Raw genomic sequence first — 60,948 nt, 5'->3', positions numbered from 1 at the left:
TTATATTAAATAATTTATTAGAATTTAATAAATATGTAACTCCAATATTTTTGATCAAATATATAACATTCTATTAATTTACAATTAACAAAATTATTTATACCAAACTAATTATTTGCCAACTTTTTTAGGCCAAAAATTTTCAAGCTCAAATAGAAAAAACCAAAACCGAATCGAAACCAAAACGAAAACCGAAAAAACCGAAATTTTTTGTAAAAACCGCACACGGTTCGGTTTTGGTTTTGCATGTAAAAAAACCGAACTGAACCAAATTCTTAAATTTTTGTTTGTTATATTTATAAGTAATTTATTATTATTTAATATATATGTAATTCAAATATTATTGATCAAATGTATAATAGTCTATTATTTTACAATTAACAAAACTATTATAACTAAATTCATCAAAATTATTTATACCTAAATTCATGATTTTTTGCCAACTTTTTTAAGGCCTAAAATTTGCAAGTTTAAATGGCAAAAACCGAAACCGAACTGAAAGCAAAGCGAAAACCAAAAAAACCCGAAGCCGAACGGTTTCAAAAACTCCAAAAACCGAAGTTTTTGTTTTCGGTTTGGTTTTAGCCAAAAACACACTGAACCGTACCACGCACACACCCTAGTATTAATCTAGAAAAGTGCGACATAAATCTCTAAAATATTTTCTTGTATATAATGTTTAGAATTATTTAATCAACTTTTGTTATTAATAGCACACGATTGTTACTAAAAACATAAATTATTTAGTACTATTATTAATTTGATATAAGGATTTATATTTTTAAGAATAATGGTGTTAAAAAAAAGATTGATACAATTCATACAAATATTACATAAATTGTACTCAAAGTTTAAATAAATATATTATCTTATAAAACAATATAAGCTAATATTTGTTTTTAACATTCAAAAAAAATATCTAATCAAAACACCGGATACTAAGAGTTTAAAACAATACTAATCTACAAAAACTGAAAAAGTAATTTAAAACATAAAAAAACATTATCTTAAATATAAAAAAGCTGCTTCACTATTTCAAAACAATAAAACATCTCAAAGAATACGAAACCAATATAGGTTTTGGATAACATCTACCGTAAGATATTTTGGTCATATTCACGTGTATTTTCCTGGAAGGTATTTATATGCATTTGATGCACATGAGCATAGGGATGAGCAAAATCGGGACCGGTACCGATTGGTAACGGTACCGGTACCGAAATCGGTACCGATTTGGTACCGTCGGTACCGAATCGGTACAAAAGTTTTAAGTTTTGAGATCGGTACGGTACCGGTACCGGTATTTCCTGATTTTTTACCTCCGGTACCGGTATAATCCCGGTACCGTACCGGTACCAAGAATTAGGGATTTTCGGGATCGGGACCGGTCGGTACCGGTCCGGTACCATGCTCATCCCTACATGAGCATGTTGCATGGCCGACAATGAATATTACCGTTGTTGAATGGTTGTCCAAAACTTGTAACATTTAAACATTTGTTTTTTATGTGAAATAAACAAATGTTAATAAAGCACATAAGATAGTAAGATTATATAAAAATTAGTTTCTAAGCTTTTGACATGGTACTATTATTATTTTTTTTGGAATATAATAGAAGTTATAATTATAGTCGAAAAGTGAAAGATTTTAAAAATATAAATGGTTTTCAAAAATTAAAGTTTTAAATGTAGTTTATAGTTTAATTTAATAATAAGATTAAGTATAAATTTAATGCATTCACTTTTTAATATGAAATTATTAAGACTATTATTTGTATAAATCTAAAAAACAATGGAATGTTATATTCAAATTTTAAAACAAATATTAAAAAGGAAAATCATTAAGAACCATTTTCGTTTATTAAAAGTTAAATATTAGGGGAGGGGGACATGTTATAATTTTGGTGCTTTTATGTGACAGGGATAAAGAGTTAAGTTATGGAATGTTTCAAATGATTTATATAGATAAAATAATTAAGAATTTAAGATGAAAATATAGGGATGACACTTGGCAAATTATTAAGTTAATTAAGGGATATGTGGTTGAACCATTATTTTTGTTTATTATAATAGTAGTTTGCTTCCTGATCATGCCTCGCTCGTACAATGGGTGCAATTATGAATAGTTACATTGTTTTTTAACATTTTGATTTGATTACTCTTATGTAAACGATACGCATATACGATTTGAAAAAATGATATAGGTTGTGTGTGCATACATCTTGCACAATGTTTCTATAAGTATACCCTATTTAAGTTACTAATTGTTAAATCGGTTGTTTAACATGAAAGTAAAAGAGAATTACAGAACTAAATATGAAAGAAGTATACACAAATTTGGGTCAATCACATGTCAAACTGTGAACACTTGTAGCTAAACAGGTTGGCTTAGTAAAAAAAATTTAAAAATTTTTTAATGTGAATACTTAAACTGGCTGTGTTAAAAGTTAAAAGAGAAATGACCGTTAGGTTTAAATATGATGGTTATATACACAATTGTATCACTGAAATAATTAAGCTTATTATTTTACAGTTTTACGAACGGACCATGTTCATATCAACATACATTACCAGGTCCCTGTCGTCTATCGAGTTCAACACACCAACACGTAATCATGCCCCGTTAACCACTACTTTACAGTGTTTAATAAATAACTTTACATCCTCTTCCACTAAACATCACTTTTGCTTAAACACAAAGTATACAATAAATAAAGTTCACTTTGATTGAGAATGTTCTTTTAAGGGATTTTTGTTGGATGAATAATTTCAAAGAGAATGAATCAATTGCACTTCATGTGGTTTATTCATATTACGGTAATTTTAATTCATAGCTTTTAAAACGTAGTTACAATTTTAGAACAACCATTTACTAGAACTTAATAGAATTGGCATTTAACACTAACCCCAACGGGCAAAGGCAAATACATAAAATCATGTAATCAGAATATGACTTTAATATTTAATCGTTTACCTTATTTGTCTAAACGTGTCAAATGATTTGAATAGTCCAAAAAAAACCAAAGTTGTAAACATGAAAATCTTCAAACTAAACTTTCCTTTGTGTAATACCCTGACTGTAACTCAAAAGCGACCAAACCTATGATCATTCTAATATATATCTTGCGTTCGATTGCATGTATCTCCTATTAGTGTATAAAATATTAAAATTCTAATAATACTCCTCAATCCAAAATTAGTACAAAAAGGCTAGACTGCCATGGTTAGTAGGAAGAGCTTGTGGGCCAAACTTGCAGCCCTATACATTAGAGGTGCGTAAGAAAACCTGGTTCCAGATCCGACTCGGAACCAGTTATGTTCCTACCCAGTAGGACCAATACCCTATAATGCCCTATTTTTCTTACCCGGTTCCACACATATTCTCAAAAATCGGTTTCTACCTAAACCAATTCCGTACCCGACATGATAATACCCGGGTAGGAACCGGTTATTATCGTAGAAGCATAAAAATCGTTTTATAGCCGTTGCCAACAGCATTATAGCTGTTTTCTTTCATTTTTGGACCATTGGAACCGGTTTTTGAGCCCCCAAACTAGACAGGCCTAACCAACCATTTCCCCTTACTCGCTTAGTATGAAATGAAACTAACAATACATGTCTCGTTATATAAAGGTTGCATTTTCTTTGTAAGTGTAGGTAAATAAGTGAATGGAAATAATAATTACATGTTTTGTTTGAAGAGGTTGTGTTGGAGAAAAGCCATGACCATCTATCATATATATTATCAAGATGTTATAATACAATAAATTGAATGAAAATGGCAACTTTATCAAGTTCTTTTATAACATGATAGCATTAACAAAGTTTTTTAAAAACACGTGATTGAGTAGAGGGTCAAATCGTCATATTTGTAAAAAAATAAATAATTTTTAGGACTCAAATGTTAAAACATCATTGGTTAAAGCCCGTTATTTTACCTTTATAGCCCAAAACGATAAAATAGTTCTTTTTTTAAATGAAAAGTTGGTAAACACAAAATTAGAATAAAAAGTTTGATATTGTTTTATCAACCAACTCGAATACTCGATAAAGATATACAAGAATACATTAACTCGAATCCCTTGTCGATTCAAAATTAATTCGAATAAATTTTTCCGAAATAGTTTTGTCACAACATAAACCGATCGCAAGAAGAACACATAAACAAGAACGATAACAATGCAATCAAGAAAGATGAAATAAAAGTCATAGTAATTGGCTTAGAAGACCTATCACTATCTTCACCATAGTCATTTTCATCATCTACACCTCCGTCACCATTACCATCGCCATCGGTCCACTTCCCAAGCTTATTGCTCCTGCAAGTTATTGAAATCCCATCTTTAGATTCGGCGAAGTAATGGATTGATTGTGACTTCAGGGTAGAATTTCAAAATTATTACACTATACAACCATTTTTACATAATTTTAGGGCATTCGGTATAGGGTTTAACCAAACCGAATTCGGTTTTCGGTTTATTTGTAACAAAAACCGAATTGAGTATCTGGTTACAAGATTCTAGTTCATACTGAATAAACTGAACCCATAAATACAATTTTTTTAGCTCATATTTAATATGGCTCAATGCCTACTTCTATAGTTTCTATTTACTCCAATAGCCCAAATTTTATATCTAAAATTATACACCTGTTACAATTTGGCCCAATAATATATTTTATAAAGCCCAATATCATTTCTCTCAAGCCTAGAGGTGTACACAACCGGTTTTTAACCCAAAACGAACCGGTTTGGTCAACGGCTGGTCAAAACCGGTTTGACTCAAACCGGTTTGGTTTATAAACCGAACCGGTTTAGAAGCAAGATAGGATGGCCTAGTCACGCCATATTGTTTCGGTTTTAAAACCGGTTTGATAGATCTAAAGGGGAACCGGTCTTGAAATTGGCAGTTTAGGTCGGTCTGGGAACCGGTTACGGTGAAACCGGTTTTAAACCCAAACCGGTTTGGTTCAGTTTGCCTAAAACTGGTCCCAAACCGGTTTTTTTGTACACCTCTACTCAAGCAAGTTCAAACTGAATAAACCGTATTTGTATGTTTTTGTTTTTGGTTTTGTATTGGTTTTAAATGATTTGGTTTTAAACTATGTAAAAGAATTGTATTGTTTACATAAATTTGGTTTTTAGGTTGACACCAATTCGACTTCAATTTTCGGTTCAGTTTCAAATTATTGAATTCGGTTTTGTTCGGTTTCAACAGAAAAAGAAAACCCGAATAAACCGAACTAATTACAACAAACCAACCGATTGGTCTAACCAACTAAAAGTGATAGGATTGAACCTGCCACCGAGCACACCGGCATGCATGGTGAGTTGGTCAATCAAGGCCGCTGATTTCGGCTCTACACTATACGCTTTCTCGTACTTAAGCTCTAGCCCTTCGCCTGACACCACGAAAAAAGCTCCATTTATAAGAATGTCCCCTTCACTCCTCCAATTCCATCCCTTCCAATGCTCTTGTGCTGTCTCCACCCTCTTTGTCACCTTTTCGATCAACTTTTCCCGTTAAAATCATCAAAATTCGAATATGTGGTGGTTAAGTGTGTAGATGATTTCTGAAACTTATTGTAACATAGGCAAGTATTTAGGGGTTGGAAACGGTTTTAAGCAAACTTAAAAAAAAACTTTTGTTTATACTCATATGTAAATTATATTAAAAGCAGAGTTGTTATTACGTTTTAATTTATAAGATAAGACTACTCTATTTTAAAACAAGGTTTTTAATAAAATATATGTCAAAATGTAAAATAAAAAAAATTAAGAAATAATATATATCTAAAATTTCTAAAACAAATATTGCAAGTAGTTAAAGAAAAATTCAAATTTTATGTTTAATAAAAATTTTAAAAATTAATTTAACAAAAGTTAAGTCCAACCCCGACTTAAACCCAACTACTTGATCACTTGCCTAGTTAGAATTAGTTTTAGAAATCATCTACAATAAACCACCTATCAATAATCAACTAAATAAGTAAAAAGTGTCAAATTTTAAGGCAATTTTATTATAATTAGGGTGTAGAACCGGTTTTCCGAGTTTACCCGATATCCATAAATGAGTAACCAGTAACCGAACCGAATTAGAATGGTTCGGGTATCACGATTCACGAATTCGGTTTAGGTTTCCATGGATACGGGTATTTTGGGTTCATCTTAACAGTTTCTTGGGTCAGGTTTTAAGCTGCTGATAAAAGTGACAGTCCTAATTATAATATATGTAATTATGGAATTTTTTCCCAAAAGAGTGTTGATGAAAAAACTATTTACTAAAATGGTGTTCATTGAGAAATATTTACCAAAATGGTGTTGTTGGCTAGTTTTTTGTTTCTCACCCCTACTCTTATTGGATAGCTAAGATGGACCCATGTCATGTCTTTATTTTCTTTTTATTTAAAAAATATAGTGTTAATATCAATCTAAAATATATAACATTTTTACAAATTATAAGTATGCGTTGTTCCTTTTTTTTCTTTTTAAATTTATACTGCATCTTTATATATAAAATAAAACCTAATATGGTTTACTACAAAGGGTGTTTTATCATTTCATTATATAAACTTCACGCTTTTCTAAAATGTTATAGTTTAATCGAATTATGAAACACCATTATTTTAACATACGTATAACTTTTTCTTAAATCAAAAGTACATATTTAGGTAATAAACTTTTTTTAAATAAATTATTTATTTTATTTGTTCTTTTTTCCAAAATAGTTTTTATTTTCTTAAATCATAAAAATTATTAAAGGCTGATTTTTTTAAATATTTGTTTTATTAAAAATAAAAGTTTTTTTAAATATTTTAATGCTCAATGGGGATGAGTTCTTAATAAAATCGATGAATTGGAAAAAAAAATGTTATACATATATAAAAATTTGAAACTCATGATTTGGTTTATGAATCTTTAAATACATATTTATTTGTTTGTTTTTTTTCCAAAATAACTTATATTTCTTATAAATCTTAAAAAAAATATTAAAACTAGTTTTTTAAAATATAGGTCTTATTAAATTATTAAACAATTCAGTGCTCAAACAGGAAATTTTTTAAATATATATTTGTCTTCTTTTCTGCAAAATAGTTTTTCTTTTAGCTCTTAAAGTGTAACTAGACGGGTGCCCGCGCGATGCGGCGGGTAACAAAAATCATAGTAATCATGTAACAATTAACGAACAACGTTTGAACCAATCATTACCCTTGGTCAGCCGGTTTCCGAATGTTCAAACCATAGCAAACGTTTGGTTTACGGTTTATACAAAAAAATGGTTATATAAAACCGGACCGGAAGGTCGACTTATTATTGAAACTCAATGCGTGTAATCAAACCATTAGTAACGATTCAGTTTAAAGTTTCAAAGGTTTAGTTTCGGTTCTTAATAACAAAAAAAATCGAACCAACGGTTTGGCTCACAATATTACTTGGAAAACCGTTAAAAACCGAATTGTGAACACCCATACGTAATATGTAATTTATTTTATTTGAAAAGTTATAGCAATATCATACCCAAATTAAAGACAATAAAATACTCGTGACATTCGATAATTTCGGGTCTCGTTTGTATTCGTTTTTGTATTCGTTTAACATGTAAACCGACCCATTTTGTAAACCAAAGCTTATGATATAATCAAAATGATGGATTTTATGTTACAATATTGTTTTACACTTGTTGGATCTTGAAAACATTCTTTTTGGTCCTTAAAACTCCTTAAAATGACTTAAACCAAACTTTGGGGACTATTATTGCCATTTACCAAAAACTTGTTTAACCATTTCAACCATCACATGCATCTTTACCTTATTTGTATGAACCATACTCTTACCATTATAAAAACAAGGCTCCATACACCATTTTGGTTGTTCATCTTCTCCAAATCTCTCTCAAATCCAAGTATTCATCTCAACATTTTGTTATTTTGATTTCTTAAGGTCAACTAACTATAGTCTTTCATTTTAACGTGTTCATCTAATATTACTAACACTTGAATATGGTGGTACAACATATATATAATACACACACCTTGTTTCCTTTATTTGTTACTTCACCGACTCCGGTTGGTTAAGTTTCGAATGTCATAAGGCAAGGCTTCATGGAGGACTTCGTGTTCTTGATATATATATACACACACATAACTTATTATACATATCACTTATGACTAACTTCTAACCCTTTTAGGTTGTTCATCTTATTTACAAGTTCCATGGTGTGGGTTTGTATAAGACTAACCTCGGTTTAACCGAAACTAGTCCAAACCAGAAACCAAACTTTTGTTTACTAGTTTTGTTAAAATAATTATTTAAACATGTTTATTGCTAGATTTGAGTTTCAAAAATCATTTTTACAAGTTCTTTGATATTAAGCATATGGAATCCATCTATGAACTCGTTGGGAGATGGAAACCGAACAAAACCAAAACTTTTGCTTAAAAGACTTGTAGTTAACTTTTTAGTTGTAAAATTTAAGTTTTCTTCATTTATAAACCAATATACAAGTTCTATGATATTTGGGTATGTAGAAACCATCTATGAACTATTTGTGAGATGGAGACCGAACCAAACCGAACTATACCGACTTTTACTCGCTTAAGATGTGACAACTGCCCGAATCCGACCCGACCCAGGTACCCGTTTTCGAATCCGATTCTTTTATGATTTAAAATTTGATTATTTAATCTTTGTAAAATTTAACATTTAAATAAATTATGTATATATATATATATATTTTTATATTACTTACTAATAATAATAATTTCTCTTCGCCGTCCCGCCTCTTTCTCTTTCTTGTCGCCGTCCCGCCTCTTTCTCTTTCTTGTCGCCGTCCCGCCCCTCTGCTTAACCCTTGAGCCTGAAACCTCTTTGCTTGTCCTTTGGTTCTTCCCGCCTAAGGATGTCTGCGCAGCTCCACGCGCCAAACTCCTTACAAGGAAGCCTGCGTAAAGACCAGTTGTTCCTGCGATACGCGAGGCGAACTGTTCTCGCAGCGCGCTAAGAATTGTAGTTCTTCTCGCAGCGCGCTAAGAACGGTAGTTCTTCCCGCGACGCGCTAAGAATTGTAGTTCTTCTCGCAGCGCGCTAAGAATGGTAGTTCTTCCCGCGACGCGCTAAGGATTTGTAGTTCTTCCCGCGACGCGCTAAGGATTTGTAGTTCTTCCCGCGGCGCGCTAAGAATGGTAATTCTTCCCGCGGCGCGCTAAGGATTTTAGTTCTTCCCGCGGCGCGCTAAGGATTTTCCTCTGTCTGCCTTCGCCCTCGCGCGTGCGCTCGAATCTTCTCGCGCTAGACCTTAAGTCTTTTCTTCTGTTTAGGTAAGCCTGTATTCTTTTGTGATATCTTATCTTTTGAGCTCTTTAGGTCAGTTCCAACATCTGTCCGAAAAGCCACTTTCGGCGCAGCATGCGCACCAACCCTATTGGTTGACAGAAAAAGTGACTGACATAATCTTTTGAAATCTTCTTTTGCATGTCTTGTACAGTGTTTTCTCTGACTCCTCCCATGCTTTGTTCTGTAACCTGTCAGCCCTTTTTCCTGTTCCCCTGCTGCCATATCTTTTGATATCTTTTGCTTTTGGAATCTTTTGCTTTTTAATATCTTTTGTCTGATTTGATAAGATCTTTTCCTCTTTTTAAGGGATTGTGTTCCCTAGGGTTTCCCTATATATAATACTATTTTTCTTGTTATTTAACACTACACACACAAACACTTAAACTCCTCTGCTCTCTTCTCCTTGCCCTCTGCCGTTGTTCCTCAGCCGCCTCCTCTCTCTGCCTTCGTCTTTTCCCTTGTCCTGCCCAGATTTCCGGTAATATATAATATATAATAATTTGTTAAAGATACATATTACTATGCTAACATATATTCAAGGCATAAAACAAATCATTAAACCAATAAACTTTTATTTATAGGTTAACTTGTGCTTGTTTCTTGCATTATCTTTCAACATACCTTTTTCAGGTGAGTAATCTCGTATCTAATCCCTTTTTATTTTTTTAATGTTTTGGGATGTTCATGTGTTCGTACAAACTTGAGTCTTAAACTTGTTTATGAACTTTTGTCGCGCAAAACCCCATGTGTTATGGACGTAGACTTGGCTATTTATTTGTATGTGTGGATCATTAACCGTCTTGTCGGCCTATTCCGCAGTTTTCATGGATCCATTAGATGAACACGGGAGAACTATCGTTTATGATTTCTCTTTTGTTTACACTTGCACAGTTTTCTTGTTTTTGTGCTCAATTGGGAGCACGGATTGAACTATGAGCTATGATCTAAGGCTTGATCACAATCTGATGACACCCTTGTTGAACACCAGTTATACACATGATGCGCGCAGATATTGTTATCTATTTATATCTACTAAACTTGATTTCTCACCGACACGCAAGTGTTGACGTTTTATTTTAACACATGTTCAGGTTTGCTGTAGCTGTTTCTGGAAGCTTGAGGACACATAGGATGTTTTCTTTTCTTTTGGACCTAGTTTAAAATGTAACAAGACAAGTTTATGTTATTTGAATATTTTAAGTTATGATATGATTTATGTTACTTTATGTCATGTTCTGCGCGTGCGCAATGAAATGTATTTATTAAATATTGACACCCAAATAGTGTCGCGAGTAATGAAACAATACGTGGCGCCCCGATGTATAATCCGCCATCGGTCGGGGTGTTACAGATTGGTATCAGAGCTCCGTGACTTTAGGATAGGTGGTTAGACGTAACGACCTAGAATACCTAAGAGTCCCTTCTCGCGCATGAGAAATATCTCATGTTTGCGCGCTAATTGATATTTACTCGATATTTATAAAATATGCTGGCGCATACGCAGCACTTGATTTCATGTTTTATTCGCGATCTTTCGATTTTTATTGTTAAATTTCAATCTATTTCTTTACTTACATATTCGTTTGTTGTGGGGATTGAAAATCCGAGAAGTCATGGTGGTACATGAATAGTTGATTTTCAATTACCATTAACTTTATGTTTTAAATTGAAGATTTGAAAAGTCATGGTGATACATGAATTGTCAACCTTCAATGCTCATTTACTCGATATTTTAAATTTAAGATTTGAAAAGTCATGGTGATACATGAATTGTCAATCTCCAATATTCATTTACTCGATATTTTAAATTGAGAATTCGAAAAGTCATGGTGATACATGAATTGTCGATTTTCAATTCGAATTCTTTACCTGTATTAAGTTTGCATTTAAATTCATATTTTACTTCCAAATTTGATAGCATTTAACTCCGCGAAACAAGCTTTGCGACGATATACTTTGCGCTAAAACGATTTCCCTTACCAAGATATTAACAAAAATTAAAACTTTTATAGAATGCCTCCGCTATCTCGCCGATTTCAGAGGAGAGAAGCAGCGCGCAGAAGTAGACAGCAACGTTCCCAGGAAATGGCCGCCGCAATAGCCCAAGCCTTGAACCAAAATAATCCCAACCCCTCCGGATACAATATTAAATCCTTTAATGCGGGTAACCCTCCGAAATTCACCGGACTTGAAGGAGCCACCGTGATGCTCCAGTGGCTCGAGAAAATTGAAAACACTTTCCTCCATACCCAATGCCCTCCAGACAAACGAACCTTATATGCCTCTAGTGTCCTGGAATCAAGGGCGCTTACTTGGTGGAACGGAGTAGCTCATGCGCGTGGCGCAGAGGCTGCTTCTAGCATGCTCTGGGGAGAATTCAAGGAAATCTTGACGCGAGAGTTCTGCCCTCCCAACGAAGTAAAGCGCCTGGAGGAAGAGTTTTGGAACCTGAAACAGTACAGTGGCGAAGCGCGCGAGTACGCGACGCGCTTCCACGAACTTAGTTTGCTTGTCCCGCACCTAGTTACCCCTTCCCGCCGAGCCATCGAGAAGTTCCTTGGGGGTCTCCCCATGGAAATCCAAGATTCTGTATGGGCCAGGAACCCACTAACCCTCTCTGACGCCATCGAGTTGGCCGCTGTGCTCAGCGACAACCATGTCAGGGCAGGAACCCTGTTCCTGCGGGGAGCCGAAAAGACCAAACCCACCAAGACTGTCCCAGAACCAACAGAAACCAAGCCAGAACCCTCAAACCGTAACAACCTCAAGCGCAGGCGCAAAGCCTATGCGCTTACCAACCCGCCCATTGTCCAGCAACCCACCTACCAACCTCCAGTTTACGCGCCTAACCCACTGTCAACTTACCCAACACCCCCTGTAGTCCATACTTATGCCTTGACCAATCCCGCACTCCCTGCCCCGTCAACTAAGAAACCTTACACAGGAAACCAACCTTTTTGCCCAACCTGTAGACTTCATCACCCAACTCAAATCCCATGTCGACAATGCAACCGATGTGGCCGTACTGGTCACACTGCTGAAAACTGTAGAGTCCTTCCCGCCAACCCAATCGCGCAAACACCACCAACTTACCCGCTAAACCCACAACCAACATACCCTAATCCACGACCCAGGTCGTGCTATAACTGCGGTGACCCCAGTCATTTCCGGAACGCGTGCCCGAGACTGCAAGTACAGATTACGCAAGCGAACCCAGTTAACCAAATTTCAAACCAAGTGACGCGTGGCCGAGCTTTTAATATAACCGCGCACCAAGCGCAAGCGAATAATGACGTGGTTAATGGTACATTTTTACTTAACGGACAATATGCATCCATACTTTTTGATACTGGCGCCGATAGAAGTTTTATTTCTCGCGCATTTGAGCAGAAACTTGCGCGACCACGCATAAACTTAAACGAAAACTTTTCAGTTGAATTGGCTAATGGTGAAACTATTTTAATAAACTCCGTAATCAAAGATTGCACGCTTAACCTTAACGAAAATGATTTTCTAATCGACCTCATTCCTATGCCGCTTGGAAGCTTTGATGTGATTATCGGTATGGACTGGCTCTCGCAAAATCGCGCCGAAGTTATTTGCGCCAAAAAGATGATTCGCATTCCTCGAGAAAATGGTGATCTGCATATCTACGGCGAGAAACCATCTAACTTAAACTTATGTCATGCACTGAAGCCCGAAGACTTTTGCGGAAGAAATGTGTTGCATTCTTAGCCCATGTGGTCAAACCCGATGAAGGAAAGAAGAAACTTCGCGAAATCCCTATCGTGCGTGACTTTCCTGATGTCTTTCCCGATGATCTGTCTGGTTTACCTCCCGCTCGGGAAGTCGAGTTTCGTGTTGATCTTGTCCCTGGTGCTTCCCCCGTAGCCAAATCTCCTTATCGACTTGCACCCGCTGAGATGCAAGAATTAGCAAGTCAACTCCAAGAGTTGACCGCTAAAGGATTCATTCGCCCTAGCTCTTCGCCCTGGGGTGCTCCGGTGTTGTTCGTTAAAAAGAAAGATGGTACGTTTCGCATGTGTATTGATTACCGCGAGCTGAACAAGCTCACCATTAAGAACCGGTATCCCTTACCGCGTATTGACGACCTCTTTGACCAACTCCAAGGTGCCTCTTGTTTCTCCAAAATCGATCTCCGTTCTGGCTATCACCAGTTGCGTATCCGCGAAGAGGACGTTCCCAAGACTGCTTTTCGAACCCGCTATGGTAATTTTGAATTCTTGGTCATGCCCTTCGGTTTAACCAACGCACCCGCTGTTTTCATGGATCTAATGAATCGGGTGTGTAGGCCTTTCTTGGATAAATTCGTGATCGTGTTCATCGATGATGTTCTGGTGTATTCTAAAACCAAGGCCGAGCATGAGCAACATCTTCGGTTGGTGTTGCAAAAGCTTCAAACCGAGCAACTCTTTGCCAAACTCTCCAAGTGTGAGTTTTGGTCGGATGAAGTACAGTTTCTTGGTCATGTTGTAAACAAGATGGGTATTCATGTCGACCCATCCAAGATTGAAGCAATCAAGAACTGGATTACGCCATCCACTCCTACCGAAATCCGTTCCTTTTTGGGCTTAGCTGGTTACTACCGGCGATTTATTTCGAACTTCTCAAAGATCGCTTTGCCTTTAACAGCTTTAACGCACAAAGGCAAACCGTATATTTGGGGCTCGAAGCAAGAAGAAGCTTTTCAAACGCTCAAGCGATTGTTGTGCGAAGCTCCTGTTCTAACTTTACCAGAGGGTAATGATGATTTTGTCGTGTATTGTGATGCTTCCAACCAAGGTCTCGGTTGTGTACTTATGCAACGAGGCAAGGTTATCGCTTACGCGTCAAGGCAACTCAAAATTCATGAGAAGAATTATACGACTCACGATCTCGAACTTGGTGCAGTTGTATTTGCCTTGAAAATCTGGAGACACTACCTCTACGGTACTAAGTGTATCCTTTACACCGACCATAAAAGCCTTCAGCATATTTTTGATCAAATGGATCTTAACATGAGACAACGCCGATGGAACGAACTCATCAGCGATTACGATTGTGAGATCCGGTATCACCCTGGAAAGGCTAATGCGGTAGCTGATGCGCTCAGCCGAAAACCCTGCCAACTTAACTGTATCTTGCCGCGCACGCAGCTTCGCTTTGCGCCGATTCAAAGCAATCTTGAATCGCGCATTCGCGACGCGCAGCGCGCATCCATCAGCAATGGCAACCTTCGCGCCGAGTTAGCGTGTGGCGCAGAAGCGCATTTTGTCCCTAATCTGAGTGGAATTCTCTGTTATCTCAATCGCATCTGGATCCCCAATGATGAGAATCTTCGCTCTGTCATACTGAGTGAAGCGCACAAATCTCGGTATTCCGTTCATCCTGGTGCTGACAAAATGTACAAAGATTTGCGCCTTTCTTATTGGTGGCCTGGTATGAAAAAGGATATTGCTGTGTTCGTAGCTAAATGCCTAACTTGTTCTAAGGTAAAAGCTGAACATCAACGCCCATCTGGTTTGCTCGAACAACCTGAAATTCCCGCGTGGAAATGGGAAAGTATAGCAATGGACTTTATCACCAAGTTACCCTTGACCGCAAGCAAACATGATAGCATTTGGGTAATAGTGGATCGATTGACCAAGTCTGCCACTTTCTGCCCATTCGTGAAACCTACCGTGTTGAGCAACTTGCGCATCTATATGTCAAGGAAATTGTCTGCCGTCATGGTACTCCTTTGAGCATCATATCCGATCGCGATGGCCGTTTTATATCTCGCTTTTGGAAATCTCTCCAATATGCGTTAGGAACTCGTTTGGACATGAGTACTGCATATCATCCTCAGACTGACGGACAGTCTGAGCGAACCATTCAAACCCTTGAGGATATGCTTCGATCTTGTGTTCTTGATTTTGGAGGTAATTGGGATTCGCACCTACCTCTGATCGAGTTCTCTTATAATAACAGCTATCATTCTAGTATCGGTATGGCCCCATTTGAAGCACTTTACGGTCGAAAGTGCCGTTCACCGATTTGTTGGAACGAAGTGGGTGAAGTTCAAATCACAGGACCCGAACTAGTTCAAGAGACAACCGATAAAATCGCCAAGATCCGTGATCATCTGCTGACTGCCAGAAGCCGACAGAAAAGTTACGCAGATCGTAGGCGGAAGCCTCTCGAATTTCTAGTTGGTGATCTTGTTCTCCTCAAAGTGTCGCCCTGGAAGGGTGTTGTCCGCTTTGGGAAGAAAGGTAAGCTTGTACCTCGTTATGTTGGTCCATTCAAGATTCTCGCGAGGGTGGGAAAAGTTGCCTACAAACTAGACCTGCCGCCCGCGCTCAGCAATGTGCATCTGTAAGGCCCCGTTACCGGTAACCCTACTTTCGTGTTGGATTTACTCATAAACACAGTTCTAAATATCAGAGTTAATTAAAAACTTTACGCGGAATATAAAACTTTCATAAAACATTACATATCAATTCATAATCATGTCTTAAAACATTCCTCTTGTCTTTCAAAATCAAAACATAACTTATAAAACATATCAGATCTTCAGATGCCAGGCTTTAGTCTTCTGCCATGTGTCCTCCACTCAAGCCAGCTGTCTCTACCTACTCACCTGCGTGCATACTAAAAGTCAGCTACGCTGAGTGAGTTCTAGTTAATCATACAATACCATACAATACCTTATTACATACATACGTACTTAACCTCATAACTTTCTTTCATACACACATAAGTACTCATACCTTCATTCTTACTTACATACTTTCTTTACATTCATAATCATACGTTTTAAAGAGCCTTTCGCCCTATAACCTCACAGATATTATAAGGGTCTGGTCCCTAACATCACAGATATTATAAGGGTCTGGTCCCTAACATCACAGATATTGTAAGGGTCTGGTCCCTAACATCACAGATATTATAAGGGTCTGGTCCCTAACATCACAGATATTGTAAGGGTCTGGTCCCTAACATCACAGATATTATAAGGGTCTGGTCCCTAACATCACAGATATTATAAGGGTCTGGTCCCTTGCTTTCGAATATTAGTAGGGTTCAGTTTCCTCTTCGTTACTATACAACCATGCAACATACCTCGAGTATTATTAGGGCTTGGTACCCTTTTCGTAACCATACAACCGTCATTTCCTTCTTTTATTAACTTTATTACGTTCATACACATAAACATACATATCATACTTGCCATATTTATAACGTTGCAACCTGACAGTACGTGCAATATCCGAAGATCGTTCACGAACCATCAAGCAATCATTCGTACATATCACATATATCGCATATGGCTTTATAACGTTACAACCTGACAGTACGTGCAATATCCGAAGATCGTTCACGAACCATCAAGCAATCATTCATACATATCACATATATCACATATGGCATACACTTATCACTTAGGATAAATGTATTAACAACACATCAAGTATGCACACAGCCCCGAAAACATAACAAGGAATGGGGCTAGAAACTCACCTGGATCCTGTTACGCTCGCCGTTGATCGTAATTCCTTTCTTTAACTGGGCTCGGCTAACTGTATAATATTTACACATATCAATTAACTACTACTTCTCGTTTTGTATTTCTATCTATATATGACCCACAACGAACGGGGGTCCGGGGGCAGCGCCCCTGGCAGCGGGGTTCTAGGGGCGGCAGCCCCTAGCGGGGTCCAAGGGGCAGAGCCCCTGGCTGGGGTTAAGCTGCCAGGTCAGCTTGGAAAAATTTTATTTTCGATAACTGCCTTAACACATTTTCCATTAGGTTTTTAATTTATTTTCTAAGCGAACTTCACTTCAGGCGAAGTTAAACCTTAGGCGAACTTGGCTTCAGGCGAAGTTAAACCTTAGGCGAACTTGGCTTCAGGCGAAGTTAAACCTTAGGCGAACTTGGCTTTTAGGCGAAGTTAAACCTCATGCGAACTTGGCTTTTAGGCGAAGTTAAACCTCAGGCGAACTTGGCTTTTAGGCGAAGTTAAACCTCAGGCGAACTTGGCTTTTAGGCGAAGTTACCATTTCAGCGAAGTTGCCATCAGGCGAACTTGGCTTCAGGCGAACTTATCATCAGGCGAACTTGGCTTGCAGGCGAAGTTCATCAGGCGAACTTAGCTTGCAGGCGAAGTTCATCGCTTGAAGGCGAAGTTGCCCAGATGAAGGCGAAGTTGTCGCGCTGCAGATCTGTTTTGCCCATAACTCCTTCGTTTCTTAGCCAAATAACTCGATTTTGGTACCCACGGAATCGTATGATCGGCGCCTACAAATCCCAACCATCAAATCGGCCTAAAATCGACGTTTTAGGGGTCCGATTTGGGCAGTTGTGTTTCGGGTCCGATTAACCCGTCAAATCCTAACCATTTTCAGTAATATTAGCTTTGCGGGATTAGTTCTTACCTTTCCAACTCAGATCTACCAGCAAAATCTCGGGTCTCGACTTCGGATCTCGGTCGGTTATGTGTGTGTTTTTGAGTGTGTAAAAGAGAAAGATGGAAATAAAATGATATCTTGGGCTTGGGATGGGTATTTATATCTCTCAAGCCCACGGACCCAAGGCCCATTCTCATTTAACCCATCTTACGTAATCTAAGCCCATGACCCGTTCCTTACTCGACATTAAATAACTAAAACGTGAAATCACTAAACATAACTTTCTTTTATTTAACATTATAAAAATTTTAGGATGTTACAGCATCCAACTTTCCATGTATCCAATCTCAAGAAATGTTTAGCTGATGAGAACCTCCACATACCACTTGATGAAGTTCAAGTTGATGAGTCTATGCATTTCGTTGAGAAGCCTGTTGAGATTATGGATCGCGAGGTAAAGCAAACCAAGCGCAGTCGCATCCCGATTGTTAAAGTTCGTTGGCAGTCCAAGCGCGGAGCCGAGTTCACTTGGGAAAGGGAAGATCAGATGAAGATCAAGTACCCGCACCTTTTCTCTGCGCAACCTACTTCGAGATAAATTTCGGGACGAAATTTCTTAAAGTAGGGGAGACTGTGACAACTGCCCGAATCCGACCCGACCCAGGTACCCGTTTTCGAATCCGATTCTTTTATGATTTAAAATTTGATTATTTAATCTTTGTAAAATTTAACATTTAAATAAATTATTTATATATATATATATATATTTTTATATTACTTACTAATAATAATAATTTCTCTTCGCCGTCCCGCCTCTTTCTCTTTCTTGTCGCCGTCCCGCCTCTTTCTCTTTCTTGTCGCCGTCCCGCCCCTCTGCTTAACCCTTGAGCCTGAAACCTCTTTGCTTGTCCTTTGGTTCTTCCCGCCTAAGGATGTCTGCGCAGCTCCACGCGCCAGACTCCTTACAAGGAAGCCTGCGTGAAGACCAGTTGTTCCAGCGATACGCGAGGCGAACTGTTCTCGCAGCGCGCTAAGAATTGTAGTTCTTCTCGCAGCGCGCTAAGAACGGTAGTTCTTCCCGCGACGCGCTAAGAATTGTAGTTCTTCTCGCAGCGCGCTAAGAATGGTAGTTCTTCCCGCGACGCGCTAAGGATTTGTAGTTCTTCCCGCGACGCGCTAAGGATTTGTAGTTCTTCCCGCGGCGCGCTAAGAATGGTAATTCTTCCCGCGGCGCGCTAAGGATTTTAGTTCTTCCCGCGGCGCGCTAAGGATTTTCCTCTGTCTGCCTTCGCCCTCGCGCGTGCGCTCGAATCTTCTCGCGCTAGACCTTAAGTCTTTTCTTCTGTTTAGGTAAGCCTGTATTCTTTTGTGATATCTTATCTTTTGAGCTCTTTAGGTCAGTTCCAACATCTGTCCGAAAAGCCACTTTCGGCGCAGCATGCGCACCAACCCTATTGGTTGACAGAAAAAGTGACTGACATAATCTTTTGAAATCTTCTTTTGCATGTCTTGTACAGTGTTTTCTCTGACTCCTCCCATGCTTTGTTCTGTAACCTGTCAGCCCTTTTTCCTGTTCCCCTGCTGCCATATCTTTTGATATCTTTTGCTTTTGGAATCTTTTGCTTTTTAATATCTTTTGTCTGATTTGATAAGATCTTTTCCTCTTTTTAAGGGATTGTGTTCCCTAGGGTTTCCCTATATATAATACTATTTTTCTTGTTATTTAACACTACACACACAAACACTTAAACTCCTCTGCTCTCTTCTCCTTGCCCTCTGCCGTTGTTCCTCAGCCGCCTCCTCTCTCTGCCTTCGTCTTTTCCCTTGTCCTGCCCAGATTTCCGGTAATATATAATATATAATAATTTGTTAAAGATACATATTACTATGCTAACATATATTCAAGGCATAAAACAAATCATTAAACCAATAAACTTTTATTTATAGGTTAACTTGTGCTTGTTTCTTGCATTATCTTTCAACATACCTTTTTCAGGTGAGTAATCTCGTATCTAATCCCTTTTTATTTTTTTAATGTTTTGGGATGTTCATGTGTTCGTACAAACTTGAGTCTTAAACTTGTTTATGAACTTTTGTCGCGCAAAACCCCATGTGTTATGGACGTAGACTTGGCTATTTATTTGTATGTGTGGATCATTAACCGTCTTGTCGGCCTATTCCGCAGTTTTCATGGATCCATTAGATGAACACGGGAGAACTATCGTTTATGATTTCTCTTTTGTTTACACTTGCACAGTTTTCTTGTTTTTGTGCTCAATTGGGAGCACGGATTGAACTATGAGCTATGATCTAAGGCTTGATCACAATCTGATGACACCCTTGTTGAACACCAGTTATACACATGATGCGCGCAGATATTGTTATCTATTTATATCTACTAAACTTGATTTCTCACCGACACGCAAGTGTTGACGTTTTATTTTAACACATGTTCAGGTTTGCTGTAGCTGTTTCTGGAAGCTTGAGGACACATAGGATGTTTTCTTTTCTTTTGGACCTAGTTTAAAATGTAACAAGACAAGTTTATGTTATTTGAATATTTTAAGTTATGATATGATTTATGTTACTTTATGTCATGTTCTGCGCGTGCGCAATGAAATGTATTTATTAAATATTGACACCCAAATAGTGTCACGAGTAATGAAACAATACGTGGCGCCCCGATGTATAATCCGCCATCGGTCGGGGTGTTACATAAGACACACAAGTGTGTTTTTAGCTATAAAGACTTGTATATTTCTTTAAAAATAGTTTACAAACTGATTTTAATTATTTTCTTAAGTACTTGGAATTGCTGGATCCAACTTGATCTCATCACATAGTTTGGACCGACAAAACCGAACACTCGCTTAACGTGCGTTGTTAGTTCTAAACAATAGATCTACATACTTGGTTAAGTGTTAGTATATTTTAATGAGTTATCTCATAACAATTAATATGTTGGAAAGTTGACTTTGGGTTTGACCATTTGTCATGACCCGAATCGACAACCCGAACACTCGTTAAAACCCCGTTTTAGTATCTTTGTCCCAAAGGAACTTGCATTTTAGCATTTTTTCCCACCTTATTACTTAACATTGGTTAAGTAAATATTAAGGTTAGATACTTTAACCCGGTTTCGAGTAAACTTACATTTTTAAAGGATTGTTATTATAAATTCTTAAATAGTTACATTTTAAACATTGAACTGTAATTGGTTACTTTTTGCAACAATTATTTTATTTAAAGATCTTCAAGACAACCATTCTAAATCCAAGATTTTATTGTCATTTAGGCCTTGCTCGTTAAACTTCATCCATCCGGTTATTCATCTTTTACCGATCAAGTTTTATACTTGAACGTGAGTAACTTCATACCCTGTTTTCTATCTTTTGTTTTGGGGTGACATTTCATACTTATTAAAATCAAATGCTTTATACTTGAGTCTTAAACCACAAACGTTGTTGTATACTTTACTTGAATAATTGCTCGATTTGGTGTTCTATGCTTATATGCCTATGTGTTTATCGCTTTCGGTTGGTGGAATCTATAAATCCTATACTACTTGGCATCCCCTTGTAGCAAGGTATCGTTAACGTAATGCAATTAACGATATTCTATAAAATCCTAGACTACTTGGCAATCCCTTGTAGCTAGGTGGCGCTAATGTAATTCTATTAACGATTGTCAATTTATCCAAGTTTATAGCTATTATTTATGGTTTTGTATACTAATTTTGTGGCTTTTCATACTATATATCTATTGTTCAAACTTATGAATTGTTCACCAACCTTTGTGTTGACAACTTTATTTTATGAAATGTTACAGGTTTGCATCTAGGTTGATTATGGAGTTCGGTGAAGAAAATGACACAAATACCGTTAGGATATTAGCAAAAATGAACAATATTTGATTTGCTATATTTTGTTATATTTTGTTGTATTTGACTTATGAATATTTGGTTATGTGACATTTTCGATGTTGTGAAATGAAATGAGTTTGTTAAATATTGTCGCTTTAAATAGTGTCATGCGCTTATGGGCAATCGTTACACCTCGGCATGTTCCGCCGCCTTTGGTCGGGGTGTGACAGATTGGTATCAGAGCGATGACAATTAAGATAGGTGGTTAGACGTAACGACCTAGAATTGTTATACTTAGGGTCCTATACGTGTGTTCATACGTGTTTACTCTATTTAATTGTTCATATCGCATGTTTATTTATAAACTTGTTTAAAATTCACCAATATCCTAAATGTTCACATACACACACTTTCATAGTATTTCCAAGGTATCCTTACCTTACAACGCAAAAAGTAGATTTTCATTGTGTTTTATGGATTACAAGATTAACTTGGATCCCGTTGTTTCAAATCCCTTAAAGGTTGCGTTTATATCGGGTTTGTAGCCATCATAGAAAACGAGACATTATAAAATGACCATTTGACAAAAAGATTCCAATGATCGAAGGTGATTTACTTACCTAGGATGGTTGAGTTATAATGCTCGTTTTCTAGGCCATAAACCGTGTTATAAATGTCAATTCTGTAAGTAGTCGAATGCGAGCGTTCCGGTCGCCATCCTAATTTTCGGTGTTAAAACAATAGTACTACGGTGGTTCGTGTGCTAGTGTTTTGACATGACGTTGTATCTCGATTTATTGTGTTATCATTGTTATTTGAGTCTAAAATATGAAAAAGTCGCGGTGATCTCGTGCACATGTTTAGACCCCAACGTGGTGTTTTATAAAACCTTTTACTTAGTGTTGGAATATCAAGTCGTGGTGATTTCACGCACGATTTTTCCGACTCTATAAAATCTCAAAATTTCAAGCCTTAACTATCTCAAAAAAAAAAAATCATTTACGTTTTGTTTACGGTTTTGTTATTTATAAACAAAGTTTTATATTTTATCTGACACTAACATCTTCTCCATACTAACTCTAGGATTCACAAATCAAAAATCGAAATCTCATTTTATTTTATACACCTTTCTATTCATTTCCTTTTATCCAAAACTTATCCCATTTTCTTTATAAATGTTAGCATGCCTCCGCTAAGACGCCAACCGCGATATGACTCCACCCGACGTATGGCCGCTCTCGTCGCCAAGAAAATGGCCGCGGTGATTCCCGAACTTATGACCCAAATACAAGCAAACCAACCCGCACCCGTTGTTGCAACTATTGAACCCAAACCCGCATCCTACCTGTTTAAACAATTTACTAGTGCCAACCCGTCCGAATTCTTTGGAACCAACTGTGCGACTACCTTGTTGCAATGGTTCGAATATGTGGAGAATGTGTTTTTACACAGCGAATGCCCCGAAGCGAAAAAGACAAACTTCGTTTCAAGCATCTTCAGGGGAACCGCCCTAACATGTTTAGGGGTATACTTTACTTGAATAATTGCTCGATTTGGTGTTCTATGCTTATATGCCTATGTGTTTATCGCTTTCGGTTGGTGGAATCTATAAATCCTAGACTACTTGGCATCCCCTTGTAGTAAGGTGTCGTTAACGTAATGCAACCAACGATATTCTATTAAATCCTAGACTACTTGGCAATCCCTTGTAGCTAGGTGGCGCTAACGTAATTCTATTAGCGATTGTCAATTTATCCAAGTTTATAGCTATTATTTATGGTTTTGTATACTAGTTTTGTGGCTTTTCATACTATATATCTATTGTTCAAACTTATGAATTGTTCACCAACCTTTGTGTTGACAACTTTATTTTATGAAATGTTACAGGTTTGCATCTAGGTTGATTATGGAGTTCGGTGAAGAAAATGACACAAATACCGTTAGGATATTAGCAAAAATGAACAATATTTGATTTGCTATATTTTGTTGTATTTGACTTATGAATATTTGGTTATGTGACATTTTCGATGTTGTGAAATGAAATAAGTTTGTTAAATATTGTCGCTTTAAATAGTGTCATGCGCTTATGGGCAATCGTTACACCTCGGCATGTTCGGCCGCCTTTGGTCGGGGTGTGACAATACTCATTTTTATGGTGCAATTTTTTATAAAAAATATTAACGTATGAAAAAATTATGGCCGTTGGCAAATCGTTGGTGGGAAGTTATTTACATTTAAAATTAAAATGAATCTATGGGTAAAGATAAATGTTCAAAGTAGTAATTATTTTTTTAAATTTACAAAAGTTGAGTAAAGTTGAGGGGGTAATGTTGTAACTATTTCATGACATATTTTTCAATGGACAAGTTTGTCCTTGTCTTGGATGCTATGTAAGATGTACCTTAAACAATAAAAATTGTAAATTACTTAAAAATGAGGTATCTTAATTTGCTCATGTCTCATGTATTATATATATACTATAGATAAAAATAGTTGCTTTTTCTTAATTTTTTTTAAATATAGATTTCATTAGTAGTATATGTTTATTAAAAATTTCAGTGCTTGACCGGATAATTTTTTCAACTAGCTTGTAAAATGGAGTATTAATTTTAGATTGATATTTACACATTATTTTTTAAATAAAAAAAAATAAGGACATGACATTGGTCCATCTTAGTTATCCAATAATAGTAGGAGTGAGAAACAAAAAGCTAGCCAACAACATCATTTTGGTAAATATTTCTCAATGGACACTCTTTTTGGTAAATAGTTTTTCCACCAACGCTCTTTTGGGAAAAAATTCGTAATTATGTACCTCATTGGCATTACGATTAGCCGGAGCAGTATACCGGTTACCCTGACTATTAATCGTCGGATTCCCACTCCCTCCAATCGCATACATCTCCCACCTCGAATACACATTATTAACCACATGTATATACCCTCTCCGGCACCGCGGCATCCTCTGCACCAAATTCTTCCCGAAATGGTTAAACGCGATCGTCACCTGCATACCGGAATCCGGCAAGTAATCATCACTATGTCCTAGCAACATCATCTCATCATGATGCGAAAACAAGTTGTTAGAAACCGTTATTCCAGTTGACCCCATAACGGTATCAATCAACCCGTCTTTACAATGTGACAACGAGCAGTGATCGATCCAAATATCCCGTGACCCGAATATGGATATGCCATCACCGTCTGATTTCGTTCGGTACCCGAAATGGGTCGGGCTGGACCGGATCATGGTGTTACCGGATTGGTAACAATGGTGGATATGTATATTATGGATAATAATATTTGTTATGTATTGTAATGTAATGCAGCCGCCACCGGTGACGTGGACATTGGCGCCACGACCGTCTAACGTTTTGAAGCTGTTGAATATTAGTTATTGGGACAGTTGGATGTGCATGTTGGTTGGGAAGACAATCCAGAGGGGTTCGGTTTGGATGACGGCGTACCGGAGAGTGCCTGGGTGGGGGTTGATTACGTCGTTGTCTGAGGAGTCAGTAACGACGTAATAGCGCCCCCTTTCCCGCCGACTGCGTACTGGCCGAAGCCGATGCTGCAGTCGGGGAGGCGCTGGCGGTTGAGGTGCCAGTCTGGGTCGCAACACCAGCAGTCGTCAATTGGGTTGCCGGTCAAACATGAGGTTGATGAGTCAACGTTGGAGGATGTTAGCATTTGTCTTCTTGTAATCGACATATTTACCTTCCTGCGTAAAAAGGGTAATTATATTTTACTAATAGTCAATAATAAATGTGTAATTTTGTTAGTGTGTAAGTGTGTAAGTAGTTGTTTATAGCCATGAATTGGTCTCATTTGTTATTGTCTTTATGTGACAAAAGTTATTGCAGTCAATATACCAAGTGAGTGTAACTAATATATGCAAGGAAGATTACACATATGTAGGTTGAAGTCTACTAGTCTAGTCATGTTTTATTTTGTATTTGTTGTGGATGGAGCTAATAATATTAGTAAAATGACTTATGCTGAATGTGGTGTTCATATGTAGTTAGAAAATTGGTTGGACCAGTGGAGTTGGTGGTCGAATGGTAGAGAGAAAGTCTTTTATATACCCAAACACGGGTTTTAAGTACCATAAATTAGAAGAAATTTGCCTCTAAGAAAAAAGAAAAGAAAACTGATAGGACAATTTAAAATGATTTTGGCGGGTTTGAAATGTATATGGCATGGTTCATCATTTGGTATCGACAGTTTTAGCGTTTTATTTATAAGTTGGAAACATTTAAATTATATTGTCTTTTATTTTAGAAATATGGGTACTGTTTATGTATTATACTCGTAAATCATCTTTACTATTTTTATAAAATTTATTGTAGAATAATGCTTTCTAAAGAAAAAAAGCGGCGCAAAATAGACCCTTTCGATAACCAAATCAACATGACTAGTGTCGTTGTCGTTTCTAAAAACCGTAATTAGTGGTCAGATCCAAAAACATTTCAAGTTGGATAGTCACATTTAATTTTAAAATATAAGGTTAAAAAGGTATCTTTTTAATAGAACTTTATATCAATTATTATATGTCTTTTATCAAAACCAATATAAATAATATGTAACGTATCTAGCCTCTATAAAGATTTTAATGCTCACATAATCTTAACGGATAATTTGAGATTGGTTAGGGGGTATGGATTTTGTAAAATAGAAAGCAAAAGTGCATAAATCGTCAACAGGGGACCAACTTATGATATCTTGAACAAAGAAAAAGTAAAAAGTGGAGCAATTATATTATTATATTAACACTGGGCTCAAGTATAATTAAAAGGAAAAACATCAATTAATCCTCTTTACAAAGTACCAAATTTTGTCTACAAGTTTTCATTTCTTATATCAATAAACACTTTAATCATCAAAAATGCTGAATTAAATATTATTTTATTTACAAACCTAACTACATTTAACAATTAATGTAAAACGATTGTTCAGAAATTTGTGGTATAGTAACAGAGAAAAAAATCTTTCAAAACACCTGAAAGGATTAAAACGAGCCATTAAATATTATGTTTTTGTAAAAATATTACATACATTTATAGCTTTTAATAAAAATTGGTAGTTAAAGAAAACATACACTAATGGCCTATTTAACATACTTTATTTTGAATGACTAAATACTACACTTTACAGACCACACATCGTACTAATCATTTGTTTTGTTGTTAATAGAACTATTTATAACTTTTTTTTACCAATTTATATAATTTGTTTTCAAGTTGCTCTTTTTGTTACAAACTTTTAAATTTTGGCCCATAAAGATTTATGGCTCTATACTAATTTACTATAAACACCTTTTTTTTGTCAAAATATATAATTTATTTTACCATTAATATTACAACATATTTGTCATATTTTGGGTTAATATGCAATAATTGTGTTCAGAGACCTTGATATGCCATAATTTTGTTGACGGATTTTTTTTCATAAGAAAATAATGTTTTTGTAATAATATAAACCTTCTTTTTACTGTAATATGTAATTTGCTTACACTTTTCTCATTTAAGTATTCCAATTTATAAATTAGGCCAATGATAATTTATGGCTCTATGCTTGCCATTTTTTTATTTTTAATTTTTTTTTTTTGCCAAAATACATCATTTTTTACCACTAGTGCAGAATACTTATCATTTTATTTTCTTTTATATTTTTTTAGCCAAATTATGTAATGTGTTTAAATTATTCTAGTTTTAAAATATTGGCTCACAAAAATTATGGCTCATCCAATCACAATCTGCTTTTAACCCAAAGTAACATCCTTAAATATACTAAAAACAATCCTAATTCAACAAAGCACATAACTTAATATGAGTAAAGTAAGGTACATTGTCCAGAAAATGATGTACCTTTGAATATCTTGAGAAACAAGGTCAGGAGAAGGGTGTTGGCCAGGTAGTGTTAGATTCTTGAACACCATTGATGTATCAGTTTCTTGAACTATGTTTACAAGTAACATAGTGTACAACACCATAATGTAGGTTCTTCTATGCTCCATTAGATTGTGTTTAAGGAAGAAGGGTATAACGGTAAATATGAGAGAATATGGTGGAGATGGAGAAGTGGTGAGTGGTTAGTTCTCAGTCAGCCTCCATTGGTGGTGACTGGTGAATGATGATTTATAAGGAAATTGAGGTGGGGTAGGTTTTAAAAGGAAAAAGGATAGATTGATAAATTGACTATGTGTCAAGCATTTATAAAAGCCTTTCTTTTTTTACAACGTTTTGAACTACCCCAATATTTATAGAGCTAGATATGGGTGTTAAATACTTCAAGATGCTCGATAGATTTCTAAAGGAAGTTGTATTGCTCAATCTACTAATTGATGAAAGCATTCTAATTTATCAATGATGCAAACATTTAATCCAAAGTCATATGACTATCCAAATTTCGATTAATAGTGTAACATACGAAAATTTTGAATAATAATAATAATAAGTTTGGTGGTTATGGATATAATAGAAATAATAATATTTGAATTAAAAGATCTCGTTTGAAACACTTATTGATAAGGAAGATATTAAATTTAAGATATATTTTCTCCAACGAAATCATCTATAACTGTCGAAAGATCTTCGCATTCTCTCTAATGATTAATAAACTATTTAAACGGTCGCAAACCCTTAGCTTGGTTACAAAACTCGCTCATCAATCAGCTCTCAAAATCCGTGTTTCCGACCTCGGCTTTAGGTTCATGGACGACGCAGCTGCATACCACCCCATTATTAAACTGCCGCCATCCGTCTTTCTGCCATCCTATGATACCAGCCCCGCCGTGCAACTGTCAAGGTGAACTATCGTTGTTGTCTTGTCCACCGCTCTCACAATGCGTCCAGTTTTGTTCGGCTATCTGGTATAGCTACGATCCTTAGCTTCTGGTTTGTATATGCTTTAACTTGTTCTAGTACATAAGGCGCTCTTGTTAGTTAATTTGTTCCCGCGACAAAAACTTGTGTAATCGGAATCAATATTTTTAAATGATGATCTTAAACAAAGGAATTTCCTTAACTTTTGTTTGGATCTGTTTGTTTATATTTGGATTTTGGCACTCAGGTAAGGGTGTTGAAAGTAATAAACTTAGATATAGGGTTTAAGCATATGAAGAAGATATTATAGTGCATACTTTGTGTCCAATTCATTCACGTGGGTAACTAATTAGTATGTGCGTATAGATATATGTAGGTGTGTGTTGGTTAAAATTTAACTAAACATAATATAACTAATAAGAATTTATGAATTTGTTTATATATCTTACGACCCAAACTTTAGGATTTAAACAGTAGGTATTAGTTAAATAAAGAATTGGTTGGTTTTTTGAGTAAAATTATACCACGTATTTTACTTCTTGCATGACAAAAAGGTTTTTGCAATCCAAAGTTATATATATAAATGCTTATATTTTGAAAACTTAAAGCTTCTGGATAATTAGTAAAACGAACATATGACGAGAAGTTCTATTAATTGATCATGATTTATAAGTGTGGTCGTCGCGGGGAAAATTAATGAGTCGCCGAAATTAATTAGGTTATATGTGTTTAACTCGTAATATAAATGTAATTAAATGATAGGTTCTTATTCGTGTTATGGACGACTTGTTCATTTTTGCTTTGATTGCTAAACCAAGGTACGGTTTCTGTTTTCGTTTACTATTAGTATTAATTATAGTCCGTTACTTTGTAGTACGGATTTTCGTTACGCGTCAGTTATATTTTGAGTTCCGTTATTTATATAATACATTTTGTAGCATGCAATGCATTATATATTTTGAACTTTGTATTGCATGTTTCCTAGAGGCGTATAGATCGATCTTAGCTCTGAGTTTGCGTTTGTTTTGTGGAGATGGAATCATGGGTGTACGCCACGCTCACCGTCTCATAGGTGCATGGACTAGCTAGCTGTGTACCAGTCTGTTCTGTTTTGGCTCGTGGGTGCTTCCGTTTCACGTGACTTTGAGTTTTTTTTATATGTGTAGTCACGTGGTCTGATGTGTGTATATGTTATGATATGTTTCTGATATGTTTCCGTACGCGTTTGATTATGTTCTGGCCAAGTGTCGGATCATACCTCTGAATTTTATTAAGTATATGTTTCGGTAAAAAGGTTGGTTTTCGAGTTTGAATTGAAGTCCGTATATTTATCTTCTTACGTATGTTTTTACCTATACTATTGTTCTTTCCGTTACTGGGCAATTTTTGGCTCAGCCATATTTTCTTGTTTTGTTTTCTTATTTTGTTTTCAGGTAATTCTGGACTCAGGGAAATTAATGATGAGATAGAATAATGAAGTTCAAGCTTTTAAAAGTTAATTCATAATATGACATAGGTTGCATTGATTTTTATTGTATTTTGGATTGTGGCGTTGATTTGATATCTGTAATAGTGACACGTCAGCCCGTTCCGGATTGGGGTGTTACAAATAGTGTGTTACTTGATCCTCAAAAGGATTGCATTATGAATGAGATAACATAAGAAGTTATGAAATTAAAATAGTTTTGTTGTTATGTTAGTCCGGATCGATAGATAATGCATCTTGTGAAGGACCTATTCAAATGACAAAATTTTGCATTCTCTATAGCAACACATTTTTTAAGATTTTGTGAGAGAAATTATGAGAGAAAGATCTTTGTTGAATGAAGTGAGTGGAAGCTATGCTAAATTGAAATGTGATTCAAAGGTCTCAAGCGCAAGCCTTTTGGTTAACACTATTGATTAACAAACAAAAATTATGCTTAGACAAGGAGTTGTTATATATGAACAATTAATTGCTATGATAGTTGGCGAAACGTAATGTGTTCACTATGCGATGGAAATATTGTTAACCAACCATTTCGTACGACTTAACTAAATTATGGTGTTTATGACTTCATAGTGACCGAACCAGACTAAAAACAGGCAATTTGAGATTGAGAATGTATTTGATAGCATTTACCCATAAAAATATTGTGATCACTATGTACAATAGTAACTTGTTATGAGACTTGGTTGATAAATCATCCCTTTAATGATATTACGAGTCTTCAAAGTAAAAAATCTTAACAGAATTTGAATTCACGTACTTTTACACTCAACTTTAAATAATATTTTCATCTGATCTCATGGTGCATACCATGAGAAAACATTCCTCCAAAGTGACATGTAAAATGAGTAAAATACTTTCTACGTCATTACTCGGAATGATAGTCATGACAAAGAATTTTGCAAATGGTTTCCCTATAAACACACCTTAGTGTGGACATTAATAGGCATAAACCTTGTGTTGGAAAATGTGAATGGAAATTAATTATTGTAATAATAATATAAAACTCTTGATTGGTGAAACTCTTGAGTAAAGTGGCTTGATGACACTTAATGAGTTTTTATTATTACATTAAGTCATTAATTAAGTGAGGCAATTGTTTTCTTTCAACTCTTGAATATATTATTTGGTTTTGTGCCTCATTTGAAAAGAGAGAAAATTGTGTTCAATTAAAAAATCCATATGGTTAGAGAGGAGTACTCTCTACTTGATTCCTTCATCACATTATTCTAGCATATTCATTTTCAAGAATACCGATATACCCGATGTAATCTCGGGCGCGTAGCCTTTTCCGGCAGTACATACTGCTTCGCCTGTTGTACCATGGGAGACAGACGGGCTCTTTAGTAGAGACCCGAAATCTGTTTTAAGAGAAGCGTATTGAATATGTGCCTCAACCAACGCTCAATATATATTATCATGTTCATGTTTTGTTGCAGCCAATGGAGTTAGGTCAAGGATAAGAATCTGTAGCCACACCAAGGAAAACCAAGACGAATGTGAAGATACTCAACGTGTGGAAGACTCGAGTCAAGAAGTTTTGGTGAAGTTCTCACCAAATACATCGACACGAATCTATATTAGTTGTTCTCTATATTAATTTTATTTTTGGTTTTGTACACGGTATTTTACTACAATATTCCCTTGTGTAACGAGAGTATCGTTATACTTATTTTATTTTATCACTTTAAATATTATTGTGACCCATATCCAACAATCTTAAAACAGAATTTTTCGTAAGATTGTTGCTACAATCTTAAAACCTTATTTATAAGGATTTTGGGTTCATGAAATGGTTTGAAATAAAAAATATTTTAGATATTATAATCTTATAAATATATATTTTTTTTGGGAAATTATGTCCGTAGTACAACTTGGTGTGTTTGGATTTTAGAGATCATGATGTAATCTTAAATCCTATACCGTGTTACAAAACGTAATATTTGATTCAACCGTTTGGTTCTAAAAAACGATTTATGTAATCGTTTGTATTCTAACTATAGTGTTAGAACCGATCTTGGAAAACCATTGGGTTTTCATTAGTTTTGTTTAACGATTTTTGCAATCGTTTATGTCTAACAATTGTGTTAAAAATGGTTTTAAGTAAACCATTCGTTTCTTGTAAACGTTAAATATATTACAATGCGTGTAAGATACGATTCATTTATAACGTTTTGTGTAAACGTTAATTTCTAATGGGCGTGTTCGAAAATATTGTAGTGAGACGTACATGTGTGTTTTGGTGAAATAGTGCACAAAAGATTCCACGTGTGTCCGTTCATATTCCTCTCATTAACTTATTAATAATTTAAGCATCAACTCGATGTTAATGGAGTGATCTTTGGGCTATACATTAGAAAACCAACATTTATAGTGTTTTGTCATAATGACTATTGGTTCATGAATGTATTGTCTTTCCTCTAACGTGCGCGTTAGAATTGTTTAAGTTCTAACATGTTTGTTGGAAATTGTTTATTTTATCAACCATACTGATTGAAAATGTTTTATGTGAACATTCAATTTTCTAGTGTGTGCATTAGAAACATTTATAAATGGTTTATTTTATAAACTCTATCCTTTGAAAACGTTATTATATGAAAATGTTAAGGTTTATAATGTGCGCATTATATTAATCTAAATCATATAAAACTGTTTGATGTTTGATTTTATAAATTTTTTTATATTAATAATATAATATTTTGTAAAACTAAGGAAATGATTTAGAATGATTCTAAACAAAGTTTTGCATATTTTAAAATTTTTAAATGGTTTGCTACTCTTGCTAAAAGTAGTATATATTAAACTAAGATAATGTTCACAAGGATACTTTATGGGGACAACAACTTTGTGTTGTGCGAACAAGATTGATTGTTCAAGCTTTGCTACTTAAGTGTAGTAATTGTAACAACTTGATGTTATTTGAACATATTTGTTCAAGAGTATGGTTTCAAAAGTGAAACGAGGATATGAGGATATGTGTGCATGGATTTCTATTTGAGGGAATACTTGTATACATAATATAAAATGATATCACTGAGATGATTATCCATATGGATTTGATGTGTAAATGTCGTATGTTTATCCATATGGAGTTTTGAATTAATATATGTTAATGACATATTAACTCATTGGAAATTCACTAAGTGTGGATTGTAACATATGAATTAATATATGTTAATGACGTATTAATTCCTTGAAAATTCACTAAGTGTGAATTGTAACATATGAATTAATATATGTTAATGACGTATTAATTCCTTGGAAATTCACTAAGTGTGAATTGTAACATATGAATTAATATATGTTAATGACGTATTAATTCATTGGAAATTCACTAAGTGTGAATTGTAACATATGAATTCATATATGTTAATGACGTATTAACTCTTTGGAAATTCACTAAATGTGAATTGTAACATATGAACTAACATATGTTAATGACGTATTAACTTCTTGGAAATTCATTAAGTGTGAATGGTAATGAGATATTTAAATCCTTGGATATTCATCATTGAAAATTCACCGACTTAATTGAATTTAAGTAAATCTCAAGAGATTTACTATAATATGTTTACGATAGCGATGGACATATAGATGTTTCTACTATCATTCACTTTGTTTGAACTATGTGGAAGTTTTATCTTTCATTTCGAGAGAGTATCCCAATAAATAGTTTCAAGAAACAAAAATGAAATGTATAAATTGTTTTATGCAAATGTGAATACCAAGAGCTTGAGAGTTAATCCAATTGACTTTATCTCAACATAATAGTGATTGTAGATGAGTAACATTAATCATGATGAATGTATTCATCAAAATAATTTGGATTAAGACTTATGTTCAAAGTCCATATAAGTCAATGATGAAGCCTTGGAGATAAAAGGAAAACAAGTTATGTTCTTTAAATGAATGATGAAGTTATGTATGCGCTATATACAATAACTCGTGAGACTTTCCTAAGTATTAAGGTTTGGGTGTTGTGACTAAGTCTCATAATTTTGTCTAAACAAAGAGTTGAGTGTTTCAAAGTGATATTGTAATAGCTGTGAAGGATCAGAATGATGCATCTTCTGTTCACATGCTAAAGTATTGTAGTCTAAAGCATGCTAGACTAATACTTGTTAATTATGGTTCTTTATAAAGACTAATTAACGCAGAATTTGAAACATCAACAACACAAGAATGAATTTGTGTATAGACAAATTTAAATAAATTTTCATTTAATCTAAGGAAATGATATAACTTGTGAGGATCACAAGAAGACCTCGAACTCTTTAGGTATGTTCTAGATGGTGATTTATTCTAGATCTGTGATGGTTTGTTAACAACCTTATGACAAGTTTAGCTTAAACTTTAGAAAGTGGTGGAAGCTAACACTAAGGCATGTGTTATGAACCACTGATACAAAGACGTGGTCTTGTTCAAATCATAAGTGTCGAGTTGTCTTCATAAGTAAAGTTAAACAAACTATATCAAAATGCAAGAAATTTGGGGGAAGTCATTTAAGAAACTACTCTTTAGAAGTATGTAGAAATGTAATTGATATGATTTATCAAATTTGTGTGGAAAGGAAGAACCTTTCTCTACCCCATTTGAAAGTTGGATGATGTTATCCACTAACACTTAAATGTGGGGGGTGTCTTGCATTTAAACATGAAAGGTTTACCTATAAGGATATCTCATTTGAAAGTTGGATGATTTATCCAATAACACTTAAATGTGGGGGAAGGTTTACAAATAAGGATAATTATCTAAAAATTTTAAACATGTGACCTCGTGGAGTACACAATGGTCATAACGATCTAATCTAGTGATTAGAATCGAATGCCAAATGGTTGCTAGATGTATGATATAGCATAATAGAGGCAATATTAACTTACAAGTTAAAAGCACGTCATAACAACTCATCTTAATTGAAATTATCTAGTATGACTTGACAAAGTCATAGATAATGGTTTTGGATCCAACAACCCAAGGGTTGATGAGAGATGGAGTTGTGGAATGAGACTAAATCCCATGAAAAAAAAAGGATATATGAAGGAAAACCTAACTTAGTTGACTGGAGATCCCAAGATCTAAGTTCAATAGGACAACCTAATTGTATATCTAAGGGTGGTCACTGTGGAGGCATAGCCAATGTATAAGTTGACATATAAGCTAATATATTTATATATATATATCCTCCTAAATTGTAAAGGGAGTGTAACAACTTCCTAGTCCATTCCTATAACAACAGTGGCATGTTGTGAGGCTAAGCATAATTTATGGTTAATGATTTATGTAAATTATTATAACCTCAATGCTTTTAATGATTTATAAATAATCACCTATGTGAAAGAGAAGTGAGGTCGTTTCGAATGAAAGTGTGGGGTGCGCAAGTTTTAGAGCTTTCACAGAACCAGGCTAGTGTTCCAGGACCATAATGGACACGACAATGAGGGGATATGCTCGGCTAGGGAGAGTATTGTGTGAAGTGTATTGTCGTCTACACAAATGAGGGTTAGTTCAAGGACATCGCGTCTACTAACCGCTAGGAGGCTAAGTATACTTCACAAAGGAAGGTTCAAAGGTAACACCTACCTATCCTACAATACTCAACCGTCGAGGTTCCAATGGATATATTGTGTGTGTTTTGATCAATCTCCATTCATGTGGGGGATTGTTGGAAAATTTAGAAAATGTGAATGGAAATTAATTATTCTAATAATAATATAAAACTTTTGATTGGTGAAACTCTTGAGTAAAGTGGCTTGATGACACTTAATGAGTTTTTATTATTACATTAAGTCACTAATTAAGTGAGGCAATTGTTTTCTTTCAACTCTTGAATATATTATTTGGTTTTGTGCCTCATTTGAAAAGAGAGAAAATTGTGTTCACTTAAAAAATTCATATGGTTAGAGAGGAGTACTCTCTATTTGATTCCTTCATCACATTATTCTAGCATATTCATTTTCAAGAATACCGATATACCCAATGTAACCTCGGGCGCGTAGCCTTTCCCGACAGTACATACTGCTTCGGCTGTTGTACCCTGGGAGACAGACGGGCTCTTTAGTAGAGACCCGAAATCTGTTTTAAGAGAAGCGTATTGAATACGTGCCTCAACCAACGCTCAATATATATTATCATGTTCATGTTTTGTTGCAGCCAATGGAGTTGGGTCAAGGATAAGAATATGTAGCCACACCAAGGAAAACCAAGACGAATGTGAAGATACTCAACGTGTGGAAGACTCGAGTCAAGAAGTTTTGGTGAAGTTCTCACCAAAGACATCGACACGAATCTATATTAGTTGTTCTCTATATTAATTTTATTTTTGGTTTTGTACACGGTATTCTACTACAATATTTCCCTTGTATAACGAGAGTATCGTTATACTTATTTTATTTTATCACTTTAAATATTATTGTGACCCATGTCCAACACCTTGTAACTTCAATTTACACACATGTACAAGTTTCATGAATATGTGTATGGATTGAAGCATGTTAATCTCGTAGATGTCTAAAAAGACTCATATTAACTTAAAAAGTGGAGTCCAAAAGGACATTTTTGCAAGCACTTAACCCAATCAGCATAAAGAAGTAAAAGATGAAACAGGGTCATGGGAGTAAATGGTAAATATTAAAGAAGGCTCATTCTTTTCTAGTTTATCAAAGTAACTTAGGGATGGCAATAAAACCCGAACCTAATGGGAAAACCCGAAACCCGACTTAAATGGAACGGGTAATACCCGAACCATTAGGGTTTGGGACTAGTTTTGAAATTTTTCGCGGGTTTGGGACGGGTTTGGGATTTATAATATACCCGATTACCCGACTCGATTACCCGATAACATAAACCCATTTACCCGATTATATACCCGATGTACTATAGCTTATTATATTATATATATACTATATTCCAAATATATTATTTGTCGAAACTTGTTTATGTCAACTATTTGTAACATTTTATCTTTATGTTAACCGTCTATGTAATCGATTAGTCATATTTTGTCAAAACTCGGTAGAAACCTAGCGGGTTTTGAGCCGGGTATACCCGACGGGTATTTTATCAAAACCCGATAAGAAAGCCGAAACCCGATGGAAAAACCCGAAACCCGACGGGTAATTACCCGATTAAAACCCGACGGGTTTGGGACGGGTTTGGGATGGACTTCCATAACCGGGTATGGGTTTGGGAATTCCTAAACCCGACCCAAACCCGACCCATTGCCATCCCTAAAGTAACCAAATGGCCTTTTTCAATTTTTCCTTTACGTTGCAAATGCAAAAGTATGTTATGGTTTAACAACTAGTTAAACCATCTATTCACTGTCACGTGAGCAGTGAGATTTTAATCAGTCTGCCCTCTGCCCTTTAACCGGCACATTATGGGTACTAGGTTTAATTATTGGGATGGACAACTTATTATTTGTGTTTATCGCCGTTTAGGGGATGGCGCTTCTCATTTTTGGCGTCCCATTTGATTTTTTTGGTGTGGTGTAGCAGACGTCATCTTGCCTATGTGGCAAGGATGGCGTCCCATTAACCATCCACAACACGTGGTCTAATGCATGCTTCCTTACCTTATGTTTTTCTTCCTATTTCGAGAATCAGTGATTATTTTTTTTTTCAGAAGTAATCAAATAACCTAATTAACTGAGTGATAACCATTAACCATGTTAACCGAACAAAGGAATTAACCGACGCTTTGCTTAAACCATAACCACCAACAAAAAGTTACGGTTCAATTTTGATTCGATATGAGACATAACAGAATTAATCGAACTACACCAATTATGCATACACTATTCAAAATACGTGATATTCAAAGTATACGGTTTGAAAAAGTTGGTTTAACAGTTTTGTTTATGATGGATTTGTTTTTTGTTATCACGGTTGAGACTGTTTCAATAATTACATGTTTAGGAACAAAGGTTTAATAGCAAATTGGTTTCGTGAACCCAATTGTATTTTATTAAATGTGAACAATCTCCATAAATCTTCATGGATTTGGGTCTCCCTACTAAAACTCTACAATCTCCTAGTGAATATCAAATGCCAATCCCTTATTAAGTTATTGGTTGGTTTCGTTCTTCATACCTTTCATGATCTCTATACACCCTTAGCACCCTTATAACCTAGTTTAATGTTTTAATTTTATTTTTAAGAAAAAAAAAGTTAATATTGTTACAAAATACAAATCATATATACTAGCAGAATTACCCGCGCGTCGCGGCGGGAAATCGGTCAGTATTGACTCAAGTATGTGAGCATATGTTGTTTTTGGTATGGCAAGATTTATTAGTGGGGAGATTTATCTGCCAATTCGTCTTCCACGGCGCTCATCTTATATGTTCTAGTAGTATTGACTCAAGTATGTGAGCATATGTTGTTTTGGTCGTTACTCGTTGTTCAGATTATTGCTTTAGTCTTTGCTATGGTCGATGTTCGGATTTCGTGTTTGTTTTGTTCAACCGTTTATGCCTTCGTGTTCTGGTTACAATGGTACCTCCCGTTCTTTTGATTGACTCGATTTAGTTCATGACATAGTATCAACATTCATATAGCAACTAAAAAATAAACTTGATGCATATATGAATTTGTTAATCAAATAACTTCAATTAATACAATAACTTTGAAAAATAAATTCATAATAAAATAAAGCAAAACCATACAAATAAGATTTTAAATATATATTATCCCTGTAATTAATAAATTGTCCCCATATTAAAAGATAAATCATCCACTCCATTTGTTTCTTCGTCTAACAATCTTTTTCACGCACAACACATACCCAATTACTAAAACACATGAAGACGCATGAGACATCCGGCAATCTTCCGAGACGCCGGTCACAACTAACCTATTCCACATTGATCAACAACGTTTTGCCTTCTAATTCACCATATTTTGACGGAGATTCACACACCCTTATGACCGCGAGATAATTTGGCGGTCTGTTCTCATCTTAGTTTCGTTGATATTATAACCGGAATCGCGTGAATCACCGTCATGCCGTTGCTTGTTCCATCGCTTACTGCCAGAATAGTTCAAACTGATTATGCGAAATTGGAGTGTTTGCATATATCAATTTGATAGAAATTGAATGGGTATCACAAATTATGAACACATATAATACAGAAGGGTTTCATGTATATTCATTTCAATGGTTTGTATTGGATGTTTTTAACAATCTACCGGAGAGGGGTTTTTATACCCTCTAAAAACGGTTATATACACCGGCGGTTATCAGGTGGAACAACGCAACGGTTAAAGAGGGCTTATGGAAGAGATGTGTCGTTTAGAAAATATAGAAGTGATATGTTTAGAAATATTATTAATTTTAATTTAATATACTCAACCAAGCCACGGGACAGTTAGATACACATCGTTCCTTTTCCTTTAATTGTGCCTAATATAGTAAAAATATATAATATAAACTTAATAAAGGGATGGAAAGGTGGCCGCATTAATCTAATTGTAAATGTGATACGTAAATTTATTGGAATTAAATTTTATAAATAAAGGTATTTTGGAAAAAAGATGGGAAATAGGTATGTCATGAATTCTAAATGTAGCATAGATAATAATTTAGAAAAAAGATAAGAAATAGGTATGTCATAAATTCTAAATGTGGTAAAGATAAATATTTATAAAAAGGGAAAATTACTAAACGAAAAGATTAAAAGAATCTAGAGTCAAAAGTCAAAACAAAAGGGCCCACGTCAAGAAAATAATAGTCCTTTTAAGGCAAATCCTGAATTTTGTCAAACTGTCAAATTTTTTTTTTTTTTTAAGTAATTTTATTTATTTCTACTGATGAAACATAGATATTACATCAATATAGCAGGTAGGCGGGCAACAAGCTGCGCCGCCACCCCTTTCTGAATTGCAAACCCTAACCTGCTAAAGACATACCCCTGCCCCTTTGGAGTCGACACATTGCTATGCACAACCTGTTGGACCCTGGTTAGAAAACGGATAGCTTCCGGTGCCAAGGAGCCAAATGTATCAAAAGCCAGAGGGACAAAAACATGTTGGTTCTCTTCGCAGGCTTTAGCATGTTTCTCCACCTTCTTCGTTTCAGCCCTTTTTATTGCTTGCCCAGCTACAAACCCATTATCCCTCAAACCAGCTAAGGGAGATACCCCTGTGAGGTCAACACAAGCGTGTTTTCCCCCGGCCCAACCAAAGACGAGCAAATCTGCCGGTCGTAGAGTGGATCTCCCTTCCGTGGGGTCTGTAAGGAAGTTTACGGGGGCTTCCTTTTTAGCTGATATCCCAGCTCGCCTTAAGATGTCCCAAAGAACGTCCCGCACCCAATCATGTCGGTATTTGAACCCAGGCATCTCCTTGCAATGAACCGCATGCTCTCCGAATTTATCCAGGCAGGCCTTACGGCAGATCGGACATGTTTCGTCTTCGGGGTACATTGGGACCATCAAACGGTACTTAAGAATGGCCCTATACTCAACCGCAGACATGCTTTGGCCCAAACCATCAATCGGGATAACGGTCAGAAAATCTTGGGCATGAGGACCTTGTAAGCATTCAAAAACCGCCTTCTGTCGGGGGGACAATCCAAAAACTTCTCCCAGGCTCTGAGCGATTTTTCCAAAAAGGGCATTCGCCAAAGTTTTTTGAGGCTTTGGTGGGGCGGTGTCCATATTAGAGAAACCGCCAATGTCAAAGTCTGGGAGAGCGCCATTTAGGCGTTCCAGGGCCTGCACGTAGTCTGGGTCCAGGTCGACAACTCCGCTATTCCTTAAGATGTGATTCTGTAGCTTCCAAGACTGAGCCCTCGACGCTACAAAAGCGTAAACCCCGACATCATGAGCCGAAAGAAGGCCTAAACCCCCTAAGCGCATCGGTAAAGATGCAAGTCGCCACTGAAGATCACCAAAGAACGGGCCTCCACATACAACTATGTCTTCGATGGCTTCTCGTAGCCCCTTATCAAAACAGGATACCGCATCATCCATCATATGGGGGTGGCATGTTCGTAACCCAAAAAGCAACTTAGCAACCCCCATGCAAGACCTAAGCAGGAGGAGTTCGCTCTGGGGATCCCTAAGGCAAGGTAAGAGTTTCATAAGATCAACCGCACGAGATGCTCTCCGCCTCGCCAACTCCTTAATAAAGTAGGGATCTCGACTAACAGCCCCTCCAAGGAGCTTTACCCCTCTCTCTGGTCTACCAATCCCACTAGGGAAGAGCCCATCTTTGACTTTCACCCCGTTACACGTTGGCCAAAAAACCTCGGTTTTCTTAATATTAAGTTGCAGCCCCAATGATGGCCCTTCCGAGTTGATAATGTCTAGGGCTTTAGCGACTTCGTTGGCACCACCAATAATAGTCCCATCATCCAAGTACCAAGCATGAAATGGGAGGTTACAGTCATTTTGTACCCGGAGAACAAGAGGGTGTAATGCTAAGGCAAAGAGGAGGGGCCCAAGGGGGTCTCCCTGCTGAACCCCAGTAGTAGCCCCTATACAGTTATCATCAACGTACAACCTAGCCGGCTGGGCATAAAGGAACTGGACCCATAGATAGATAGACGGGCAATGATGATGAACCTCTCGGAGAAGGGCTGTGCGGTCGACCATATTGAAGGCGTTGGAGAAGTCCACGGTAAGCATAGCTAAAGAGCCGTCCGCGTGAAAGGAGTTAAGAAACCGGTTCGCGCTGTGAAGCACCGCCTCTGCCCCATTAGGGGTCCCCACCCCAAACTGAAAGTCCCCTAAATACTGAGCCATTTCCTTCCCAACCATCTTCATAGCCACTTTAGAAACCAACCTACGCCAGATAGCCCCCACAGCAATGGGCCGAATTCCATTATCCGGCTTTAATAAAGGGGTAAGGGGGGCCGAAGCAATAAACTCAGCGAGCACCTTGGGGCACAGACCCTCAAGCCATAAGTTGACGACTTCAGTGATGGCTGAGAGCAGACCCATGGAAAGATAATTATGATGCATATTCTTTAATTCGAATTGTAAAGTGAGCATGTTAACTGAAAAAAAAAAGATAGTTATATTATAAAACTAGGAAGAAGCTAGGGCCTAGGAAGGTTAGATAAATTAATACATCCAACAAAAGTTAATTAATCCATAATAACCGTAAAAAGATTTTTATTTTATCAACCTTTGTTGGTGTTTTAACTTGTTTATCTTTGTTGTCGTGTTCTTTTTTTATAGAGTATCAATACTATTACGATTATTGTTGTTATTTTTCTTTATTATTACTACTAGGCAAATTGGATTTTAGTAATTCATACTCGAGTTAGTATCCGATAATAATCTCAACTTAATTTATTGTCAGTGGTGGTCCCAATTTTAAAAATTTTGCTCTCAATGTCCCCACGTTAAAAACAACTTAACGACGCTAAGTTTTTTCTGAATTTCAAATTAGTTTTTTAGGATTTTTGATTGCAAGGAGGACACAAATCGATTCATATAAAACTTAGTTCGAAGCGATGCTCCAAACAACTTATTTTTTGTTAATTTGAAGTTCAAACACCCGATTTAAAGCACTAATCAAGCTGTTTTAAGCATTATTTCGAGCTAAAGTTTACATCAATCGACTCGTATCCTCCTCCTTATCAAGGACCCTAAAAAATCAGTTTGAAATCCCGAAAAAACTTAACGTCGTTAAGTTTTTTTTATACGAGAGACCATTGAGAGCCAATTTTTTGAAATTTGGGACCACCGATGGAAATAAACTAAGTTAAGATTATTATCGACCAATAACAGTTAGTTGAGATTATTAAAATCCAATTTGCCTTACTACTGCTATTATCTAAAATTATTTAACATTTTAATATTACTTTACTTTTAAAAAACCTATAAGTGAAATAAGAAAACGTAAATAGTGAATAGTTCAAAAAGATAATAATCTCACTTATAAAATTAATGTAAGAACCATCTATAATTTATACTCTCTACTAAAAGGCTACAAGTTTTGTCACTTATCAGTCATATATTAAACCTCATCATTTTTAATAAATTTATAATAGTAAAATAATAGTTATCATTCTTAAAAATTATGCTTCAAATTTGTTAATTTAATATTTACTTCCTACTTTTTTCAAACATTTTATATTTAGGGGATGTTTGGGATTGCTTATATTCACCAACTTATAACTTATAAATTTTCTGAAAAGTAATAAGGTGTTTGGGATTGCTTATATTGTGAAAGGAAAAGTTTCATAAGTTACAATGCTGTAACTTATTAACTTAATGAAAAGTTATAAGAAGGTAAAATAAGAAATCCCAAACACCCCCTTATAATTATATTTTACTTTAAAATTGTTTTAAAAACTATTGTACAACGACTGTATTAATAGTGTTTACGGGTTTATTGTTTCTTATATACTGATTATTTATTAAATATTGTATTTTCAAGAGCTACTTGTGTTATACACGGGCCTCAAACTAGTATATATATACAAATGAAAAATCAAGTTCCGAAAGATCTTAAGTCAGAAAATTTTTTAATCAACGGTGATAAAAGAAAATTAATAATATAACTATTCAAAATGTAATATCCTACAAAAGGTTTTGAATTATGTTAATTAATGTGTAACAGAATCATTAAATGTTACTTTTGAACGGTTTGGAAGAAAAATTTCTTCTACTATCTGATAGATAGTGATACTCGAACCCAGGACTTTTGGGTGTTTAATCAACTTTGTTTCTGTTACTGGATCATCACTCCGGGACACCTCTTAAGTTATTTAAACATTATCAACGGTGTAAGTCCACCACCTAGGTATGAGATCGGTACCTTACGCGTAAATGTACCGAAAGTACTTGTACCGAAAATCAATAAAACTAAGTACCAAGTATCGTACCAAATTTATTGGTACGGTATGAATACAAGTGTCCATAGCAACTAGGTTCCACATTAAGTTATCATATACACTAAGGGGTTGTTTGTTTACATCTGAATGGAACCATTCAGATGTAAACATCTGATTCATTCAGACTTCAGACTGTTTGGTTTCAAACAGAAAAACATCTGAATGGTTAAAATTAGGTCTGAATCATTCAGACTTGTTGTTGTTACTGAATGGGACAGAGGCTCATTCAGACCTGACTCATTCAGATCTGAATGAACCAAACAGCCCCTAATACAGTTGAGAAACAAAATATTTCGATGGATTCATGGGATTTCAAAATCAATAAATTGCAGAAAAAATTAATAAAATCTTTGTGTGTACTTGTACCCGTATCATACCAATAAATTTGGTTTTTTCATGTATAATACCCCCTCCCGCCTTCACCTCTCCCGATATATAGTAAGCCCGTTCATACTTGACAAGGATGATCAACATCGAATCAACCATCACATAAGTGAGATAAAGCACTTTATTAGTTTTGCATAGTTAATATCAGGATAAAAACTTGAGTTCGCATATCACTATTGAGTATTGAATGAATATGATAATTTGCTAGAAAAAAATTTCGACTAAGAGTGCCCATTTTTCAACCTATGGCCTATAGGATATGCATGGCTAAGAGCATTCACAACGGGATGGGTTACCCGAGGTTTGGATACAGGTGGCGGGGAGGGGGGGGGGGGCGACGGACTAGGATGAAGCGGACGGTCACCGTTGTAACACAAAAGTCTGGTGAAGAAGTTTCGCTCTGCAGACGTCAGACGAACGAGAAAATGTGGGCCCGTCAACAGTTTTAAACATTCTTGATTTTAATGTAAGAATAAATATATTTTATATATTTATTTATATGGCCATCATTATCATTTATATAATAATAGATCAAAATAATTAATTATACCTTATTATATACTAGGTTAGGTACCCGTGTACTACACGGGTTGAATAATTGATACAATGAAAAATACATAAAGATGTTAATTAAATTACACAATATGAAATAATAATAACAAAAGAAGTTTAATAACTTAAACGCTCAAGTTCAAACATTTAAGATACGTCTAAATCATCACCTTTACTTTGAAAAACAATGGCATAGATAGACCATAGAAAAGTCTTGCAATTTAACAAATATCTAATGCATGATATTTACCATATATTTAGTGTAAATCCATCTTGGAGACAAAAAGATGGACTGAAGAGCCTTTTTTGTTTAATTTCTTATTCATCTAGCAATTCTGAAGAGCAATCAATCATAGTTTGTATGAAGCTTCGAATATTCCAATATAATATTAAAACATGATGATAGGTTATAAAGACACCTCATGATAATGATTTATTTTTAAAACTTCTCGTAACACAAAAAAATAATTGTTCCTGATTCTAAAATCCAAACAAATACGAGACCAGCAAATTATACATTTAATAATCAAACAAAAATACACACAAAATAACTAACCCATGTCTTGCAGATGGGCCATCATTAATCCAATAGACCGAGTTCGTGTGTAAATTGTTATTTAAAGGTCGTCTTGAGCACGTTTGCATGTCTAGGCCATGTGAATTGATGGTGTGAAAAACCGTCACAAGATCCACATTTACAAGCCTGTAAAATACAATGAATTGCATTAATGGGCTTTTTGACCCGTTTACAAAATGCATGTCGATTTGGCATGAAATGTGTTGTTTGACCTATAATGTCAAAGTGTAGCACAATGTATCCTTTGGACTTTAAAAGTCAAACCATAGTTCCTAGTTACGCTGCTAAACTTACTTATTTTCTACATTGTGCAAACCTTTTTTAGTCACCTCCTGCTCCTACCTATATAATAAAGGAATTTCAATTAAAAAAATTTCATTAATCTCTATAAAGCCACCAATTTCACTAAAAATCTCGATCCCTCACAACTGACCATGCTTGGTTTTCAGCAAGTTATTGAAGACACTTGAAGATTGCATGTGCTCCAAGTGAAAAAACCCAATAACATAGCATCACAAGACTAAACTTATAACTACACAACAATTAAAAATACATAAAACTTTTTAGTTACACACAGATGGGTGGGATGGAATTATGAATGGCTTCCAAAGCAAATCATATATACACTAAAAAGGCATTTGAATAAACCCTAATTCCACCTGAGTTTATTAAAATATTTGGATAAACCTTTTTTTATACTAAATCATGACTTTCATAAGCAAATTCGTGTTCATGTTCATCTAATGAGACATAATACTATCCTAGAATCAAATCAAATAGAATGAATAAGAGAAGATTGCAAACCTTGCTTATCGAAGAAGATTGCAGATTCACAGAATAGACAGCGATTGAGAGCGAGTAGATTTGGAACCCATTCTAATTTCTGAAATAGAGCGACGATAAGAACAGAATTTGATACAATACTTAATCATATCTTGATTATCATATACGAAGGAAGAATCAGACGAATGGTAACAGATTGAGAATTTGAGAGCGATTAGGGTTAAGATCGTGGTGATAATAATTGTGAATTAGGGTTTATCACAGATGATTAGGGTTCATCGATTAAACCCAGATTAAACTCATAACCCAATTGTATCCCGTTTATTGTTGAATATAAATTGAATCTGAGGGCCGGCTATTAGGAATCTGAAGAAACATGAACCCTAATTGTGAAAAGGTTTTTGCTGGAAATATGAAACTTTGTAATATTAATCACCGTGGAGAAAAAAGATTAAAAAAATAACCTAAATAAAATATGAGCGGGAAAAAGGATTTCTGGATGATTGACAAAGAGCTTGATAATTGTTGATGGACCATATTACTCTTAATAGCTAATAAAGGGTTTTTCCTTGTGTGTATATATAGAGAGAATAAATTAACATCATAACCTAATCTCACACACATAAGTAAATCATGTGTCTCCTCTCTCTTCTAAACCGGGTTCCTCTCAAGAACCCTAACCATTCTTAACTATACATCCTAAAGGGGAACTCGATCAAGATGACAAACATGTCGACTACATATACTCTGTTGCGGTTACTACTCTTCATGCTGTAACAGGTTCATATGTTTAATATTTATCATGTTTTATATTACTTACATGAAGAACTGATCAACATGTGACATTAGAGTGATGTTGTTTAATCAGTTCTTCATGTTTTCCGTAAATCTGGAATTGAATCAGAAGACATGGACTAAAACTTGATAAATCCTAATTTTTTAGGTTTCTTTTTTTTCATGTTCTATTACGAAAACAATACATGAAAGTGTTTAAAATCGCTAAATTTAATAAACTCTAATATTTTCGAAATTTGTTAATTTCATGTTTAAAGATTTCGATTCCAAGTTTTTTTATGTTTAATTGTTAAAATTTTCGATGATGTTCTTCGTGTTCATCATTATTATCGAAAATTATACATATGTTGGTTCAAAATCTAGATTAAAATTTGTTAATGATTATTTAGGGAAATATTTTTTCAAATCTTGGATAACTTAGAAGTTTTAATATTTTCTTAAAAGATTTGAATCCCCTTAAAATAGGAAACAAATATAATTGTTAATCATTAAAAAGATTTGAACCAAATCTTATCATTATTAATTTAGTTAATAAAGATCATGAGTTAAGGGCTTAAACCAGTTTACGGGTTCACGAGTTATTTAAAAATCATGTATTATGGGCTTAAAATAGCTTATGTGTTCTAAGAGTTTATGAGTTTCTAAAATGGTTTGGGGTCATAACCCATAAACCCGAAACTCACTAATACCGGAATCAACATTTTTCATAAAACTCCATAAAATAATGTAAACACCCAAATACTGAAAAACACTACAAAAAAAGTCAGAATTAGATACTAAACTTTTAGGGACTGATATATCAGTCTCGAATGCCTAGTATTTGGGACTGATTTATCAGTTACAAATACTATTGGGGACTGATTTTTTTGCGACTGATGGTAAAGACTGATAATCAATTGCTTACATTATTTGAGACTAAATTTTAGTCACAAATATTCTAAACAATATAAGGTTTTGGTGAGAAACTTATTAGGAACTAAATTTCAGTCCCAAATATATAATGAAAAATAGCATAAAAATTAGGTGACTAATCTTCAGTCTCTAACATGGAAGGAACATAGTACAGACTGAAAATCAGTTCTTAATATTTCCAGCCCATATTGTTTTAGGGATTGATATTCAGTATTTGATGTATTTTGTATATGGAAAGATCAAGGACTGATTCTTAGTCTCTGTTTGTTCGGAGCAAATTCTATAATCTAAGGAAAAAATATTTGGGGCAAAGAATCAGTCTCAAATATCATGTAATGTACCTTTTTTCTAGGACTGATTTTCAGTCTCTAAATATAATTGTTGATGAAGTAATTAGGTACTAATATATAGTCTCTAATAATCGACGGATATTAGGACTAATCTTTAGTCTTCCATACATCATCGTCACTTCAATCATTTAGTGTCTACACTTTTAGGGACTAATATATTAGTCTCGAGTACCTAGTAATTTGGACTGATATGATTTGTTTTGATTTCTATTAGCACTGAAGATTATTTTAACTGTATTAACGTGATTTTAAGGTGACGTCAATTTAATACATTTCCATATTTGTTAAAATTAATAACTAACATATTAAGATGCAATAATAACTACCATGTAGCACTAAAAATGAAAAATCAGCCACACAATTTTCTTAATTATTGCAAAAAATCTGTAAGTTTTACAAAGAAAAACACACCGGAGGTTGTAATGCGTAATAACTATAATGCATGGTTAGTTTTGGACTGGTTTTTATGAGGCTACCAGTCGCTACCATTATTTGAGACTAAATTTCATATACAAATAAATATTGAAAATATTAGGTTTATACAGGAAACTTATTGATTTGAGTCTCAAACAGATCTGTTTGAGAGTAGATGATGAAAATTCAAATTTTGGTCTTTGTTTTTTAATATATAAATTTCTTAATAGATTATTCTTATACAATGATATAAGAATTGAGAAATTATGACTTAAAAAAACCTAATTTAGTAAATAATTTTCAAACAACTCATTTTGGTAAATAGTTTTTCCCAGCATTATTTTGGATAAAAGCTTGTCAATAGTGGCTAAGTAGAATAGATGGCCAACTGGCATGCTCCTCAATAGTTAATTAGAATTAATGATTTTAAACTTTAGTCAATGATGATCGTTTGAGATTGTTAATAGTTAAGTTGGGTTATTAATGGTTAATTGAGGCCATATATGGATTAATAGGGTCATAGATTACTAATTAGAGTTATTGATTGTATATTAGGGTTAATGATGGTCGATTAGGCCTTGATAGTCAATTTTGGTTGATTACGACCAATCAGGGCTATTATAACACTTAAGGCCCCATGATACAAATGATACAAGTATGCATGACACATTATAAATTATTATGATGATCTATGCTGGTCAACAAAAGTCAACTAGGATAATCAACATAGTTAATTGAGAGTTGCTTAATTAATCAGATTTTAACATTTTAAGACCTATATTATGTATGTTTATGAGTCATTCATGCTAATTCATGATCATAATTTATCAAATCTAACATGCTATGACCCAACGTGATCAAATAACGATCATTATGCGTGGCTATGAGCCATTAATGATTGTTCATGGTCATAATTAATCAAATCTAACATGATAAGATATGATATTATCTAATAACGCCATTATGCATGTCTATGAGCTATTATCTCTTAAGAGTCAACATAAGTGGTCGAGTGGGGACTTACTTTATTATATCTCATACGATACTTAAACAACGTGTAAACAACATATTTGTAGTAATTACTTTTCGACACTGGTATTCTCAATTACATGTGGCAATCTTAATCTAATGCATTTCAAATGGGTCTGCTTGGATTGATTTTTTTCGGTTTGGTTCATTTGTCGGGTTTTTATTTTTTTATTAGTTTTTTTGTACAAGGATAGTAGAGGAACCATTTTAGTTTTTTACTTGTGTTTGTTTTTTATTAATATTTTAAGTTATAAATTTTTTTGGGATTTTTGATTTTAATAAAAAAAAATATTAAAATCCTTACAGAAAAATTCAACATTAATAATAAAAAAATCATGACCCAAAATATAAATTAAAAACAAAAAGTGGGGAAAGTAAAATGTTTTCTCTGTTGTCATCGTTTAAAAAAAACGACCCGAAACCCTTTTCGACCTAGGCCCGTTCCGACCCGAACCCATTCCGACCCAAACCTGATGACCCGTTCGATCCGAACCAAAATAACACTTTCTTAATTGGCTCATTTTGACCCTAACTCGTTTCGTCTTTAACCCGTTCCGACCCATGGCCCGTTTCATCCCAACCCAACCCAACCCAACCCAACCCAACCCAACCCATTTGTCACCCCTACTTTCAATAGGATGATGATGAAAATAATAACATAATTGTTTCAAAAAGCTTTTATTATAAACGATGATTGTAAGTTATTATAATCATAAGACAATAATAATAATAGTAATACATTTTACATATCAGATATAAGCAAGTATATAATAAAAAATTTGAATGGAATAACCTTATCTATTTTAACATATTATTATTCACAATATCAACGCACCTTTAAACTATTTCAACTGATCATCAAGAAATCCGGGATGTCAATCATTTCTATACCCACGTTCCCTCCAAATTATTTGTCCCTCAATTACGCGCTCTGTGCGAACAGCAATCGGCGCTCTCGAAGTCATTCGCAGACATATTTGAGGTACCAATTGAACTAATTTGAAGTTATAAACAGTAAATGCATCTTATATGTGTACATAAATCGGATAGTTTGAAAGTGGTTGATAAACCCTAATTAGATTTTAGGTTTATTTAAACATAATTAGTTATAATCTGAAATTTTGATTTCCCTAAGATTGTTATTATTTGATATTTGTGATTATTATTTATGAATTTCCCGATTGTTATTATTTGATAATTTTTTATTATAATTTGTGAATTTCCCCCCTTGTATACAAAAGTGTGTTTGTGAACTGGTTTGTGAAAATATGTGTATGTACTTGTGAAATCAGAATTTGTAAACTTGTGATTATTATTACTGTTGTGAATTAGTATGCATGCAAATCACAAATATGGATATGAATTATTAACAAATAATAATTACAAACATCCAAATGAATAGGCACCCTGCAGTAATTATGGCTTCATGTTTGTATCACGCTATAAGTTGTTTTTTGTTAATGTATATAAGTATATATTCTCAGGTTAACTAACACTATCAATTTCTCTGCAGGATGTGGATTTTTATGTTGGTGATGATGGCTACAGTTTGCACAAAAAAGAGATCTGAAGAAGAAGATTCCGAACAACGTACACTGCAGTCTTGCGTTAATGGAAGTGAATATGAAAGAAGACCACGTTCAACACGTAAGCGCAATCGTCATTTGTCCAACACTCAAGCCACTCAAGCTACTGGTAAGTTTCAAAGAAACGTGTTTACATGTTATGTATAGTCCACTATTCACATTTGCTTAATTAGGATAAACTTAGACTAACTAAAATTGGCAATTGGGGAATCATGTTGTTGGACTAAGTATTTATCTTTTATATATCTTTTGATCTTCCATCGCAAAATGGACGGGGCGGGTTCGGCACAGTAACGAGTCAGAATGGTTTTTGGTTCAAGATGGGATCAGGTTAAGACGGGTTTTGGGTAACAATGGTTTCATGACTGGGTTCGGGTCAGAAATAACCAATTGAAAAAGTGTCAATTTTGTTTGATCTAGAACGGGTTTTGAAGCTTTGTTTTTCACTTTTGTTGCTTCGCTTGTAATCATTCATTGGCTGACATGTGTTCAACCCAAGCTTGTTTGGGCCAAAAACCCTCTTTGTGCATGTATACCAATGTTTCATGCAACTTAAAAATAATTACTTAATAAAATAAAAGATTTGGTCAAATAGTCATCCCAATGGACTTTCCTAACATGTTTCCACCATAACTATGAATAATTACTTGGAACCATTTAAAGACTTGGTCAAAAAAAATGTAAAAAATAAAGAAGCAAAAACCAAAAAGTAATAAAAGAAATTGGTAAATCCAGTAAGTTGAAATGACCTTTTGGCTTAATGGCGGGTAGTCCATCCACTTAATGTCAAGGGAGAACACTAGCCACTTAATGTCAAGGTAGAGCACACTTAGTGTCAAATGATTAAATATGGCTTAGCTTTTGAAATAACATTGATTAACATGCAGATCAACCACCGGTAGATGAACCAAAAAGGCGTGGTCGAAGTATAAACCTTAGTGCTATAAATGCTTTGGAGAACCTGCCCGAAGGTTCTAAAATTTCTTTGACCATAGCTCCTGGTACAAAAAAATTCGTTGGGACTTCAGCCACAAAATTCTCAATGAAGTACCATAAATGGGATTTAGTACCACAAGATGTGAAAAATCAAATGTATGAAAAGATACAAGTAAGTTGTTTATATGTTACTTTTAATTATCTAGAAAATATTAAGATTTATATTATCATTTATATTATTAACATATGTGTTTAATGCAGGTAAGATTCAATTTGTTGCGAGAAAATAAAGTTTTTATGGAACATGTGAACTCTCAACTACATACCCAATGGAAACGCACACGAAGTACTTTAAGTGAAAACTAGAAGAGTAATGGAGGATACACCAATCCGGAACTGGCGAGATAAAAAATGAAACCCGGTTGTCGGAGTAAGGAAGATTGGAAAGATATATGCGATTACTGGGAGTTAGAATCAACCCGATTATGTGTCATTTTTATATAATTCAAATGCTTACTTCTTAGATCCTTTATATAAAATAGTTGTAGTAATAGTATGCTTTAATTGGGCTCTCGGATTGCGTTGTCGGGTCCCTGGATTGCTTAGCTCAAATACATATCATATTTTTTTTAGTTTGTGAGTTCTAACATGTATGGAGAATATTGCTTATATAGAAATACAATAAAAAAATGGAAGTTAACCGAAGTAAACAAGTTATCACAAGTAGAGCCCGCTCAATAGCCAATTATGTATTCCAGATGGTAAGATTTAAACCTTACAAGTTACAGTTTTTTGGATCTATCAAACACGGGCTGCATTCGTTATTATTATGCTTTATATTATCATAGACAAATCAAGAGACTCAAGTAGCGCCTACCCCATTTGAAGTTTATTATAACTTGCATTTCAACGCTAAGAAAAAAGGATGGTTAAATGATCACGCACGTGCTGAATATGTAAGCTACTTACTCTCTTTTACGATTCGATTTTGCTACCGTGTGGGTTATCATTAGGGGCTGGTTTTCATGATTTTTTTGTCAAAATTTGAGCCTAACCGTTAGGAACGGTTTTTTTATATTGAAAATTGAAGAGGTATGTACCCGCCTCAACACCGAGCGAGGCGGGTCAACCCACAAGATATAGACAAGAGGCTTGAAATCAAGACATTATGAAGGCATAAAGCCAAAACCTATGCGCAGGGCGCATATCACATATGCTCACGCATATCACATATGCTCAGGCATCACAGATGCTCAGGCATCACATATGCTCACGCACCACATATGCTCACGCATATCACATATGCGCGTGGCGCATCCGCGCGTGGCGCATATCACATGCTCGTGCATATCACATATGCGCATGAAACATCTGCGCGTGAGAATAAAGAGAAGACCTCGCGCATCCTCAGGATAGGCGCATATCACACATGCACATAATCAACCTCGTCCTTATCCAAATCAGGATTAGGGCAACCTTGATTGTGCACGTCAGACAACCTTCCAGAAGGTATCTTTTTAAGGAATAAGAATATGCTGATGTTGACAGCTGCCAATGAAAGGTGGACAACTCAGCAAAACCCATGTACTACCACGTGATTATAACCAATGAAAAAGCACCAGGTGTCCCAAGGACACGTGGCGCAAAGCAATTGGAGGAGGCCAACAAGGCCCTAATTAGGTCTGAGCCCAATCATTGGAAACCCTAGCACTATAAATACAGCATCAACTCCACAAGGAGAAGGACACCCAATTACACAGTATTCAGCTATATTAAGCAATACACTCCAATTTCCTTACTCTCATATTATTATCTTCTCCTACAAACTCTTATTCTCACACCGGAGGGTTACCCCAAAGAGGACCCCTCTGTCCCTTTCTGAGGGGTAAGTTTACGGTGTTGTTCATTTTGTAGGTGGAAGAACCCAGATCCCAGAGAACCATCGGTGAAATAGCATAATCATACCCGAGGAAATTAGATCGTCTACCAGTGAGTCGATCCACGTTCCTTCATTGGCGCCATCACCTGTTACAACGGCAACAAAATCTCATCAGTTCTCTAAAAAAAAAAAAAATTTTCACCATGGTTTCTGGTGTTCGTAACGTCGATCAAGTTCTGGAGGATATTGAGCGTGAGGACGTTAATGGGGGACAGCAGTTTCTAAGGGTGCCGCGTGACTCTACGCGCACCACCAGTGACCATCCTCTCATCACAACTCCTCATGGCCAGACTGAAACTCCTCCAGACGATCTCACGTTACAAAATCTTGCCGGCGCGAAACAAAAAGGACCAATGGGTCCAGAAGATGAAATCAATGACCCCAAAGAATGGCTCATAAACGAGCAACGACGTCTAATGGACAAGTACAACGAGCTGGTCAAACACAAAAAGTCAGCCGATTTAACACAAAGGCTAGCGTTTGACAAGCAAAACGTTCATGGAACAAAAAGGGCGCGCGCGCCGGAAGATGGTCATTCTGTTCACACTGCACACACTGAGTTTAGTGATGAAGAAGTGCACAGCATGAGGAAGACGCGAGATACTCATGCAGGAGGCTCACAGCTCCGCGCGCACGTGAACATGGCGCCTGGAGCCAAAGCCGATCTGGATCTGCACATACCGTACAGCCCACCAGTTAGAGGGCAAGTGGACGTAACCACACCGTACAGGCCAGCCATCTTGGTGAAATATTCAAAGTTCACTGAGCGCATCGCGAAGGCCCCCATTCAGCACAAAACCAAGATGCCAAGTGGTTTGGGCAAATATGACGGCACAACGGATCCAGACGATTTCTTACAAGGTTTTTACAACACTGGAAACCTAGAAAGCTGGACGATGCCAACATGGTGTCACATGTTTGCTTGCTGCCTCACGAGCGCGGCGCGTGTCTGGTTCGAGAGCTTGCCGACTGGGCAGATCGATGGGTTCGAGGAACTATTGGAAAAGTTCCAAGCCCACTTCGTACAGCAGCGCAGACACACGCGCGACCCTGATGACATAATGCACTGCGTGCGCAAGAATGATGAAACGATTGAAGACTACATAACTCGTTTCAATCAGGAGTCTCTGGCAATCGGAGGTATCACTGAGCAACTCTTGCGCGTGGCCTTTATACAAGGCGCGCGCAGTGATCAACTCCGCCGAGCTCTCGTAACCAGAGATGGCATGCCAACCACTTGGGCCAAGCTAATGGAAGCATCGCGAGTCTTCGCGAGAAATGAAAAACAAATTGCCCAAGATAGGGCAAGAGAAAGAGGGCATCAAGCTGAGACACCGCGCAGCAACGAAAGAAGGGGCAAACAGAACTCTGTATGGTCCAGGTTGCAACCAACCAGTTTTTCTTCCGCAGAAAAGCAGGCGCAACCAAGCTCACCCCAGCCCCAAAAAGACGTTCGTAATCGCGGGGAGGGTGACAAGAGGGAAGGCGGCAGAGATCCTAACAGACCTCTGCCAAGAATATGGACTCCCCTCACTAAAACGCCTTCACAAGTGTTAAGCACTGAGAATGTCCAGTTCAAAAGCCCCAAGCCACTACACTACAAGGGACCATCAAGCAGTGGCAAGTACTGTGAGTTTCACAAGTCCACAGGACACAACACTGATGCATGCCACCACTTGAAGGATGCAATTGAAAAGGACGTGAAATCAGGCAAGCTGGCTCACCTGGTGAAAAACACAAAACCAGAAAATGAACAACCAGAAGGAGCCTCTGCCAGCAAAAAGTACAAAAGAATCTGTGTAGCCGAGGGAGGAAGGCAAGGGCAAATATCAAGAAAGAGAAGCGCGCAAATCCAAGGAGATTGGCGCGAGCAACAAGTAATCTTCCCAAGAATCAGGGGAGGCCCTTCTATCAGCAGTCCTCTTGTCATCACTACACACATTGCTCATTATGAAGTGTCAAAAGTCTTGGTGGACACTGGCAGCGAATCAGACATCATGTATGATCAATGTTTCAGGAAACTGGATCCGGCAGACCAAGCAAGGCTTGAAATTGTGAATGCACCAATCTCTGGTGTTTCAAATGAAATCATTCATCCCCTAGGTCAAATACAATTTGAACTAACCATGGGGGATGAAAAACACAAGCGAGCCGAAGTTGTCAACTTCTTGGTCCTGCCCACCACTTCATGCCACAATATGATCTTGGGTAGGGGAACGATTGCCCAATTCAACGCCATACCGTCGCCAGCGCACGGCGCGTTGGGGTTCCCAACACCAACAGGTGTAACTTTTGTATACCGAGATCATTTGTGTGCAGTGACAAGTACTCCGCGGGAAGGGAGAATGAAACTTCCAATGGCAGACAACGCGCCAGAGGAATGGATTCTCAACCCAAAATTCCCGGAGCAGACAATCACAATTGGCGCTACAATATCAGACGACACGAGGTTGAGAATGAAAAGATTGCTCACAGCATATATGTCGGTCTTCGCGTGGCAACACTCTGACATGACTGGGGTTCCCCTAGACATGGCGCAACATTCTCTCAACACGTTCAAGTCTGTAGAGCCAATTGCTCAAAAGAAGAGAGTCATGGGGGATGAGAAGGCGAGAGCCATGAATGAGCAGGTTGAGGATCTATTGCGCGCAAACATCATCCGCCCGATACGATACCAGACATGGGTAGCCAATCCTGTGATGGTAAAGAAAAGTAACGGGTCGTGGAGGATGTGCATTGACTTCAAGGACCTCAACAAAGCGTGCCCAAAAGATTGTTACCCCCTCCCAAACATCGACGCAAAGGTGGACTCCGTGGCGCCATTCAAGCTCAAATGTTTCCTGGATGCCTACAAGGGCTATCACCAGATTCAAATGGCACCACAAGACGAGGACAAGACCGCCTTCAGAACCGACAAGGGTGTTTTTTGTTACACAAAAATGCCCTTTGGTTTGAAGAATGCGGGAGCCACCTACCAAAGACTTATGGATGCTGTTTTCAACGAGCAAATTGGAAGAAACCTAGAAGTCTACGTGGATGATTTGGTGATCAAAAGCAGGGAGGAAAAACAAATGCTCAAAGACATCGAAGAAACCCTTGGGCGCCTAAAAGAAGTTAACATGAAGCTCAATCCGAGCAAATGCACTTTCGGCGTACAAGAGGGAAAATTTCTAGGAGTAATGGTCACCAAGGATGGTTTCAAGGTGAACCCAGAAAAGGTGGAGGCCATCCTTGACATGCCCTCGCCATCCACCATGAAGGAAGTTCAGAAGCTGAATGGTAGATTGGTTTCAATCAACAGGTTCCTAGCGAACCATGCAAGCAAATCTACCCCATTTGTCAACATATTGAGGAATTGCTTAAAGAAAAGCCAATTCAAATGGACTCCTGAGGCCGAGCAAGCTTTCAGTGAGATAAAAGAGTGTTTGATAAATCTGCCCGCGCTCACAGCTCCACTTCCTGGTGAAACCTTGACATTGTACCTATCGGCAGGAGAGCGCGCCATCGGCGCAGTATTGTTGGTGGATCGCAAGGGAATCTAAACGCCAATATACTATGTGAGTCGGGTGCTGACAGATCCTGAGACGCGCTACTCCATCATGGAAAAGTTAGTTTTGTCACTAACACACGCGTCGCGCAAGCTTCATAGATATTTCAATGGTCATCCCATTGAAGTTCTGACTGGTTACAACATCCAGCAAGTCTTGCGGCGTCCCGCGCTCTCAGGAAGGCTGGCAAAGTGGGCGCTGGAATTAGGAGAGCACACGATCGCCTATAAGCCCCGTCCAGCAATAAAGGGGCAAGTCTTGGCTGATTTCATTGCAGAAGTCCCCGAAGGAAAAAATGAAGAGGCTCAGCGTGAGGTAGACCCTCCGTGAGCCAATGATGAAGAAAATGTTTGGAGTTTGTTCACTGACGGAGCTTCAAACAACGAAGGGTCCGGCGCAGGCCTCAAACTGGTGGATCCAGAGAATCATGAATATACTTACGCCATCAGGTTGGACTTCAAGAGCACCAACAATGAAGCTGAGTATGAAGCCCTGCTGGCTGGCCTGCGCATCGCGCACAAGTTCGGAGTTAAAAAGCTAGAGGCCCATGTTGATTCATACTTGGTAGCAGCACAGGTCAATGGCCTTTATGATGCCAAGGAGAACACCATGCCTCTGTATCTAGAGCAGGCGAAAAAGCTCATCGAGCAGTTTGACTGCTTCAGAATCATTCATATTCCGCGTAGTGAAAACAAATCTACTGACGCGCTGAGCAAGATGGCATCAACCAGCTTCGATCACTTTGGCAAAGATGTCAGGGTAGAAGTAATGAGCAACCCGTCGGTGGGAGCGAAGTCTGTCATTGTAACTCATACAACCCCTTCATCATGGATAACTCCAGTAATGGAATTCTTGAAGGAGGGAAAACTACCGAACGATCGCGCACAGGCGAGGAAGATAAGGCACAAGTCGCAGAACTATGAACTCCTTGATGGCACATTATATCGACGCTCTTATCTTGGGCCGCTCATGAAATGCCTAGATGCTGAGGAAGCAAGTTATGTGATCAGAGAGATACACGAAGGAATCTGTGGAATACATGCTGGCCCGCGCATGGTGGTTACCAAGGCAATGAGCGCAGGTTACTATTGGCCAGGCATGTACTTGGACGCATTAAAAGAGATCAAAAAATGCAAAGCATGTCAGAGCTATGCGCCAAACACCATGCGGCCAAAGAACAACTTGATTCCGGTGACCTCTGCATGGCCTTTCCACAAATGGGCAATCGATATTGTGGGTCCCCTACCGCAAGCGCATGGGCGAGTAAAATTTTTGGTAGTGGCAGTAGACTACTTCACAAAATGGGTCGAAGCCAAGCCACTAGCAAAAATAACAGCCGAGGTGATGAAGCAGTTTATTTGGAGCCACATCATATGCCGTTTTGGCTTGCCCATGGAAATTGTGAGCGACAATGGCAAACAATTCACTGACAAGAAGATATCCAGCTGGCTCAAGGAATTGCGCATCAACCGAATTTTCACTTCAGTATACCACCCTCAGGGGAATGGCCAAGTGGAACGCGCGAACCAAAGCTTGCTGAATGGGCTGAAGAAAAGGTTAGAGGGAGAATCCCATTCTTGGGTTGACGAGCTACCTAATGTCCTGTGGGCGCACAGGACATTAAGCAAAACCAGCAATGGCGAATCCTCGTTCAGCCTAACCTATGGAACGGAGGCAATGATTCCAGCAGAAATTGGATGCCCATCCCATAGAGTGCTCATGATGAGCAAGATTGATAACGAGCGCGAAAGAAGGTTGGATCTCAACTTACTTGAAGGGCGCAGAGAGGCGGCTATCATCAGTGAAGCCAAATACAAGAAAAAACTGGAAAAATATTACAACCAGCGCGTGAAAGAATGCCATTTCAAGAAAAATGATTTTGTCCTTCGAAACAATGAAGCTAGCCGCGCGATACCCCCGGGAAAAATGTCCCCCAATTGGGAGGGACCTTATCAAGTCTCGGAAGAATTGGGAAAAGGCGCATACGCTTTAAAAGATTTGAATGGAAAGAAGATCCCGCGCGCATGGAACGCGGCACAGCTTAGAAAATGTTTCATGTAAAAAAAAAAATGTCAAGTTTGTAATCAAGGCTTTTTAAGCCATTATGAATAATGATACGCGCTATCTTCTCTTAATGTGGATTCTATTACCTTTTGCATACATGTTTCACACTTCCCTTTATTAATTTTGAGCAATATGACAACATTGTATTGACATCAAAACGAAATAAAACGAAGTAAAACATACATGCGCGAGCTTCAAGCTCAAACGCGTTAACGAGTCTTAACTCTAAAACGTCAGGGCCTTAGCCCAATAATATGAGCCTTAGCTCAGGGCCTTAGCCCAATAATCTGAGCCTTAGCTCAAATCACTCACAACATCCATCCTACATGCTGCGCAGCCTGACCATAAAAATACCTAAGCACAACTAAGGTAAAGCAAAGGCCAATACATAGTTGTCAAGGTCTCAGGTCGAGGTCGCGCATGAAATTGTAATGGATATCTGAGTAACACATATTGATACGTAAAGGCTAAAAAACTCATAATTCCATATAATAAATGCGCGATAACGTCGCGCAAAAGAGGAATAGTGAAAACGCCTAGGCACGTGTCAACATAATCAAGATATGGCAAAATCACTTACAATATGACAAGGATTAAGTATAATAATTTCATTACAACCTTGTTCTTATTTCAACGTGCAAGCATATCTTATATTCAACAAGCAAACATGCAATATAAAGAGATGAATGGGGAATGCGCAAGATGCGAAGAAGGGAAAAACATAATTTCATTCCAAAGCATTGAAATTTACAAGTTTACAAGATGATGAGATACAAAGTACAAATAAAAATAAAAAACATGAAGGGCTTCTCAAGTCCCCACGTCGACGTCAGCCTCTTCATAGTCCTCATCACCGCCCTCAGCATCTGGCGCAGCCCGCTCCTCGTCATCTCCAAACTGACCATAGTCAAGTTGTTCTTCCTGAATGGAGTCTTCTATCACAATAGTGTCAGGAGCGGATCCTTTGGCCACGCCAGAGCCGCTAGCAGGGCCAGCATTCCCCGCGCCATCATCGCTGCCACCAGCCCCTTCGCACTCGTCAAGTAATTTCTTTAGCGCGCCGAGATCGGGCTGGTCAGCAAGCGCGGATATCTGCAAATCATAAGGAAAAATATGAGTACAAAAAGACTTGGAAAATAAGTCAAGGTAATCTCATTAAGGGTAAAATACCTGCGCAAGGATGGGAATGGGAGTATTCATATACTTCTCCCCCATCGCGGCCATGTCCGCGCAGGCAACATCGCTCTGATAAGGGTAGTCGGATGGGTTCTTCTTCAACATGCCATATTCATAGCCATCCTTAAACCCTTCAGCTCGACCCACCAAGCGCGC

The 60,948-nt window shown here is 36.6% G+C and overlaps 1 pseudogene across 1 annotated transcript; it reads right to left on the bottom strand.

Moving 5' to 3' along the window:
• Window positions 1–4,128: 4,128 nt before the first annotated feature.
• LOC143551189 (putative pectate lyase 12) lies at window positions 4,129–27,760 on the bottom strand (annotated as a pseudogene). The gene is made up of 4 exons (XR_013138456.1): window positions 27,451–27,760; window positions 24,399–25,304; window positions 5,297–5,499; window positions 4,129–4,318 (listed from the first exon to the last, which is right to left on the bottom strand). The product of XR_013138456.1 is annotated as a putative pectate lyase 12 (transcript).
• Window positions 27,761–60,948: the final 33,188 nt, after the last annotated feature.

Source organism: Bidens hawaiensis, unplaced genomic scaffold, assembly GCF_021521415.1.
Source record: "Bidens hawaiensis isolate Kalapana, Puna unplaced genomic scaffold, B.hawaiensis_p1.1 tig00016274_1, whole genome shotgun sequence".
NCBI classification, from domain to species: domain Eukaryota; kingdom Viridiplantae; phylum Streptophyta; class Magnoliopsida; order Asterales; family Asteraceae; genus Bidens; species Bidens hawaiensis.
This window is presented reverse-complemented; position numbering and strand designations above follow the sequence as displayed.